Source organism: Mytilus californianus, unplaced genomic scaffold (assembly GCF_021869535.1).
Source record: "Mytilus californianus isolate M0D057914Y unplaced genomic scaffold, xbMytCali1.0.p SCAF_1, whole genome shotgun sequence".
Lineage (NCBI taxonomy): Eukaryota > Metazoa > Mollusca > Bivalvia > Mytilida > Mytilidae > Mytilus > Mytilus californianus.
In genome coordinates this window covers 38,505,191-38,566,138 of record NW_026262581.1, presented here as the reverse complement: position 1 = coordinate 38,566,138, position 60,948 = coordinate 38,505,191, and the positions used below count along the sequence as shown (strand labels likewise).

General features: G+C 31.6%; 1 protein-coding gene across 1 annotated transcript; it reads right to left on the bottom strand.

Annotated features, from left to right (window-relative positions):
• Positions 1-19,061: 19,061 nt before the first annotated feature.
• LOC127702314 (uncharacterized) lies at positions 19,062-27,917 on the bottom strand. Its single transcript, XM_052206456.1, has 7 exons — positions 25,736-27,917; positions 24,929-25,104; positions 23,471-23,616; positions 21,677-21,893; positions 21,233-21,417; positions 20,665-20,733; positions 19,062-19,734 (listed from the first exon to the last, which is right to left on the bottom strand). Exons 1-7 carry the CDS (start codon positions 25,837-25,839, stop codon positions 19,213-19,215), a joined length of 1,419 nt encoding a protein of 472 aa, XP_052062416.1. The 5' UTR covers positions 25,840-27,917; the 3' UTR covers positions 19,062-19,212.
• Between the last annotated feature and the right edge of the window lie 33,031 nt (positions 27,918-60,948).

Here is a 60,948-nt window from a genome sequence, read left to right as displayed (position 1 = left end):
TCGATTGGAAGGCTTAATCACACTATAAAATATCGATTGGAAGGCTCAATCAAAAAACGTAAATTAACACACAATGAACGAATAAATTTGACCTGTGACACCTGAATGCAAATACACAGTTAATAAAAAATTACAAGGGATAAATAATTAAAGTCAAAAGTAAATAAACAGGTTTAAACAAAGTTAAAGTATGATATCACTGTGAAATTTCAAACAATTTATAGAAAATCATCACTTTTGAAGAAACCTGCGTCATATTATACACAGGTAAATGAAAATAATTTTGTTGTTAAGTATACTTCTTAGATTAAACATGTTTTGAAAGACATGAATGAGATGCCAGAAATTGTCCTTGACAATTTAAAGGAAAAACTATGCACATGTTTTCGGGGGCAACCATCACAGGAAAGGTGGAAGTATATGATAAAAAGATCATTACATGTCATTTTTCATATCAGACCCTTTATCAGCCCTCGTTCATGATATCAGCCCTCGATATTAGGTCTTGTGCTGATATCACGACCTAGGGCCGATAAAGGGTCTGATATGAAAAATGCCATGTAATAATCTATACTTATTGACCGCATATCCGACATATTCGTCAGACTGTGTGTTGAAAAATACTTTAGAAAGTTTCGCACATTACGTATGTTCGAATAGTAATGTTAATGTGTTTACCCTCTCAGTCCGAAACGGGAAATCGGTCCACCCATGACAGAATCATGGCCCAGGAGAACGCACAGTTAGGACTCCGTAAATATTAAAAGAATATTGAGGTTTGGAGTTATGAAAATTTAGAAAAACGCTAATTTTAAACATGGAACTCAACAGAAATTCCCTAACATTGTCGATAAAATACACACTGCCAATGCGCACATTTTCTTATCTAAATTGAATTCCTTTTATCCAAAAAGTGTATGACTGATAATTGACAAATACTTGACTTTAATTTGATATACAAAATTTCGTATTTATTGGTTTTCGACAATTGAAATTTAACCATGTTTTTTACTCCTTTTGATGTTTCAAAGTGTTCTTTATTATTGCTAGCTGAGTTGCTGCCGTGAAGGAGGAAAGGGTTAATTCCATTTTTTTAAATATATATATTTCGTGAATTTCGACTGTTTTATTTGTGTGAACACCACAGGAAAAATATTTTACAAACATTTTAGAATGAAATCGTGTCATTAAACATTATATGGTGCATTACTGACGGACACTTTCAGTCGGCTTCACATAGTTGATAGACGAAATATTTATAATTTAAATTTTAAGTAAAGCTATTTTAAAACTGAATTTACGATTAATTAATTGCATGTCATTTAGTTCAGCTACCAATATTTCATACTTATAATATAAAAATAAGGGGATGTGGTATAACTGCCAATGAGACAACAATCAACCAAAGTTGAAAAGAAGTGGATGTCAGCAATATTGCAGGCAACCGTACGGCCTTCAACGATGAGAAAAACAATACCACCAGTCGCCTATAGAAGGCCCCGAAATGAAAAATGTGAAATAATTCAATTGAGAAAATTAATGACCTAGTTCTTAATACTATATAAGGTCTTATTAAATATAGACTAGACTGCAGTGAAAAACCTCATCTCTAATACTATATTTGCCTTATTCATACTCGTGTACAAGTATAACACATAAGTTTTTAATCATTTATTGAAAAAAAAATGAAAGTTACTGAATTTTAACCTTTAAAGAGATGTTACGGGTTCTGTATTTCTATTTCCCATAGGATTTCAAGGAGATGGTATTGCTTGATCATAAACAGGGATTATTCATCAACATTTAGCATCAGCTTAATTAGATTTCATATAGACCCTTTACGGATCTTTTTTTTTTACATACCGGTTCATGACATTATTTTGGTATTTTTAGCCATGCATACACCATCTGTATCCAGCTTGAAATTTTAAAGCCTGAGGACCAGTATTTTTTATTTGAAGTCTGACTTTTCCGGATTTTTAGGGATTTGAATTTCACTAAAAAGATACTACAGACCTGGTCATGAAATATTCATAAACAAATTATAGAGAATAAACTGATGAAACAATATGTTCTCCGAGTGTTCGAAATTCATTTTTGTAATTCAACTTAAAAGGATCTTGTCGATAATAGTATTCTCAATTTCTCTGTACGATGATTCAAATAAAAAAATACAAAATGAACACCCAATGTCTTTGCATTCGTTAGAAGAGAACACGAAAAGATATATAAGAGGAGACACCCTCTACTGGCACATTTTTTTTAGACAAAACCAGCAGCGGTTATTACGGCCTCTAAAATCTGGAACTATTTTTAACCTTTTGATTCGGTTAATGATGTAAAATATACCATTTAGAAATAATATAATGTGTTTTGCAGGTGAAGAATATATATACAAGGAGTATAGGTACTAAAATTATTTTCGATAATAGTTACGGGCAATACTTTCTTTCATACTGTTTCTTATTTGCTGTATGTTTTTGAAATTGAGGTTGTTCTACAGAAATTTACACAAAAGGAATCTCGTCACCTTCAATACCCTATCTCTAAGATAAAAAAATGTGGTATAGGCCTACATCAAAAGACACAATAAATTAAAAAAAAAATCATGACAAACAGAGGTTGACAAACATTCAATACGCAATCACATCTATATAACTTCATATATTAAATAGTCCCGTGTCGAGACAAGTTAAGATAAATTTAAGCCCGTCTTCTGAATTTATCCCTAAACATTAAATGCAAGAAAAAAATGTTCTTACATGTAATATAAAAAAAGACTACTGCTTCTCTGGTTTATGTATAGAGACAGCACAGGACAATGTTGCGAGGTTAAAATATCACGACATTACTCGCCTCCTTTTTTATCGGTAATTGTTAAATCAAAATGTTACTTATAGAAAAATAAAAGTTCTTGAATATGGGGAAAAACTATTATAACTGACCCTTCATTACCCTTTTAGAAGAAATTATGTACAAACCCTTTTTATACAGTGGCCGAGAAGTATTTTTCACGAACAACTTTTGGCTATATATTACATTTTTTAAATATAAATTTTATAAAGTTATTTCTAATTGGATTTCAATCAACCAATAGAAAAAAATTATCACAAATCTATTTGTTTATAAGTTATATTTATCCTTGGACAATTATCTATTACTGGTGATATAAACAATAATTTTTTATCCCGAAGTTTGCCATATATTTTACCCAAATTAGTTTGCAAAATATTAATATCAATGTTCACATCAGTAGAAAACAAAAACAATCGAAGATAAAATTATGACCAAATAAACAAATATACTCCTGACAATTCTGTGTCTTTCAACTCATGGTTTGATAAAATCCGCCCATAAATACCCTAAAATATCTTTTTAAAAACTGTTATGATATGAAAATATATAGCCAAAATTGTAGGTGGCAAATACGTATTGCATAATACTTTACAATATTCCCTTGCAATTAAAAAAAAGAACTTTTAATAATTGGTCTTGCGTTTTGGAGAATTATATCAGTCAAAAATTTAAATGGGTAAAGTAATTAACACGTAAATTGCACAAATTCAACAGTATTTTCAAAAATTTATCAGTTAACTTTACATTCATGAATCTCCTTGGTGCATCAAGAAGCAAATTTGTATAGAAAGATTTTAATCGGTCAATATAGCATTATCAAAATGATTTCCTGGTCACCGCCATTGTGAATGCCGTTCGCGTAGAAAAAACTTTATAAATCAATATGAGAAAGACAAAAACGCCAAAAAGACGACGTCAAAAGAATTTGGCACTGGCGACGTCAAATTGTCATTGCCTATTGGCAACGTCGAAACGTTGATTTTTTTAAATGTGGCATCAAGAGGGTTAACCCTCTTAGTGCGTATCGAAATTTCAAAACGTTGTCCAGAAACGGGACAATTTCAGTAAAAAATCCCAAAAACAGTAAATTGTTATTCAGTCTTGAATCACAACATGTTAACTTAAATAATTGAATAATTACTAAGATATAAAATCAAGATGTTTATTTAAAAAAAAAAAATAACGTTATTTATTTGACATTACATAACGTCATAATGGTGTTCACGTCACGTTCTTAGCAAGTTTCGCGCTTTTCAATTAGCTAACGTCAAGCACTTTGCAGTGGTTGGAAGAAAACGTTCAGTTTTTGCAAAACAGCACTATACTTTACAAAATTTCATGTCAGTTTTACATATTATCGGTTGGTTATCTTAAATCAAATCAAATATTTTATTGGATAAAGCACACATATATATATATATATATATATATAAATTATGACATTGCGTAATCCAATTGTACAACATACATGACAAAAAATGTAAATAAAACATAATGCATAATAAGAAAAAATTAACTATATGCTGTAAATGTAACTACAAGTCTATTTTTTTGTACGGTACTTCCATTACTTATGCTAGCCTAACTGACACTAAGCATAGTTTTTAACTTCAAATTGGGTTTTTCTCATTGTCGATTGCCTGTAATTGTTTATATCCACTTCATTTGAACCTTGGTGGATAGTTGTCTCATTGGCAATCATACCACATCTCCTTTTTTATATTCAAAGGCTTATCTCATATTTTTACAAATTTGGTTGGCATCAGCCAACTTATTTTGATTAATTAAATATAATTTAAATTTGGATGAAACGCGTCTCCTGAGTGGCTGCCAATGTTTGTCTATCAGCTCATAGACTATAATTTTTTCATGTGACCGTGATGACCGTGATGTCATCAACGTGATTTACTCCGGCTGAAAATGGAAATTAGAATTAAATTATAAGTTATGACTAATATTTTTTCTGTCTATTCGAAATAACATGAAAAATGTGGTGCACACTTTAAAATAACCCGCTACGCTGGTTATTGGGTGTGTCACATTTTTGATGTTATTTCTTCATAGACAGAAAACATTACAGTCATTCCTTAAATGTTACTGATTTTATAACCTCATCTTTAACCAATTTTTGAAAACTTAAATTCTCCCAAAGGTTTTTTATATAGGGGACATTATAAAAGGAAGTGCACACCATATTCTGCTTTATCTCCGCAAAATTTGCAGAAACTTTCAGTTGCTAGTTTTTGGTAAACTGGATAACCCCGTTTAAATAGCAAGTGATTGTGCACTTATTCTTATTTTTGTGAGAAGTGATCGCTCATATTTTGGAATATCAAAGCATAGTTAAGCTTTTAAGTCAAACGATGAGCAAGTTTTACAATACAATCTGACTTTAACAGTGTTGTGTTATTAGATTTAATGTGCTCAAATTGATATAATATTTAATAATTTATAAAAGTTTGTAAATGACTCTCCAAACGCAGTATATAATTGGGGAGCTACCATTTGTGATTTTTGTGGTGGTGGTGGTGGGGATGGGTGCTAGGATGAAAAATCTTTTCCTGTATTTTTTTAGTTGTAATCTCTGTTCTGCCTTTTTTATTTTTACACTTTGTTTGGTCCTGCCTTTTTTGTATTAGTTTATCCTGACTTTTTTTTACATTAATTGTCATCCTGCCTTCTTTTTTTTACCAAGTTGCGCATCCTGCCTTTTTTTTTAACTCAAAACTCCTGTCCTGCTTTTTTTTCAAATGTTAGCTCCCTTATAACCTATACAATACACGTTTCTTTTGTTTTAATTGTGTTTTCTATGTACATGCACCTGTACATGTATTTTCATAGCACGCTTATATTAAAATTAATCTGAACTGTCAAAATAAGATTTTTTACATTATTGGTTTAGGGGCCAGCTGCGTTGGAGACCCATTGGTTGCCTTGTGGTCGGGTTGTATCTTTTGACACATTCCCCGTTTCCATTGTCTACTAGTATTCTGATTTAAAGGATGCATGTGTCCTAAAATAAATATCGTCATACCTTAAAAGGCCAACATTTTATTGGTTTAACTATGATGCAATTAATTTTAAGCCTTGATTTCTTAACAAAGACCCATTTAAGATTAATGGTGTTTACACATGCACACAAGCATAAGCATGCACAATTTACATCCTTTACTTTAATAGAAATGTTTAAAGATGCCAAAAATATATCAATGCTGTGAAATGTTTTGCTATATATACTGTAAAATGTATCTGTCTCCGGAAATATCCTCCCCCAGTGAAACATTGCAGAGGCGGAACAAGGGGGGGGGGCCCCCTTTTGTGGGAAAAAATTGGTTGATTATATAAGGAATCACTGAAGCATGACTGGAGCGGGCCCCTTCTTAGGCAGTCACTGGATCCGCCACTGCATTGTAATCGTCTTGTTCCCTTTTCTTTGTAGACGATGGTTGCACCGACGCTAGTGTCATCACATGAAATATTTCTTGTGTTTATTATGGTTATTATTTTCTATGTTATACATGTATTCATATCATATTATTTCATATGTCAAATTTATTATCATATCACATTGACGCTTGACGAATGATAAATCCAAATCGAGCACACCTTTTTACCTGCATGATTTCTAGTTACCGCCAAAAATGTGGATGGGTTGCGCTACTAGCTATATATATTTACATGTTTGTTTTTTTCTGTTTCTTGGTTTTTAGGTTCGGTTCTAATATTTTCGTTAATAACTGCTTAATTTCTTTGATTACTACTGGTCGATGGTATATTTATACTATTTGTAACTATCATTATATATATATATTTACAGAATAAATAATAACAGGGCCCTTCCGAATTTATATAGCTATACGGGGAAATATAACTCACGAAAACTTATTCCAAAATAATACCGTATGTGTTAATTTATATGTGTACATCAATGTAATATTTACACATATTTAGAAAAGATCTTTTATTACATCCTTCTTTTATTTTTTTCCCCAACTTGGCATTTTACACTCAATATATATAACACATGAAGTATAAGGAAAATATAGATCTTTGTTTGAAGCATCGTATTCAGTATCAGCATGATTTGAGTTAAAAAATTATACTTGTCTAAAATTTAAACATCGTAAGGTGTTACTTCATTGAATAAATGTGAAGGAATTTCAAAATTTGCCGTTTTTAAAGATAGTACACTCTTTTGTTCACGTCCCAAGTCAGGAGTCGGAGCCTGTAATTCAGTGGTTGTCGTTGGTTCGTGCCTGTCAAATGTTTTTCATAAATTGTATTTTTATAAATTATGCCGTTAGTTTTCATGTTAGAATTGTTTTACATTTTTTTCATGTCGGGGCCTTCTTTAGCTGACTATACGGTATAATGGCTTTTCTCATTGTTTGGCTGATTCCTGCTACTAACGGGTTTAGAATAACTGCATAGTATCTATTCATTTTTGCACATAAACTAAAGCCTATAATAGCTAATAAAACATAAAAAAATATTCAGAATACTGAATGCTTTTTTATGCCAATTTAACAATTCGTATCAATAAATTAATTGTAGACTTATTTATCTATATACCAACGTAGACTTTTTCGTTGTTTAATTCATTTGTTTTCAAACAAGTAAGAAAACCAAGGCAAGCACTAAGTTCAACACTTAGTATATATCAGTGTCCCTCCCAATCTAAAAGAGTTGAGGACATTTGTTTGAAATATTTATAATTGTTGGATACAAGAATTAAAACCAAATAGCAAATATTTTTGTTTGTACTTTTCAACGATTATTTGTTCATGTTGATTTTGTTTTCTGATTCTATGTTATCTTATCAATACGAAGCATTTAAAAGGTTCATTCTAAAATTTGATATTTTGCCTTCAACTCAATTACGACATAAAATGACGTCAAGTAATACTATGACATAATGATGACGTTTTATGAAAAAAAAAAGATGGATAAAAAGAAAACAACAACAAAAATAACAACCACATAATGAATAAAATATATAAAATGTATTCAATAAATGAAGGAAAGGGTATTTTTTAGAAATATTAAAAAGTGAAAAAATTATCGATTTTTTTTACACAAAGGACATATATGTCCTTCACGCAGTAAGCCAGGGGAAGACATATATGTTCCTGTCGCAGTAAGAGGGTTAAAGAGCATTTATAATTTATTCTAATATGACGTTCTTCTTTGGCTTCTAATACACCTTATCGGTAATCCCGCTTGACCCGAGAATCAGTCCCGCTCGAACTTTTGACGTCATACAACAATCACTTTTTCATTGTGGCGTCAGATATTTTCTATTATGACGTCAAAATTTTACGGGAACTTGTGTGATGTCCAGTAATGGCGGATTGGTTAACAATCACCGATTTCATCCGGAAAATTAGCGGTGGTTACCTGAGCGTTTTTTTATCAGTTAGGCGCTTGTATCTAATGTAAATGTATGGCGGTCTCTATTGTCCTGACGTAATAACAAGATGCCAACAAGATGTGGTGTCCCAGGATGTTCTGTGGGTGGTGGTCACAAATTCCCTTCAAATCCCGAGCTGTGTCTAAAGTGGAGGGTTGCACTAAAAAAGATCTGACCCTACCAAAGGTCTATGGAAACCGGGAAAACACGACATTGTTTGTCATCAACATTTTACAGCAAATGATTAGTGGTCGGTAAAAGTGGTAACCCGAACCCGAACCCGAACCGGAATTTGCCGGAAATTTGCCGAACCGGAAATCTTTAAATATGATTTGTTATCATTCTTTAGAGATTTTTGTTACAAAAATTAATGGATATGGTGTAAAATATAAAGTTTTATGTTATGTATGAGTACGCTTTTGTTCTTAACTGGCAAAAGACTGAAAAAAAAGTTTTCTATGTTTCCGCCTTGGTAAAAGTGGTAACCCAAACTCGGGAACCTATTTTTCTTTATTTCTCTGTATTATCTGATTTCTTGAGTGAACACTCTGACTTCGTGTGATGAATATCATCTTTCATTTCATAAACACAAAGATTTTTTTCAAACTGTATAAAACACAACCATTTATTTCATTTCTAAGTGAATAAGTAGGAAACCGAACCCGAAAGGGAGACAACTCGTTTTGAAATAGTTACACAGGTAAATGAACGCAATAAAACCGTACCGGATTCCGAATGGACTTTGGTATGAACCCGGGCTCTGGAAAGATTTTAACCACGTCAATGCTTTTAAGATTATTGTCAGGAAAAAACAGTAAAAATAACAAGAGGACAAATAAATAAAAAAATAATAATAAATAAATAAATAAATAAATTGATTAATAAATGGAATTACTGGAAATAACAATATAATAAAAAAAAATTTTAAAGAATTTCATAGAAAGCCAACATAGTTCCATAACACATCACCGTATCGTTTTTTTTTTTCTCTATTTACAGTCCAATCATTACTGGTAAGTTATTGTGGAACGGAAAATAAAAGTAAATTGTCGTCGTGCAATTGATTCTCATGATAAATGTCAAATATAATGAAGATGGTATATTGCGGAATATAAATGAACATAACTTATGACATTTTATCAACATAATATCGAAACTGTCCTTAGATAGGTCCTAAGGATTTCTTAGGACAGAGATTTGGATAAAGTTAGGACTGACTGACAGAAAGGGTTAGCATGCACATCGAAGCTATCTTATGATTATATAAGCTGGGATGTCCTAACCGCTGTATTAAGTATTGGCGTATAATGAATGGCCTTATAGTAAATGGTTAATTTAAATGAACGAAAATGAAAATATTGTATCAAACCAAGCCATACATTTGTAATTCTAAATAAGAAAAAACTATTAGTTTTAAATTAAAGGTAATAAATAATTGGTATATAATAATTGTACATTATAAATATATGAAACAAAAAATAATACAAAAATTATAACTTCGTTTTATATAAGCTTATCGAAAATAGTTATAGCTAAATGTGTAATCATTAAAAACAAGTGAGGTTGAATTCGAAGTGTCACGGTTTCATACTTCAAAGTTAAAAGACAAATTTCGTGCATATTTCATAGAAATACGGAGTACTTCAACTATTGTGCGTTTGTTGATTTTGAAATAAAGCTGTTGACTTTGTACTTAGAAACTCTTTATATTTCAAACTTCTACAAAACCCATGAACCGGATTTTTTTTTTAGAGTTGTAAAGATATGTATCAGATACGAAATCTTGCATAGTTTATAATAATGAAAAGTCTGCCTTACTTTTTTTATTTGATATAGGAGCAAGTCAAGGGGGAATCTCTAATCTATCTCGTTTTCTTTATTCTTGATTGACTTGCAAGACTTTCTAGAAACTACAAAATCTAAAGGGCTAGAAACTGTATTGAAGAGATACAGAAAATGAATAATGGTTTATTTTGCTGTTTGCTGATGATACAATGTTTATGTCAGAAACTTGCAGGATTTACAGATGATGCTAAACTTTTTTTTTTAAATTAAACAATGGAAACTGGAAATAAATGTGAAAAAAAAACGATATCTTGTTTTCATAGGTCGATTGTCAATGAATTTGAAATTTGATATTGATAATCATAAAAATTGTGGCAGTAAATGAATATAAAGGGCTCAATTGTTGAAGGCCGTACGGTGACCTTTAGTTGTTTAAGGCCTTGCGGGTGCCCATAATTTCTTTCATTCTCTTTATAAGAACTTTATATAGTCTTCTCATTGGCAATTAATCCTACCACATCTTCTTATATCTTATGTAGTTTGTTTTTTTAATTCGCGACGCTTGTTCGTAATTATCAGCGTGTGATTTATGCTTCATGCCAAGGAATTGCCTCTGTTGAATTTCTGCAAACACCCCATAGAGCAAATTACATGGATGATTAATATTGACCATTTGGTATATGGCCGTGTTCTAAGCGACACGTACATGAAGGTCATAAATTAATTTGTTGAATGAAATCAAATTTTTTTTTATCTACTAATGAGTGCCGTATGAGGTCGACCGGAATTTTTAGCGAGGATTTCATGGCATGTTACAGATAGAAAACTCAGGGTTAGAATTCATAGAACAGAAAAGGGGCAGTGGCAACTATTTCATGTATATTATGAACACAGAGAAGATTACCCCGGCACCCTTTGCCAAAAAAAAAACCCTTCTTTTTCTTATTTGTGCCTTCAGACTTTATGTTTTGAATTGTAGTTTCACTTTCCATATTCGGTATTTATTAAAATGTAAGCTCCACGCGGTAAAAATCACGTGATGCAGGAATATAGTATCTTGGAGTTAAGCTATTTCTTTCTTTTCGGACGGGGACTCCAAGCAAACAACATGCATGTGTATAACGGCACTGCAGATTTTCGTATTAAATAAAGAAATTTGCCGGTCCGGTACATGAATAGATTGGTTAGAAAGCAAGGTTTTAATTTTAATTAGATTGGAAAGATTAATTCGAGGGTTGAAAATAGAGAGCACAAACAAAAAAAAGGGGGGGGAGGTGTTCCACAGGGAATATTTATATCTTATGAACTCTACATTTGAAAGGTTCGTTATTTTTTTTTTATTTAATTAAAAAAGAGAAAAACAAATGTAAGACAAATTGTGAATGGTCTTTCTTCCTTTTCCCATGACAAGAAATTGCCTCCGTCGTTGAAATTCTGCAAACACCCCATAGAGCAAATTACAGGGATGATTAATATTGACCATTTGGTATATGGCCGTGTTCTAAGCGACACGTACATGAAGGTCATAAATTAATTTGTTGAATGAAATCAAATCTTTTAAAAAAATTAAGCTACTAATGAGTGCCGTAGGACGTCGACCGGATTTTTTAGCGAGGATTTCTTGGCATGTTGTAATCTCATTGTGTTTTTCCAAGTGTAAATTTTGTAAAAGATGATCTGACATATACATTTCCATGTGCCCGTGTATTAGAGGGTCACAGCTCCATTTATGTTCCACAATATACCCTTTTGTGCACATCTTTACTTTGCATTTTTAACTCGCAGAATGTGAGACATAGGTACAACAATCCTGCGGCGTTTATATAAAATGAAGATGTGATATGGTTGCCAATGAGACAACTCTCACAAGAAACCAAATGTCACATGAATTAAAAACATGACGGCCTTCAATAAGCTCATATTGATAACCAGCTAAACAAGACTCCGAAATGACAAATGTAAAACAATTCAAACGAGAAAAAAAAACAACCTGACGAAAAACAAATATGTATCACAGCAACAAACGACAACCACCGAATTACAGGCTTCTGGTTTGGGACAAGCAAATACAGAATGTAGCGGGGTTAAATTCGTTTTTTTTGGCGCCAAACCCTTCCTAACATGGGACAGTGGTATGACGGTACAATGAATCAGATGGATACAAATAGAAATACATCGAATAAAAACAGAGTATACGTGGACGGGTATTTGTACATCACAACCTATTTGTACAGATCTGATAGTACTCGCAGTTACTGACAGCTAGTTCAAAGCCTATAAACACTATAAAAATAAACATGCATCTAAGAATAACTTTGTTTAAAACTTTTTAATTTAATTTTGGATGTAACGCGTCTTCTGATTGGCTGACGTTGTTTTGTTTATCAGCTCATAGACATAATTTTGTCATGTGACCGTGACGTCATCAACGTTTTTTCATGGTTTACTCCGGTTTAAAATGGAATTTAGAATTAAATTATAAGAAATGACTAATATTTTTTCTGTCTATTCGAAATAACATAAAAAATGTGGTGCACACTTTAAAATAAACCGCTACGCGGGTTCATGATTCAGTGTGCACCACATTTTTTATGCTATTTCTTCATAGACAGACAAAATATTACAGTCATTCCTTAAATAATTCTGAAGCTAGCAGACCTGGATGCAGATACCTTGTTTAAGAAGTTTTCATCTGTCATATTATCCTTCACCTCATTTTCATGGTTCAGTGAGTGTTGATAAAAAATACTGTTTCGGAGTGAAATACTCTCTTGTTTTGAGCAATAGGACAACTATATTTGGTAAAACCATGTGTACATGTCTGTTTGGAAGGTTTTATATGACCTTGGCCCTTTTTTTTTTATGGTGGAACTGTTCTATGATAGTCTATATTTGGTATAAGGAATGATTTTAAGGTTTTCATGTCCGGCCAACAGAGTTCAAGTTACCTTGACCTAATTTGTATTGTTCATTGGAAAATGTCAAGTTGATGTGAATTGATACATTTCAGCGTGTGCATCTTGTTATTTTTTTGAAGGAAAATAAATACTTTTTAACTATCGGGCAAAGAAAAGTTCAGTCTTGCTACCCCAATACAGCCCAAAAAAACATTAATTTTGAAAAATTTACTAAAGATTTTATTTTATGTTCTTATATTTTCTTATTAGTATTATATTCACTTTGTGTTATAGATCAAATTTATTTGTTCAATAGATATAAGAAGATGTGGTATGAGTGCCAATGAGACAACTCTCCATCCAAGTCAAAATTTATAAAAGTAAACCATTATAGGTCACAGTATGTATGTTTTGTTTTTGTTAATATGTTTATTTGCTTGAGTGAATCCATTTCAATTGATATAATATAGTGTGTAATTCTATGTTGTGATGTAACACAAATACTACAGGTTAGGATTGAAGGTTTGTGCGTGTTCAAACGTTTTAATCTGCATTTAAACATTTAAACGTTTAATACTGCATTTGCTTGCGCCTGTCCCAAGTCAGGAACCTGTTGTCCAGTGGTTGTCGTTTGTTGGTGGTGTTTTTAAGTTTTTCTCGTTTTTTTTTTTTATATAGATCAGACCTATTTTCCTGCTTCAATTGTTTTACACTAGTCATTTGGGGTCCTTCATAGCTTGCTGATCTGTGTTAGCTATAGCTCCCTGTTGAAGACCGTACTTTGACCTATACTTGCTTACTTTTTACACACTGTGACTTGATTGGAGAGTTGTCTCATTGGCACTCATACCACATCTTCTTTTTTGCATTTCCTATAAACATTTAAAAATCTACCTTTTACAATAACTAATCTGATACAAATGTATTACAACTTTTTACCATGCATTCAAAAAATATTTTAATGGGTTATTTCATACATGTACATAATGAATAATCATTTGCATTCCAACATACTTCTTTTCAAGGTATTTTGTGACTTTTCCGTTTATACTATTTTTATGTCACCTAAAAATTATTTTCAAAACTTTACATGCAGTTTTTCGCTTATTAGATGTGAATATAAATTGTATGGTGATACTGAGTATCTTGCTGTATTTGCATTAACAGTGACCAGATTTCTCTACCACAAAAGGTCAGATACCAGGCATTACTATCTCTGTCATAAGTTAGGCCTTTGCAGTGGACGATAACAGAATAATATTATTAATTCGTATATTTTAACTAATTTGATTCGTTCAGGGATAGTCACATGTTAAACTATATTTTCGAAGGTAGACAGAAAACGGCGGATAGTAAAAAGCATATTGCATAGCAAAAAGCATATTGCACGGTTATTTTTAGAATATCTAAAAACCAATATACTTTGTGACGTCATGTAATGAATTTCATGATATTGTTAAAAGTTTTATTAAAAAATATCTTTGATCGATTATTTGAAGAAAAAAAAAACTTCAAATAAATAAGATGTTAAAAAACAAACATAAAAAATAAATGAAATAACAACTAATATGTTGTTATTGTGTAGGAGACAATATGATATCTATAAATTTCCAATAAAATCAAATGACGATTTTGATACAAATATGGTCGGAAATTAATAATATAACAATTATAGCCTATTTATGAGGTCAATACAGGATATATCGACCCAAAGAAGTATATCGACCTCGGACTTCGTCCTCAGTCAATATACTTCTTTCAGGTCAGTATATCCTTGTATCGACCTCATACCAAGGCTATAATTGTATAATATCACCGGCATATATTAAGCAATTCATTCTTATAGAAGTTTTAAAATAAATTAAACATAAAAAATCGAGGAATCACATTTAAATCTCAAAATCAACACACACAAAAAATTGAATCCATTTATGACATAAAACAAGTAGATAGTTACGGTTTCTGGGGGAAAAAATCTTTTAATTATTTTGTATTAGGTTTAACCATGTATCATAACCATAAAATACTGGATGTTTTTTTTTCATTAATCGAAGAAAAAAACCCAGAAAAAACCCACATTACAGCCAATAAACTAAAACAATTAATACTTCTATCTATTTGACAAAACAAAAACTATATAGAAAAAAAGAAATAATAATTCAGAAAACACAATCATCAATCATAGGCCGAAGTAATGGTCCGAGTTTGGTATAGGCCGAGTTAACCAGTAGCGTCATAATCGACCCAAAAATACAAATACAAAATGGAGTTGTTTCCCTTTCAGGTTCGGGCGACCAATTTTTTGGTAATTTCCACGATAAAAAGTTTTTGGCAAAGTTGTAAGAACAATTTTAAGTCAAATATGAAAGATTATTACATTTGGGACATAAAATAAGAAAGCGAATTTAATCACTTAGGCAGATTAAGGTTTGGTTTAAGAAAAACTTTTAGGTTCGGGTTACCACTTTTACCGAGGTGGAAATTAATAAACCTTAAATTTATCATTGTTAGTGATGTTTGGAAAAAAACCTTTTCATACATGAGATAAAATTTAATTATACATCAAATATATAAACGTTTGTAGAAAAAAACGAAACATAAAGGGCATAATATATGTAAAATAAATTTCCGGTTCGGCAAATTTCCGGCAAATTCCGGTTCGGGTTCGGGTTCGGGTTACCACTTTTAGGAGACATTATTAGGTAAATTTTGTATGATCTACGTGTAGTTTATTCGTATTCTATTACTCTTAAAATTATCGGCATGCATTATAATGTCAGAAGTTGGATTTTTAGTGACCAGAAAGGGGGTTTTTAGGGGGTGGAAGGTAAACATTAAATAAACAAAATATATCATTTTTTTCTGTAAAACTAGCACTGTAGCAGCATACATGTAAGTAGCTTTGTATTGATATCAAGTTATACCAACTGTTCAAGCTTGTGTTTTACCTTTTCTAATATAACAATGTGTATTTTTTTATAAATAGTATTTCAAAACACCTGTAAATGTTCAAGGATCACATGTATACACCTTATCGCTATTTAGTCCAATCCGGAAAAAACAGTCATTTAGACAACTTCCTGTTTGGGTCAACAGGCCGCAAACAAAGGTCATCAGTAACGAGCTGAGGGAGGGAAAAATTTAGAAAGCGACCAATAGGAAACTTTGATAGATTATGATCCACTTTTTCCAAACTCAAATTATAGTCAAAAAAATATTGTGTTTGAAGTATTTACGATGTTTTAAACAGGTCTCATTAAAAAGTATCATGCATGGTGCATTGTTTAAACAGGGTCCCAGATAGCGTCAACTGGATGAAAAAGTTGTGTAATTTTAGAACTTATCCGGAATGGAATAAATAGCGATTAGGTGTATTGGGCACAATCATTATCACAGCTGACTGACATTGTTTCTAAAAAAATTGTCATTGTTTTAGCATGAATTTGTGTTATAAAGTTTGTGTTGCTTTGTGGTTTCGTTTTACATTTTCAGGAAGACTACAAGTAAAGAGAATGTGAGTATGGCATTATTTAATAGATAGAAAAAAGAATTCCTTATTTTTTTTAATAATAATATGATCATAACAATGGAAAATTGGGGTCAAAATAATTTAAGAATTTAATAGATAAATAAAAAAAAAAATTAACTTTCATCTCCTACTTTAAGTTAACTTGATGTAAATGGGAGTTACAAATGTATGTAACAAATGTAAGTGGCTCATAATTTAAAATTAGCTGTTTGTTATCAATGTGTTGTTTTACTACATGCATATACCCACTCCAGGGTTAATGAAGCACAAATTGAAATAATTTAAACCTAAGAAGATGAGGTATTATGATTGCCAATGTCACTACTCTCCATTGAAAACATAAAGTATAAAAATAAGCAATATGCATGACGGTCACAGTACAGCCTTCAACATATGGAGCCTTGACTCACACAACAAAGTTCCTTAAGTAGTAAATACAACCAATTATAGGTCACACCTGCAACATGGAGACTTGTTTGTTTGCCATAGACCAACTAACTCAATGAGTGTTATTGCATGTGGAACAAAGATTTCTTGTTAAACGCTATTAAATAAAATCTTAATAAGCCTGGCCTGAATTATTATTTATAAATGTATGTAAAGTTATACAAGTACTATCCCCACTGCAATGTTAACAAAAAATAAAGCAGAATACATGTATGTGGTAGTTTTATTGCCCAAATAAAAAAAAAAATGTTTCCAAGCACATGTGTGTAATATTTTTAAGATCAGTTTCATGCTTTGTTTCCAGGTGATCGAAGTAGACTAAAGGTAGATGCAGTACCATCAGTGTTTAGCTTTCGTCCCAAAATAAATATTGTAAGCCCTATAGCTTTAAGAATGCAATCGAGAAAAGCTATGAGTGTGGACAAAGCTCTTGACCAAGGAATACAACAAGAGGTTGAAGTCGAGTCTACACAGAATAGTACCAATATTTCCATACTTTCAGAGCCTGACGTGCATGTACCCAAGAACATGGAGATCAAGTGTGAGTTACTTGGTCGGTATTCATTTGAGAATTTCATGGACAATCCAAAGGCAGTTTCATTTTATACAGGTTTTAAATCTTATGAACATTTCATGTTCTTATTCCATGCACTAGGTCCTGCTGCATATGAACTCAAATATAAATGTTCAACCCTTCATCCATCTGATCAGCTATTTATAACATTGATTAAACTCAGATGTGCCAAAGAAGATGTAGAATTATCCTTGCTATTTAATTTATCTGTTTCTACCATTGCTAGGATTATTAATACCTGGATTAACTTCCTTTATTTTCAACTGAATGAATTAAATATTTGGCCATCAAGAGACATTGTTGATAAGCATATGCTAGTAGATTTTCAAAGAAAATTTCCAAGGACTCGAGTTATCCTTGATGCTACTGAGATTCCAATCCAGAAATCTCAAGACGTAAACATTCAGAGTGTGACTTGGTCTTCCTACAAGCACAAAAATACTGTGAAAACTATGGTCGGGTGTACCCCAAGAGGTGCTATATCGTATATTTCAGACTCCTATGGGGGATCTACCAGTGACAGGCAGATTATTGAAGACTCAAGTCTTTTAGATAATACCAGGTTTGAATCTGGGGATAGTATTATGGCGGATCGAGGCATTATGGTTCAAGACCTCTTTGCAAACAATGATGTTTATGTTAATACGCCTACAATGCTGAAAGGAAAATAACAACTAGAGCCAGAAGAAATTGTGAGGGATAGACGTGTTGCATCCAAGCGTATCCATATAGAACATGTAATAGGATTAGCCAAACGTTTCAAAATTCTTAAGTCTGAATTACCAAACACCAAACTGTCACTGAGTAACAGAATTGTATTTGTTTGTTTTGCATTGACAAATTTCAAAAATGCAATTGTTGATAAATTTGCCTAGATTTTCAAAGGGTCCCATTTTTATTTTAATATTGTAATTTAACAAAAGAAAGTAAGTAAAATTGACCTTATTTTTATAGTTTCAAAGTATACTTCCTGAGATGTTTCCACTAATTACATAAAATGTAATTATACTTTTTAACTAGTTTTGGCTTGTCGTGATATGAATATTTCGGTGCCTAATGCTCTTTATTGCTTTGAGTATGTTTATTTGGTTTTTCAATGTTTCAACATCAATCAATATTGAAGAGATTGTGATAATCTGAAAAGGTGCTTTTTATCAAGTCCAGCATTATTGGTATCTAGACGAATAAAAATGCACCCTCATCTGTAATATGGAACTTATATGTAATTTTTTATCTAGGTTAAGGGCTGGTTAAAATGTAGGAGGATTTTACAAGTTTGTTTTTTTGTAAATGTAAAAGGGGATTCAATTTTTGTATTAACGTAAAATAGGGTATCAATTTTTGCAGATGGAAATATTATAATTACATATTTCACGGGGGGTCAAATATCGTAAATTGAGAATTATCCACAAAAAGAGGGGGGCTGAATTGATTCTAAATTAGAAGGGAGGATAACAAATTTTGCATAAATTTCAAAGGGTGGTTCAAAAATGCACATAGGTGACACTTTCACAATGACCAGCCCAAACTCACTGATAAAAAAAAATAACAATATAAAAAATATAAAGTCTCAATAATTTATTAATTTTTTTATAGCATTGAGGCAATATATGGCCTAAAGTGTTTGGAGTAAAATAATTCCAACTTTGGAAGCAGACAACCAACACAGTAGTCATGATTAATTTCAATTTTCTCAACAAAGAGGTCTTTAAATTTAAACAATGAAATAACAATGTTCTCTCTGTGATAAAAAAAGTTGACCCTGAATTTGGTCGTAATAGTTTGATGTTTTTCTTAATGTTATATTGTTATCTTTGCCATATTCCAAAAAAGAAAAATTGACTCCTGGCGCAATACTCTCATCTCGTCCTGTATATGGACACTTCACCTCCACAACACAATCATCTCCAATTAAAGCATCTGGGGAAGCTCCAAGAAATGGTTTGTCAGCAGAAATAAACAGTCCACATGGTTGACATTTCAATTGAAACTTTTGTTCAAACTGTGATATTGCCTTCTGCTCGTACATTTTACCATGCAATACAGATTTTACATTTAGGAACTTTTGAGAGCACAATGATTCACATAGTTTTTGTACATTTCTCCTTGTGGTCATCTTTGAAATTTCTCCAAACCTAGATGCTGTTTTCCTCCACTGTCTTAAATAAAACCATTTCTTGTTGCTGGATTGCCCTCTTGTCTCCTTTTCAGCCAATTTTGCCTGTTGTACTGTAACCTAAAATAGCAGTGAAATCAATATAAAATCTTGACTTTAAGGAATTTTCAGCATGTAAATGTAGCAAGTAGTTTTTTTCATTTAATATAGTTTAAAAGATATCTCATATAGTTTATAAGATATCTCATATAGTTTATAAGATATCTCATATAAACTATATAAGATTTCTTAAAAACTGTATAAGATTTCTTAAAAACTATATAAGATATCTAATAAACTATATAAAATTTTAATAAACTATATAAGATATGTTATAAACTATATAAGATATGTTATAAACTATATAAGATATCTCATAAACTATATAAGATATCTTATAAACTATATAAGATATCTCATATAGTTTGTAAGATATCTCATATAATCTATAAGATATCTTATAAAGAAAACTATATGAGATATCTTATAAAGAATATTATATGAGATATCTTATAAACTATATATATATAAGACATGTTTGAAAAGATTTATAAGATAAAATATTTGATTATTTTTTATATAAGATATTTTATATAGTTTATAGGATATCTCATGAATTCACTCAATCCTTTTAATTTTATTAAGAAACAAAAACATTCATCCAATCATAAGATGTGTTATATTGAAATATAAGTTATTTGGTACCAGGTACTGAATATACAGACAAACATGTTTAAAAGTGTGAAAACTATCCCATATTGAAAATAAAAAAAAGACAACTATTTTGAGTACAACAAAGATCAGTAAATTGTCTGGTTATTGGTACCCTATATGCTATATGCTAGCTAAATATTTCTTATTCGGGGCTTGTGAATTGTAAAATTTAAGTATAAAAATTATTTAAGAGTTTTTATACATTAATATTTATTGTACATAAGATATTTTGGAGTTGCCTTTTATTGGCACTGATTTACATATAAATTGATACTGCAAATGAATTTTTCATCTTACCATTAAAGCTCTGTCAACCCAATATTCAGCAAATGGTAACGACAGATAGTCATGATCAAGCTGGGCAGTCTGAAATACAAATTTAAAATAATATTAAAGAAGCCATGTGCATAAATCTAACTACAATGTATATGATATGACTCATGAGTTATTTTTTAAACATGGAGTTATCTACCTTTGACTAACAAAATTTATATAGATATATACTACATATTACAGTGAATTTGGCAATATGAAAACTCAAGGCTACTTGCTTTCTTTTGTTAATATATATTTTTTTAGATTGTATTATATGAGCACCAGAAATTTGATTTTACAAGACAAGTGGTATGTTTAAAAGTCGACAGGCAATGTAAATTTTCCAAAAATCAAGAACATGCAAACTTTTTGTCTTTATCATGTGTGTGATTCAAACAGGTTTATTACTATTATATGACTGTATAAATTGTTAATGTTGTTAAAAGTTAATTTTATTCTATGTATTACCTAAAATTTGTTAATTTTTATTTTATTTAAAATAAAAATATTTTTTCAAGTTTTTCTTATGAATCATCAACTTCCATTGTACCTCTATATCAGCTGCAGGAAAAATATATCTCAGTGTAAGGTCTTGAGATGATTGAGAGCAAAAATTAATCATGGTGTTTCTGACATGGTCTGTAAACCCTTCCATATTTCTGTACTTCTGTGGTCTTGGGTCCTCTATTTCTGTTGGTTTCCTTTTAGCAAGTTTTTCAATTTTCACTGGAGCACCTAAAATATAAAATAAAGGAAAATGAAGGAAAACAAAAAACAAAAACTCTAGTTAAAGGCCTGGTGGAGATATAGTTTCTGAACTTTGACATATGTTTCCATATATGTTTAACTCTTTAGAACAATAATGACGTAAAACTTCATGTACTGTCGCTTTATGGTGGGGCATAAACATATAAAGAAATGAAACTTGTTTATTCTCTCAATTCTTTGGTTGAAATAAATAGCTTTTACAGGACACTCAGGTAAAAGAAGTTACCATTGTAATATGTCTTTGGTTGTTGAAAAGTCTGTAAACCTTCTGTACATGATTTCTGTATTGAAATTTCTCCAGTATTAGAGAAAATATCAGCCATTAACAGCACTGCAGCAACATGCTTGCAGGTGGCATTGGGACCCTTTCCTGCTGGACATTCACACTTTGAATTAACTGGGCTGCCAGATTTGTCAAGTTTGATATTATAGTTGTAAGATACCTGCAAATAAAACTAGAGGCTCTAAAGAGCCTGTGTCGCTCACCTTGGTCTATGTGCATATTAAACAAAGGACACAGATGGATTCATGACAAAATTGTGTTTTGGTGATGGTGATGTGTTTGTAGATCTTACTTTACTGAACATTCTTGATGCTTACAATTATCTCTATCTATAATGAACTTGGCCCAGTAGTTTCAGTGGAAATTATTTTGTAAAAATTTACAAAATTTATGAAAATTGATAAAAATTGATTATAATGGGCAATAACTCCTTAAGGGGTCAATTGACCATTTTGGTCATGTTGACTTATTTGTAGGTCTTACTTTGCTGTACATTATTGCTATATACAGTTTATCTCTATCTATAATAATATTCAATATAATAACCAAAAGCTGAAAAAATTTCTAAAAATTACCAATTCAGGGGCAGCAACCCAACAACGGGTTGCTTGAATGGTCTGAAAATTTAAGGGCAGATAGACCTTGACCTAATGAACAATTTTGTTTTAAAAGATTTGCTCAAAATGCTTTGGGTTTAGATATATGAGCCAAAAACTGCATTTTACCCTATGTACTATTATTAGCCATGTCGGCCATCTTGGTTCACGGGGGGGGGTCATCAGACATAATTTTTAAACTACATACCCTAATGATGATTGTTTACAACTTTGGTTAAATTCATCCTAGTATTTTCAGAGGAGAAGATTTTTGTAAAAGATAACAAAAATTTACGAAAAATTGTTAAAAATTGACTATAAAAGGGCAATAACTCCTTAAGGGGTCAACTGACCATTTTGGTCATGACTTATTTGTAGAACTTACTTTGCTGAACATTATTGCTGTTTACAGTTTATCTATATCTATAATAATATTCAAGATAATAACCAAATACAGCAAAATTTCCTTAAAATTACTAATTCAGGGGCAGCAACCTAACAACGGGTTGTCCGATTCATCTGAAAATTTCAGGGCAGATAGATCTTGACCTAATAAACATTTTTATCCCATGTCAGATTTGCTCTCAATGCTTTTGTTTCAGAGATATAAGCCAAAATCTACATTTTACCCCTATGTTCTATTTTTAGCCATGGCGGCCATCTTGGTTGGTTGACCGGGTCACCAGACACATTTTGTAAACTAGATACCCTAGTTAAGTTTGGTTAAATTTGGCCCAGTAGTTTCAGAGGAGAAGATTTTTGTAAAAGTTTACGGACGACGGACGCCAAGTGATGAGAAAAGCTCACTTGGCCCTTTGGGCCAGGTGAGCTAAAAATTATGTGAAGCTTAATTTTAAAAATAAATCAGATGGTTTTATTTGAAAATGCCAACTAAAACATAAATTGGTTTGGCAGAGCATTCACCCAATATAAGTAAACTGAAAGAGATACAATAATGGTTAATAGAAAAGGTATTACAGAGAATAATCATGAAAATTGGAAAATATGAAGCAGAAATTATTAACACTTATTTGATCTTAGACGAGGTAATTCTCTCAAATAGAATATTTCACATATAACAATCTAATATACATTATATAAATGTCATGAGGATGGGACAAAACTGTTTATTGATGCATACCTGTTTTTTCATGGCTGCACCAACAATACCACTTAGAAAAATACCATCAACAAGAATAAGTACAGAACAAGCCAGGATTTTTTTCGCTTGTAGCAAATCTCTGCCTTTCTCCAATGCCTTAATGTCGCCATTCACCTGCTTATCGCCTGTAAAAATTATACATAAATATAATAAATAAATAAATGATTTGGTAAATACGTTGAAGGTTTTCGATTTATGAGTCCACAATGCTCTTCAGCTGGATAATTTATGTGGCATATTACCATTTTCATTTGTGTAATTTCCAGACGAAAAGCGCGTATAACACGCAAAATTATAAGCATGGTGCCTGATGAGTTGTTTGGTTTTTAACAATTCAGCCATTCTTCGTTAACTTAACTCTCTTTTTTAAATAAAAAATCATTAAATTAATCATTCATCCTAGACAATACCGACAAACTTGCAGATTTTTAGTTTGGTTTTTTTTTCTAAATATAAGCATAGTTGTTAATTTCTGTGTCATTTTGGTCTCTTGTGGAGAGTTGTCTCATTGGCAATCATACCACATCTCCTTTTTTTATATATAGTAAAATGATGTCCCATATTAGAGTAAAAATCTGTTTATGGCGCTTCGTTGATTGGACCTGATCTGATAAACAATAATATAAGTTGCAGATCACCTTAAAATTGTTGACGTTCGTAAATCTTGAACAAAAATGAAATCAATGAAAAAAAAAATACATATTTATAAAAAGATTTTAACCTGCTAATTATGAGCTTTTATCATAGTTTAGCTCTACTTTGATTAAGGAAAAGCAAATGTATACTTAATTCACTAAAGCTATAAGATAAAAATTATATAAGATCCATAAAGCAATGGAAATCAACATTGTATATTTATATAAACGATAATACTTGTAACAACATATATAAATAATATTATAAAAATGATTTTTGGGTTTTTCAGAGGACATTTACCGGTGACAATTACAGAATTTTTTTAATATGGGCGCCGCTATATTTTTTGGTTCTTCATGCAAAGCATTATAGCAATTACTGATTGATGACTACTTGTTTGGTAACTTCACGGGGGGGGGGGGGGGGGAGTCTCTTCCTATATGAAGGTATATACATATGTGCCGCTGGAATGGGTCCCTTTTGTGATACGTCAAATATATCAATGGGGTGCAATTTTACCGAGGAAATATATCAATAGGTAGTAATTGACCAATTGTGATATTTCAATGGTTCATAATTTTTCAGTTTGTTGTGCAACGATCTTCACAGAATTTCCCAAACTCTTTGTCATTAAAATTTCCACATCTGCTGAAGCTTCTTGACACAAGTTTTGTTATTGATCAAATTTTATTACATTGTCACAATTGATAATCTTTACCCATGAATATATGAATGTTGAGACCCCCCGTGGGTAACTTTCACTTTAAAATACTTCCCCATCTATAACATGGAGATACTAACCTGCTAATCTAAATAAAAAATAGCCATCAATTTGCTCTCTGGTCACTTTGGAAAATACCAATCTATGATCTGCTATAAGCTGCTTATATCCATGTTTTGGCCATTCTATATCTGTAGCTTCTGGAATTTCTATGATGGGGGGTTTGAAATTATGATTTCTGTCATATGCAACCAGTCTATAAGCATAATTATTGTGTGTGAATTCAAAATTAAAACAATTTATTTCTTATGTAATAATTAGGACATTTAAAAGCATTTATTTATTTGGTTAAAATTTTGTTGTGAAGAATTAATATTTTATTATATTGATACAATATAAAGACAATGATTATTTTTTGCATGTTATTGTTTTGTTCATAAGCTTCACAGGCACTTGTTTCTATCACTTGGAAGGTCTTCTATCCATGTTATTGTATAATACAAGAACATGGAAAGTAGACCTTCCCATTGATAGAAACAAGTGCCTGTGATAAGATTGTTCTATATTTCAACTAAATCAAATTGTTCAAAAAAAGTACCTTGTTTAGATCAAGAGAAAAGAAAAACCATTGACAAAATATCATTACCAAATATACAAAATTATACTTTAGACATTTCCGCTTCTTTTGGTGCCAAGTTCATCAAAATCTAACAATGAATACGAACAAAATATTTTTTATATGAAATGTTTACAACATAAAAAATTTGACAATTACTTTTGACGTTTTTTCCACGTACTCACTGTACATACATGACATAAGCAGACTTTAAAGTCGTGAGCAGCCTATAAAAAGTTGTGCATTTGACATGATTTAGTTCATCATATACCTATCAATCAGATCTGCCTTTCTTCCTGTGATTACTGTACCCTTAATGCTCAGTTCAGCCTTCAATTTCGGGACGGTCCACAGGCTGTATTTTGCCGCCGCCATAGTTTACATTAGTTACAAGCGTCTCGTTGAAAATAAAACGCACGCTTAACCACCGCTAACGTCTAGGCGGATCCGGCGATCAAAATTACGTGATTGACGTCACAATTGAAATTGCACCGTCAGTTGTGTTTTGAACAACGCCGGAAATCAAAATGGACATTTGTGTTCGTGTTGTTCGCTAGGAAATTAAATAAAATCATTCTAAAAGTAAGTTTACATGTATCTGTTAATTTTTTAATCGTGAAATGGTTGATTTTCTAAAACGTTTTGACTTCATCAAATCAAAATGGATGCCTTTCGAACGCCTATTCTAATGCAATTATTTTGTATCAATGGTTCTGATTGGATGACAGTAAGTGTAAAATTCTCTATCTCCTTGTCTGTAACTAAGGAAGCCGACATTTTGACGTTTGACGCCGGAAGCATACCTATGACGTCACCTAGTTTAGGGGCCAAGGAAGATAACATCTTTTCGCGGAATTTTCTTTAACGAAACCCACTTTGGTTTTATCATGTATATCTATTATATAGTCATTTTATAATATTTACTGTTTGCAAAATTATAAATTATTCTAAATAATAAGGATGTTCTTGTCCCAGGCAGAAAATCCTGGCCGTGTTAGGCGCAACTTTTTGGAAGTTTTGGTCCTCGGTGCTCTTCAGCTTTGTACTTGTTTTGGCTTTCAAACTTTTTTTATCTGAGCGTCACTGGTTAGTCTTGTGTGGACGAGACGCACGTCTGGCGTATTGAATTTTAAGCCTAGTACCTTCTGCTAGCTATTATTCGTGTGTTTCTTTGTCCTATATGTTCTCCATTTATTTGTATTGTGGTCCTGTCATGTGATGTTGTCGTTTAGGTGTTGTGTTTGACGTTGCCATAAAAGCGGGAGGTTTGGCATGCCACAAAACCAGGTTCAACCCACCATTTTTTTCTTAAAATGTCCTGTACCAAGTCAGGAAAATGGCCATTGTTATATTATAGTTCGTTTCTGTGTGTGTTACATTTTAATGTTGTGTTTTTGTTGTGTCGTTGTTCTCCTCTTATATTTGATGCGTTTCCCTCAGTTTTAGTTTGTAACCCGGATTTGTTTTTATCTCTATCGATTTATGAATTTCGAACAGCGTTATACTACTGTTGCCTTTATTTTACACTGAAATAATGATTGAAATTGAATTATGTACTTGTTTTGCTACGCGTCGCCAGGTAAAATAAATTTGCGACAGTAAAACTACCGATGGACGTCCGCAAAGCTTCAAATACAATACAGTTATCTCTTAATTATAGGTCCGCTTCAAAGTACAAAAGTTCTAAATTTTCCTATTAGAATCAAAATAATTCTATCATGCCATGCTCTATGCTCATTTTAACATGGGTAGGCAAATTTTAGTACAGATTGAAAACAGATTGTAAAGGGTTCAATAGAAGCAGTGTCCCGCTAACAACTACTGCTGTCAGTGCAAAAGTTTAATATTGATTAACAAAAACCTGAGTCCATTTATCAGTAAAATATAGTAAATAAGTAAAAAAAGTCTAAATTTTTCTCAGAATATTCTCTCTTGATTTTGGAGAAGCTTCTGTACAAATTTAAAAAAAAAATCGTAAAGGGTTCTGCAGAACCCTGTGTCTTGCCTGCGATTGCTGCTGTCAGTGTTAAAGTGTGACATTGACTTAAAAAGCGAGTCCAGTTATCAGTCAAATACAGAATTTTAAAAAAAATCAAACTTTTTCTTAAGAAGCGATTCATCGTCTTGAAGATTTGCTTCTGTCCAAGATTCATAACAATCCATGAAGGTTTACGAAGTCCAATCTAACAGAAAAATACTGAAAATGAAAAAAATATATTTTCAAAAGTTTGCTTCAGACATTATCTCTTAATCATAAAAAAGCTTCTGCCAAAGTTTCATAAAATTCTATGAAGGTTTAATAAAGTAATTGATGTGTAACAAACTTTAACCCCAGACTGTTTTTATTTGTTAAACTTCAAAAATTATCAGTTGCCGTAATATGGAAAAATGAAAATAAATATTAATTATCAAAATTTTGCTCTGAATACTGTATTTTGGTCACAACTAAGCTTCTGTCCAAATTTCAAAATTTCAAAAATGCCAATAAATTTGAATACCAAATATCATTGTCTTAAAATTAGCGCAAACTAATATATGTAAACTAAGCAAAAGTTTCAAAGTCAATAGACCATAACTGAGGGGGCGGGGCCAAATAATCTCCATGGTAATGAGATGTGCCAATGCTAATACAACTGCATACCAAATATCATTGACCTACCACTAGTGGTTCACCATAAACTAGACCTAATCACAAACTAATACATTGTTGACGCCGCCACCGACGCCGGAAACAGCATACCTATGTCTCGCTTTTTGACTCCGTCAAGGGGAGACAAAAAACTAAGTCCATTTATCAGTAAAATATAGAAAAATGAAAATAAATATTTTCAAAATTTTGCACTGGATACTGTATTTTGGTCATAAACAAGCTTCTGTCCAAATTTCCTAAAATTCCATGAAGGTTTGACAAAGTTATTGATGTCTCAATAAACTTCCACCACAGACTGAACCTAAATGTTGAAGCCACCGATGGAATCTAAGCTATGTCTCGCTTTCGTGACATAAATGTTGAAGGCTAGAAAAAAATTCATTGAGGACTTTGACAAAGATATTCAAGTTTTGAAATCTTTATAATCACGGACTGTACCAAAATATTGACTGCAATTAAGATATGCCAATATTCATTAGTAAAATACAAACTAAATGGAGTGGGGTCAAAATATTGACCCTAGATACTAATAGGTATAATAAAACCAGGTAAAACATGGAATCAAGAGATATTAGTCCAAGGTAAAATATGGAAAATAAGCAAAAAAAAATTCACTCCTGAAATTAAAATGGTGATTCTTTAACATGTAAACTATGTCAAAGAGGTATAAAACCATTGTATATATATATGTTAAAATATACTTTTTCACTTTTTTTGGTCTTTTAGAAAATGTTGTTTGTGCTGTATTTAGACCCCTCTACCAAGAAATTTGTTTTGCATGCACACGTATAAAAATGGCGGTTTTTATCCAACGCAATCATAAGTTTGAACGTTGTTTTAATTTAGACTTGTTTATATTTTTTCGTTTGGGCTTGTATTATATTTGCTTTCGGGTTTATATGATCCGTTCATCCTATTTCGACTCTTCAAAATTCAAGAGTCAATCCTAAATTGAGGTAAATTATATGGCCTTCCAAATACCGTTTCGATTCCTAACATCACTGAAGAGACATTAATTGTCGAAATCCGGATATGGTGTACAAATTTTTGCACCTCATGTTTGCGGTATACCATCTTTTCCGCAAGTTTATTGTTATCTGTTTGATATTAAATTAATAGTAAAGATCCATTTTGTTACATCTTGTGATCCGTTTATTTGGCAATCGCCAATGGCAGTCAGCAGGGTTTTAGAACATCCGTTGTTCGACCTGTTAGTCAAATGCGTTTTGTTAAAATATACCTTTTCACTTTTTTGGTCTTTTGGAAAATGTTGTTTGTGCTGTCTTTTGACTCCTCTACCAAGAAATTTGTTTTGCATGCACACGTATAAAAATTGCGGTTTTTATCCAACGCAATCGTAGATTTGAACGTTGTTTTCAATTCAGACTTGACCATATTTTTTCGTTTGGGCTTGTATTATATTTGCCTTCGGGTTTATATGATCCGTTCATCCTATTTCGACTCTTCAAAATTCAAGAGTCAATCCCAAATTGAGGTAAATGATATGGCCTTCCAAATACCGTTTCGATTCCTAACATCACTGAAGAGACATTAATTGTCGAAATCCGGATATGGTGTACAAATTTTTGCACCTCATGTTTGCGGTATACCATCTTTTCCGCAAGTTTATTGTTATCTGTTTGATATTAAATTAATAGTAAAGATCCATTTTGTTACATCTTGTGATCCGTTTATTTGGCAATCGCCAATGGCAGTCAGCAGGGTTTAAGAACATCCGTTGTTCGACCTGTTAGTCAAATACGTTTTGTTAAAATATACTTTTTCACTTTTTTGGTCTTTTGGAAAATGTTGTTTGTGCTGTCTTTTGACTCCTCTACCAAGAAATTTGTTTTGCATGCACACGTATAAAAATTGCGACTTTTATCCAACGCAATATAGGTTTGAACGTTGTTTTCAATTTAGACTTGTTTATATTTTTTCGTTTTGGCTTCTATTATATTTGCCTTCGGGTTTATATGATCCGTTCATCCTTTTTCGACTCTTCAAAATTCAAGAGTCAATCCCAAATTAAGGTAAATCATATGGCCTTCCAAATACCGTTTTGATTCCTAACATCACTGAAGAGACATTAATTGTCAAAATCCGGATATGGTGTACAAATTTTTGCACCTCATGTTTGCGGTATACGATCTTTTCCGCAAATTTATTGTTTTCTGTTTGATATTAAATTAATAATAAAGATCCATTTTGTTACATCTTGTGATCCGTTTATTTGGCAATCGCCAATGGCAGTCAACAGGGTTTAAGAACATCCGTTGTTCGACCTGTTAGTCAAATGCGTTTTGTTAAAATATACCTTTTCACTTTTTTGGTCGTTTGGAAAATAGTGTTTGTTCTGTATTTAGACCCCTCTACCAAGAAATTTGTTTTGCATGCAGACGTATAAAAATTGCGGTTTTTATCCAACGCAATCGTAGGTTTGAACGTTGTTTTCAAATCAGACTTGATTATATTTTTTCGTTTGGGCTTGTATTATATTTGCCTTCGGGTTTATATGATCCGTTCATCCTATTTCGACTCTTTAAAATTCAAGAGTCAATCCCAAATTGAGGTAAATCATATGGCCTTCCAAATACCGTTTCGATTCCTAACATCACTGAAGAGACATTAATTGTCGAAATCCGGATATGGTGTCCAAATTTCTGCACCTCATGTTTGCGGTATACCATCTTTTCCGCAAGTTTATTGTTTTCTGTTTGATATTAAATTAATAGTAAAGATCCATTTTGTTACATCTTGTGATCCGTTTATTTGGCAATCGTCAATGGCAGTCAGCAGGGTTTAAGAACACCCGTTGTTCGACCTGTTAGTCAAATACGTTTTGTTAAAATATACTTTTTCACTTTTTTGGTCTTTTGGTAAATGTTGTTTGTGTTGTCTTTTGACTCCTCTACCAAGAAATTTGTTTTGCATGCACACGTATAAAAATTGCGATTTTTATCCAACGCAATATAAGTTTGAACGTTGTTTTCAATTTAGACCTGTTTATATTTTTTCGTTTGGGCTTGTATTATATTTGCCTTCGGGTTTATATGATCCGTTCATCCTATTTCGACTCTTCAAAATTCAAGAGTCAATCCCAAATCAAGGCAAATCATATGGCCTTCCAAATACCGTTTTGATTCCTAACATCACTGAAGAGACATTAATTGTCAAAATCCGGATATGGTGTACAAATTTTTACACCTCATGTTTGCGGTATACCATCTTTTCCGCAAGTTTATTGTTTTCTGTTTGATATTAAATTAATAATAAAGATCCATTTTGTTACATCTTGTGATCCGTTTATTTGGCAATCGCCAATGGCAGTCAGCAGGGTTTAAGAACATCCGTTGTTCGACCTGTTAGTCAAATGCGTTTTGTCAAAATATACCTTTTCACTTTTTTGGTCGTTCTGAAAATAGTGTTTGTGCTGTATTTAGACCCCTCTACCAAGAAATTTGTTTTGCATTCACACGTATAAAAATTGCGGTTTTTATCCAACGCAATCATAGGTTTGAACGTTGTTTTCAATTTAGACTTGTTTAGTTTTTTCGTTTGGGCTTGTATTATATTTGCCTTCGGGTTTATATGATCCGTTCATCCTATTTCGACTCTTCAAAATTCAAGAGTCAATCCCAAATTGAGGTAAATGATATGGCCTTCCAAATACCGTTTCGATTACTAACATCACTGAAGAGACATTAATTGTCGAAATCCGGATATGGTGTACAAATTTTTGCACCTCATGTTTGCGGTATACCATCTTTTCCGCAAGTTTATTGTTTTCTGTTTGATATTAAATTAATAATAAAGATCCATTTTGTTACATCTTGTGATCCGTTTATTTGGAAATCGCCAATGGCAGTCAGCAGGGTTTAAGAACATCCGTTGTTCGACCTGTTAGTCAAATGCGTTTTGTCAAAATATACCTTTTCACTTTTTTGGTCGTTCTGAAAATAGTGTTTGTGCTGTATTTAGACCCCTCTACCAAGAAATTTGTTTTGCATGCACACGTATAAAAATTGCGGTTTTTATCCAACGCAATCATAGGTTTGAACGTTGTTTTCAATTTAGACTTGTTTAGTTTTTTCGTTTGGGCTTGTATTATATTTGCCTTCGGGTTTATATGATCCGTTCATCCTATTTCGACTCTTCAAAATTCAAGAGTCAATCCCAAATTGAGGTAAATCATATGGCCTTCCAAATACCGTTTCGATTACTAACATCACTGAAGAGACATTAATTGTCGAAATCCGGATATGGTGTACAAATTTTTGCACCTCATGTTTGCGGTATACCATCTTTTCCGCAAGTTTATTGTTTTCTGTTTGATATTAAATTAATAATAAAGATCCATTTTGTTACATCTTGTGATCCGTTTATTTGGCAATCGCCAATGGCAGTCAGCAGGGTTTAAGAACATCCGTTGTTCGACCTGTTAGTCAAATGCGTTTTGTCAAAATATACCTTTTCACTTTTTTAGTCGTTCTGAAAATAGTGTTTGTGCTGTATTTAGACCCCTCTACCAAGAAATTTGTTTTGCATGCACACGTATAAAAATTGCGGTTTTTATACAACGCAATCATAGGTTTGAACGTTGTTTTCAATTTAGACTTGTTTAGTTTTTTCGTTTGGGCTTGTATTATATTTGCCTTCGGGTTTATATGATCCGTTCATCCTATTTCGACTCTTCAAAATTCAAGAGTCAATCCCAAATTGAGGTAAATGATATGGCCTTCCAAATACCGTTTCGATTACTAACATCACTGAAGAGACATTAATTGTCGAAATCCGGATATGGTGTACAAATTTTTGCACCTCATGTTTGCGGTATACCATCTTTTCCGCAAGTCTTTTGAAAAATGTTGTTTGTGCTGTATTTAGACCCCTCTACCAAGAAATTTGTTTTGCATGCACACGTATAAAAATTGCGGTTTTTATCCAACGCAATCATAGGTTTGGACGTTGTTTTCAATTTAGACTTGTTTATATTTTTTCGTTTGGGCTTGTATCATATTTGCCTTCGGGTTTATATGATCCGTTCATCCTATTTCGACTCTTCAAAATTCAAGAGTCAATCCCAAATTGAGGTAAATGATATGGCCTTCCAAATACCGTTTCGATTCCTAACATCACTGAAGAGACATTAATTGTCGAAATCCAGATATGGTGTACAAATGTTTGCACCTCATGTTTGCGGTATACCATCTTTTCCGCAAGTTTATTGGTTTCTGTTTGATATTAAATTAATAATAAAGATCCATTTTGTTACATCTTGTGATCCGTTTATTTGGCAATCGCTAATGGCAGTCAGCAGGGTTTAAGAACATCCGTTGTTCGACCTGTTAGTCAAATGCGTTTTGTTAAAATATACTTTTTCACTTTTTTGGTCTTTTGGAAAATGTTATTTGTGCTGTATTTAGACCACTCTACCAAGAAATTTGTTTTGCATGCACACGTTTAAAAATTGCGGTTTTTATCCAACGCAATCATAGGTTTGAACGTTGTTTTCAATTCAGACTTGTTTATATTTTTTCGTTTGGGCTTGTATTATATTTGCCTTCGGGTTTATATGATCCGTTCATCCTATTTCGACTCTTCAAAATTCAAGAGTCAATCCCAAATTGAGGTAAATCATATGGCCTTCCAAATACCGTTTCGATTCCAAACATCACTGAAGAGACATTAATTGTCGAAATCCGGATATGGTGTCCAACTTTATGCACCTCATGTTTGCGGTATACCATCTTTTCCGCAAGTTTATTGTTTTCTGTTTGATATTAAATTAATAATAAACATTCATTTTGTTACAACTTGTGATCTGTTTATTTGGCAATCGACAATAGCAGTCAGCAGGGTTTAAGAACATCCGTTATTCGACCTGTTAGTCAAATGAGTTTTGTTAAAATTTACTTTTCCACTTTTTTGGTCAATTGGAAAATGTTGTTTGTGCTGTATTTAGACCCCTCTACCAAGAAATTTATTTTGCATGCACACGTATAAAAATTGCGGTTTTTATCCAACGCAATTTTAGGTTTGAACGTTGTTTTCAATTAAGACTTGTTTATATGTTTTCTTTTGGGCTAGTATTATATTTGCCTTCGGGTTTATATGATCCGTTCAGCTTATTTCGACTGTTCAAAATTCAAGAGTCAACCCCAAATTGAGGTAAATGATATGGCCTTCCAAATACCGTTTCGATTCCTAACATCACTGAAGAGACATTAATTGTCGAAATCCAGATATGGTGTACAAATTTTTGCACCTCATGTTTGTGGTATACCATCTTTTCCGCAAGTTTATTGTTTTCTGTTTGATATTAAATTAATAATAAAGATCCATTTTGTTACATCTTGTGATCCGTTTATTTGGCAATCGCCAATGGCAGTCAGCAGGATTTAAGAACATCCGTTGTTCGACCTGTTAGTCAAATGCGTTTTGTTAAAATATACTTTTTGACTTTTTTGGTCTTTTGGAAAATGTTGTTTGTGCTGTATTTAGACCCCTCTACCAAGAAATTTCTTTTGCATGCACACGTTTAAAAATTGCGGTTTTTATCCAACGCAATATAGGTTTGAACGTTGTTTTCAATATCGACTTGTTTATATTTTTTCGTTTGGGCTTGTATTATATTTGCCTTCGGGTTTATATGATCCGTTCATCCTATTTCGACTCTTCAAAATTCACGAGTCAATCCCAAATTGAGGTAAATGATATGGCCTTCCAAATACCGTTTCGATTCCTAACATCACTGAAGAGACATTAATTGTCGAAATCCGGATATGGTGTACATATTTTTGCACCTCATATATAGATATAGGAAGATGTGGTATGAGTGCCAATGAGACAACTCTCCATCCAAGTTACAATTTATAAAAGTAAACCATTATAGGTCAAGGTATGGCCTTCAACACGGAGCATTGGCTCACACCGAACAGCAAGCTATAAAGGGCCCCAAAAAATTACTAGTGTAAAACCATTCAAACGGAAAAACCAACGGTCTAATCTATATAAAAACGAGAAACGAGAAACACGTATGAACTACATGAACAGACGACAACTACTGTAATCAGATTCCTGACTTAGGACAGGTGCAAACATTTGCAGCGGGATTAAACGTTTTAATGGTACCAAACCTTCTCCCTTTTCTGAAACAATAGTATAACATCACAACATAGAAAAACACACTATAAAATATCAATTGGAAGGCTTAACTCAATCAAAAAACGTAAATTAACACACAATGAACGAATAGATTTGATCTGTGACACCTGAATGCAAATACACAGTTAATAATAAATTACAACGGATAAATAATTAAAGTCAAAAGTAAATAAACAGGTTTAAACAAAGTTAAAGTATGATATCACTGTGAAATTTCAAACAATTTTTAGAAAATCATCACTTTGAAGAAACCTGCGTCATATTATAAACAGGTAAATGAAAATAATTTTGTTGTTAAGTATACTTGTTAGCGGTATACCATCTTTTCCGCAAGTTTATTGTTTTCTGTTTGATATTAAATTAATAATAAACATCCATTTTGTTACATCTTGTGATCCGTTTATTTGGCAATCGCCAATGGCAGTCAGCAGGGTTTAAGAACATCCGTTGTTCGACCTGTAAGTGAAATGTGTTATGTTAAAATATACTTTTTCACTTTTTTGTTCTTTTGGAAAATGTTGTTTGTGCTGTATTTAGACCCCTCTACCAAGAAATTTGTTTTGCATGCACAGGTATAAAAATTGCGGTTTTTATCCAACGCAATATAGGTTTGAACGTTGTTTTCAATATCGACTTGTTTATATTTTTTCGTTTGGGCTTGTATTATATTTGCCTTCGGGTTTATATGATCCGTTCATCCTATTTCGACTCTTCAAAATTCAAGAGTCAATCCCAAATTGAGGTAAATGATATGGCCTTCCAAATACCGTTTCGATTCCTAACATCACTGAAGAGACATTAACTGTCGAAATCCGGATATGGTGTACATATTTTTGCACCTCATATATAGATATAGGAAGATGTGGTATGAGTGCCAATGAGACAACTCTCCATCCAAGTTACAATTTATAAAAGTAAACCATTATAGGTCAAGGTATGGCCTTCAACACGGAGCATTGGCTCACACCGAACAGCAAGCTATAAAAGGCCCCAAAAAAATACTAGTGTAAAACCATTCAAACGGAAAAACCAACGGTCTAATCTATATAAAAACGAGAAACGAGAAACACGTATGAACTACATGAACAGACGACAACTACTGTAACCAGATTCCTGACTTAGGACAGGTGCAAACATTTGCAGCGGGATTAAACGTTTTAATGGTACCAAACCTTCTCCCTTTTCTGAAACAATAGTATAACATCACAACATAGAAAAACACACTATAAAATATCAATTGGAAGGCTTAACTCAATCAAAAAACGTAAATTAACACACAATGAACGAATACATTTGACCTGTGACACCTGAATGCAAATACACAGTTAATAAAAAATTACAAGGGATAAATAATTAAAGTCAAAAGTAAATAAACAGGTTTAAACAAAGTTAAAGTATGATATCACTGTGAAATTTCAAACAATTTTTAGAAAATCATCACTTTGAAGAAACCTGCGTCATATTATAAACAGGTAAATGAAAATAATTTTGTTGTTAAGTATACTTGTTACCGGTATACCATTTTTTTCCGCAAGTTTATTGTTTTCTGTTTGATATTAAATTAATAATAAACATCCATTTTGTTACATCTTGTGATCCGTTTATTTGGCAATCGCCAATGGCAGTCAGCAGGGTTTAAGAACATCCGTTGTTCGGCCTGTAAGTCAAATGCGTTATGTTAAAATATACTTTTTCACTTTTTTGTTCTTTTGGAAAATGTTGTTTGTGCTGTATTTAGACCCCTCTACCAAGAAATTTGTTTTGCATGCACACGTATAAAAATTGCGGTTTTTATCCAACGCAATATAGGTTTGAACGTTGTTTTCAATTTAGACTTGTTGACATTTATTCGTTTGGGCTTGTACTATATTTGCCTTCGGGTTTATATGATCCGTTCATCCTATTTCGACTCTTCAAAATTCAAGAGTCAATCCCAAATTGAGGTAAATGATATGGCCTTCCAAATACCGTTTCGATTCCCAACATCACTGAAGAGACATTAATTGTCGAATTCCGGATATGGTGTACAAATTTTTGCACCTCATGTTTGCGGTATACCATCTTTTCCGCAAGTTTATTGTTTTCTGTTTGGTATTTAAATTATTTATTAAGATCCATTTTGTTACATCTGGTGATCCGTTTATTTGGCAATCGCCATGGCAGTCAGCAAGGTTTAAGAACATATGTTGTTCGACTTGCTAGTCAAATGCGTTTTGTTAAAATATACTTTTTCACTTTTTTGGTCTTTTGGAAAATGTTGTTTGTGCTGTATTTAGACCCCTCTACCAAGAAATTTGTTTTGCATGCACACGTATAAAAATTGCGGTTTTTATCCAACGCAATATAGGTTTGAACGTTGTTTTCAATTTCGACTTGTTTATATTTTTTCGTTTGGGCTTGTATTCTATTTGCCTGCGGGTTTATATGATCCGTTCATCCTATTTCGACTCTTCAAAATTCAAGAGTCAATCCCAAATTGAGGTAAATGATATGGCCTTCCAAATACCGTTTCGATTGCTAACATCACTGAAGAGACATTAATTGTCGAAATCCGGATATGGTGTACAAATTTTTGCACCTCATGTTTGCGGTATACCATCTTTTCCGCAAGTTTATTGTTTTCTGTTTGGTATTTAAATTATTTATTAAGATCCATTTTGTTACATCTGGTGATTTGTTTATTTGGCAATCGCCATGGCAGTCAGCAGGGTTTAAGAACATCCGTTGTTCGACCTGCTAGTCAAATGATATTTGTTAAAATATACCTTTTCACTTTTTTGGTCTTTTGGAAAATGTTGTTTGTGCTGTATTTAGACAGCTCTACCAAGAAATTTGTTTTGCATGCACACGTATAAAAATTGCAGTTTTTATCGAACGCAATCAAAGGTTTGAACGTTGTTTTCAATTAAGACTTGTATATATATATATATATATATATATATATATATGATATATATATATATAGTGTCTAAAAAAAGCAACAATCAACATTCAATCTATCTAGGCGTGGATCAGTTTGTAAATAAACTGATGCAATTACTACATTAAATTATATAAGTGCCTAAGAATGTAACTTTAACATACTAATGAGTGTATATTATTTGCCACAGTGCAGTAAAATATATATATATATATATATATATATATATATATATATATGTCTCTGACAATGCAAACAATCCAAAGCTAATGAACCAAGACTAAGACGCAGGCCTGTATCAAATGATTTCTGTGGAGACAAGAAATGTCAATGCTATTACAACTTAATACCAAATACCATTGACTTATTATAAGTGGTTCCATTTAAACTGGACAAAACACAAACTTTAACATATAAGCAATACAAACGTTTCAAAGTCAATGATTTTTTTTAATGAAACATTATGAGTGAAGAGGACCATATAATCTCCATGGAAATGAGATGAGTAAATGCTAATAGGATTGCATACCAATATGTTTTAACAGAAAAAGTCTAATCTGATAAAAGATTTTGAGGGAAATAAGTAATAAAAAATGTTTTAATTTTATTTAAACGTCTCCTGTGTAACAACTCTTTATTTACAGAATCTGCAGATGGTTTGTTGCAAAGCAAATTATTTCATTGCCATCACCAACAAATCCTATTTTTCGGTGATACTTCCTCCCCTTTCCAACAATTTTTACAAAATTTGCAGAAGCTCCTGAAGTGATCTATTATTTTTTATATCATCTTGAATAATATGTATGAATTATTTGTCACAGTGCAGTAAACAAGCAATGTCGGGCCAGCTGTATAGCTGACTATATGGTATGGGATTGGCTCAATGTTGAAAGCCGAATAGTGTTACCTATAATTTCTTAAACTGCATTCTTTGGACGCTGGTTGACAATTGTCTCATTTTCAATCATACCACATCTCTTTATTTTAAGACAATTGATGAAAAATCAACCAATCAAGTCTCCTACCTGTTAACCTTGAAGTTTTCTCTGATATTAACCTCTCCTTTATACCAATTTCAAAATTGATAACTGCTTCTCCTTATGTCATACTTTGGTTAAATTTTCATATTTCCTTTCTATGCATTTAACTTTCTTCAATTGATTCTGTCAATATCAATCATTTGCTGCAAAACATAAAAACATGAATAAGGATTAACAAACAGACATCATTTTTGAAAATATTTATATAAAACTAGGTAGTTTTGGCAGTAAAAATAAACACCTCAGGTCAATAATTTTTATCAGATAAGATATATTAATTTAGTATAAAATCCAAACAATCGTATTGCTACTACATAATAATAATACATGAGATAACACAATCAAACAATAAACAATACAAATATGTGGCATTTACAAAAAAATATTTAAAAAGAAAAAAAAATATATAATTCGTTTTTTTACAGATACAAATAATCAGTACAAAGAAAGATAACTCTGTTCATTTTAGATGACAACATCAAAAATAGCGCTAATATATTTCCTACTGGAAAACTGGGTTTCCATGTTTTGGACTTATACAATTATGTATAAAGTGAAGAATGTAAACTGTGTGAAATTTTGAACTCATCATAAATTATACATCTCATATTTAACATATTAAGTTCTAACAAATATTCTACTGAGTCAGTTTCAGGTCAATCTATCAAAATCTATAACACCAATGTATTAATTAGTACTCATGAAGCAAAGCGTACAGCACCATAACACAATAAGCTTGCTAAAAATATATTATAGCCGAGCTTAAGACACATGTTAAGCACAGAAACACACATATAAACAGAATACAAAACTTACCTTGTATGAGGTACAAAGGTCCGGAACCTATATGGTACTACATGTAAAATATTGGAACAGTATGGTTCAATATCTATAATAAAAACATAATCACAACTGTTGTTGTTAATAGTTTGTGTATATACAAAATTATGTCTTAACATACAAAGTATTTTTGATACCAAAAATTATTCTATATATTTACTTTTGGCACTGGCTACGATTGCCCGCAAAAAGTAACAATAAGAAATAATTATTGTTACTTCCGAGACTATTATTGCCGAAAAGTATTTCCGGACAGGGACCCGATTTTGTCAGGAAATTACAGGTAACGTTAATAATATTTTATTGTTACCTGCAGTTATTGTTACCCGCAAAATATATTCAGGCAAATTATGACCTAAAAGTTTGATTTGCGAACAATCTGTGAAATGAATTTAAACAATTACAGATGTATTGACCAATATAATGTATATAGATATAAGAAGATGTGGTATGAGTGCCAATGAGACAACTCTCCATCAAAGTCAAAATTTATAAAAGTAAACCATTATAGGTCAAAGTACGGTCTTCAACACGGAGCCTTGGCTCACACCGAACAGTAAGCTATAAAGGGCCCCAAAAATTACTAGTGTAAAACCATTCAAAGGGGAAAACCAACGGTCTAATCTATATAAAAAACGAGAAACGAGAAACACTTATGAACCACATCAACAAACAACAACTACTGAACATCAGATTCCTATTATTATATTATTACATTATGTGCACTTTTGTCATAGAGGGTCGATTAAAACAACTTACGATTATTAAGTACTAGTATAGATACGAATGAGCAAGATGTTCAATTTGTGATTGAGTGAAAAGTTTATATCCTTTCAAAATTATAATGTTAAACTTAAACAGCTTTAAGATGCAAATGTTGTGCAGTTATATAGAAGAAGTTCTTGTAAAAAAACAAGATATAGCTGAACGGAAGGATATGGCAGAATAGACCTATTTAGTGTGCGGTATAGACATGCATATATATGGATCTATAGTTTGCGACAGGTGTCTGAAGTGGTATCACCTGAAATGTAGCTAAAAGAATTCTAAATAAGTATAAATGTGCTTTCAATTTATCATTGCTTTGTTCAATAAATAATTTTCTATTCATATGAATTTGTTCAAATATGTAAAACAACGTATACGGGACAATGACATGAAGACAGTACACAGTATCACGATACAACACAAAAAAGACATAATTTGAATTTTGCAGGTAACAATAACTGAAGGTAACAATAAAAAAACAATATTATTGTTACCTGCAATTTCCGTATGAAATCGGGTCCCTATCCGGAAATACATTTCGGCAATTAGTCTCGGAAGTAACAATAATTATTGTTTATTGTTACTTTTTTGCGGGTAATCGTAGCCAGTGCCTTTACTTTTACGTTATTACTATTGCCTCTTCACTAAAACTGAGGTATTCATATAATTTGGCTTAAATACTTAACAAAATGATTATATTGACTGTGTCGATTAGTTTATCTGATTTAACCAATATTTTATATACAATGTGTGGGTTTTAATCTTTCATACGCACCTTTTATTCTGGAATCACTCATTTTGACCATTCATACAAACTCATCTATACAATACATTCTCTGTTTATCATTGAGTCATATTTGTAACTATGTTTTGATTACTATAGCATGTATATGCTTTTTGTAAATAAACTCTTCAATTCATTCATATAAATATACTAGTAGAAAACTGACCTTATTTGATAAAATCAAAGATGTCCTCCAAATATGAATACAAATTATGTCAAGAAACAGCTCAGCACCATTCAGTTCAAAATATAAGCAAATTCTAGCCAAACAAAAGAATTTGCCTCCAAAAAAAACATATGACTTAATTAACCAATTATAATAAAGAAGACAGAGTTTTCATAACACAAACTAGTAAAACCTAGAGAGTAAACAAATACGCAATCTATCAAAACTCACTGATCCATGTAGATGTCTTACAATAATTATAACCCCTGATGCATGACCAGAAACTACTCAATAAGTACTTAGAATTAAATATATTAACTCATCAGATATATAATATCAAAATACCAAAGTGTTGTACAAAAAACAAAAGTATCCAAATTAACATCATGATGAGATTGATAGTTTTCTTTTCAGATTGACGTTCAGTGGCAAGTATTTCATGTATATTCAGGACGTAAACACATTAATTAAAAAAATCAATATAAAGAGGACCGACCGCGATGGGAAAGAGGTTAATCCAACTCCCTTTGAATTTGTTAAATACACCATTGCAAAATTTAGCAATTAAGTTTGACAATATGAAAATAAGGAGATGTGGTATGATTACCAATGAGACAACTATCCACCAAAGTTCAAATAAAGTGGATACAAGCAATTATAGGCAACCGTACGGCCTTCAACAATGAGAATAAAATGCTCCGCTGGGCGCAGCTTGATACGACCGCAGAGGTCGAACCCTGAACAGTTGGGGAAAGTATGGACACAACATTCAAGCTTGATACAGCTCTGAATTTGGATTGTGATTAAATATTTGACACAGCATAGGTTTCTGACACAGAATGAATGTGGTCTAAGAACTTAAAATTTTTTAATTTACCTATTATGGTCCAATATCCAAAATCTAAATACATGGTTAGATTCAGCATATCAAAGAATCCAAAGAATTCAATTTTTGATGAAATCAAACAAAGTTTAATTTTGGACCCTTTTGACCTCAATGTGGACCAATTTGATAACAGGGTCCAAAAATCAAAATACATGGTTAGATTCAGCATATCATAGAACCCCATATATTCAATTTTTGTTGAAATCAAACAAAGTTTAATTTTGGACCCCAACTTGGACCAACTTGAAAACTGGGCCATAATCAAAAATGTAAACACATGTTTAGATTCAGCATATCAAAGAACCCCAAGAATTCAATTTTTGTTAAAATCAAACTAAGTTTTATTTTGGACCCTTTGGACCTTAATGTAGACCAATTTAAATAAACTGCTTCGCTATGCGCAGCTGGATACGCCCGAAGAGGTCCAACCCTGAACAGTTGGGGCAAAAATGGACACAATATTCAAGCTTGATACATGTCTGAATTTGGATTGTAATTAAATATTTGACATATTAAAGGTTTCTGAATAAATGTAGTCAAAGAACTTGAAATTGGTTACATGAATTGAATTTATATTCAATTAAAGATTTCTTGCTGTTGTGCAATACACTGTGCTGTTGCATAATACTAAGTAAATAAACAAATAAAGTTCAATTTCTTCTCAATGTCATATTTGAAATTTATGAAAATCAATAGGGAGATTACATCAATAGCTATAAATAATTCACCAAAGTTTCATGAGAACTGATGAAAGCATTTTTGAGTTATTGTCGAAAAACTGGAAAATCCCCCCATTTTTTAATGAATAAAACCCTATAACTCAGAAATGTAAGATCTAAAATTTATAAAATTCTAAAGGGAGCTTACATCAACAGAAATAAACAATTCACCAAAGTTTCATGAGAACTGCTGAAAGCATTTTTTAGTTATTGTCAGAAAACTGGAAAATCCCCCTTTTTTTATAAATAAAACCATGTAACTCGGAAACGTATAATCTAAAATTCATAAAAATCGAAAGGGAGTTCATGTCAATAGATATAAACAATTCACCAAAATTTCTTGCAAGTTGGTGAAAGCATTCTAGAGTTATTGTCGGAAAACTAGAAAATCCCCCCTTTTTTAATGAATAAAACCCCAAAACTCGGAAACGGTAAATCTGAAATTTATAAAAAACGAAAGGGAGCTCACGTCAATAGATATTAACAATTCAATAAAGTTTCATGCATATTGGTTAAAGCGTTTTTGAGTTAATGTCCGACATGTTGACCACGGACGGACGGACGGACAGACGGACGGACAGACGGTCACCGGTATACCATAATACGTCCCGTAAATGGGCGTATAAAAACGGGACCCAAAATTAAAAATCTAAATACACGGTTAGATTTGGCATATCAAAGAACCCCAATAATTCAATTTTTGATGAAATAAAACAAAGTTTAATTTTGGACCCTTTTGACCTCAATATGAACCAATTTGATAGCGGGGTGCCCACAAATAAAAAATCTAAATACATGGTTAGATTCAGCATATCAAAGAACCTCATATATTCAATTTTTGTTGAAATAAAACAAAGTTTAATTTTGGACCCCAATTTGGACCAACTTGAAAACTGGGCCCGAAATCAAAAATCTAAATACATGTCTAGATTCAGCATATCAAAGAACCCCATATATTAAATTTTTGTTAAAATCAAACTAAGTTTAATTTTGGACCCTTTGGACCTTAATGTAGACCAATTTGAAAACTGGACCCAAAATTAAAAATCTAAATACACGGTCAGATTTGGCATAACAAATAAAAAAAAGTGGTCAAAGATTTTACAAACTGTGCAATTAAAGATTACTTCTTGAAATTTAAAAAAAAAATAATATTTGAAGAATAATTCTTTTTAATTTCTGAAATCTGAAATGAGAAAAAAATTGACCCCCTACAATTTCTTTTTACCCCCCCCCCCCCCCCCCCCCCCCACTTTTTCCCCGAAAATATTCTTTCCCTCAAGATATGGTCATAATCTCAATTCAAATTTCCAATGGAATTTGCAACCATAATTACCCATTTAAATTTACCATAGTGCTAACTTAATCTATTTTATAATAGAATTTAAAATATGGTGTCAAATCTTTCATATGGATTTTTTTGTAAAAAAAAAAAAGATGCAACATTTGCAGATATTTTTACTGGTCTTCCTTTACAAATATGCATTTCTTTAAACATAATTTGAAAGCAGTGTAAGGGAAGTAATCAAAACGTTGTATGTGGATTACCTCCCTTACACTGTTTTAAATTGTCTTAATTGTTCATTAACCATTACTTTATACGTAATTTAAAAGCAGTGTAAGGGAGGTAATTCAAATGATGTATTTGATTTATCTCCCTTACACTGCTTTAAATTATGTTTTGTACTAAAGTATTTGTCCATATAAAAATGCTTGTTTTTTGCCCCTTTTTCGGCCCCATATTCCTAAAATTTTGAGGCAATTACCCCCAAAATCAATCCCAGCATTCCCTTTGTGATATGGAACCTTGTGGTACAATGTCAGAGAGATCCATACACTAACACACAAGTTATGTCTGGAAGTTACAAAAATGCTTATTTTTGGCCCCTTTTTGGCCCCTAATTCCTTCACTGTTGGTACCATAACCCCCAAAATCAATCCCAACCTTCCTTTTGTGGTATTGAACCTTATGGTAAAATTTCATAGAGATCCATTCACTTAAACTAAAGTTAGAGTGCGAAAACCAATGTGTCTTCGTATATATATAACTATATGACATTGTAACAAGTTTGGTTCCGCATATATACGAGTTGTGTAAACTGACTCAATTTCCAAAAGATAAAATTCGATTTTACAAAATTTCAAACAATAAAAGATTATGATAACCAAAAATATATATCATTAAATCCGTTGTCTGGTTATATTTTATAAAAGCACTTACATTTGTGTATAATAAGTTTGAAATTGCTATATATCAATAGCAAAAGCAAGTAGGTTGCAATTGTGAGGTTATATTATATTAGATATAACTTTCTTGATTTCACTAAAATGATTTTTTAGAGAATGCAATGAGTTGACAATCAAAATATGGATCGATGTAATTCATGTAATAACAAACTAATAAATATAGAATCGAAAAATGATACAGAATCATGAAAATAGTCACCAATAGAAATGTTCATTTTGATAGCAATTTTGTTTTAACTTTCACATTGTTACGGCCAGAAATCACCTTTAAATTGTAGCCAACAAAAGACACAAATCAATAATAAAATTTAACAAGATTTATTTTACACAAGTTTACAAAATGTATTACACAAATATAAATGTCAACTTAACTGTCAAAATATATGTCCGATCTTTTGTCTTTTCTTTATCCGGAATTCTTCTCGGGAATCCAAACATAATATTACGTCCAATAGGTCACAATCTAGTATGCTGTTGTTCGTAAGTAAAAGTGTCAGTCCAATTGAGAAAACTTCTGAGAATCCAATGTCTATCTCTGATCTGTAATTTCGGTATCTGTATATATATAGTTGTCGTGGAACTCTCTAGAACACTGTAGAAGGGAAACTCCAAGAAAACTTTAGAACGGAAACTTCTAGAACCATGTAGACGTTTAAATTACGCATCTTTTATTATGATAATTCTGGAATCGTTATGTAAGTCAAATGGAAAGTTCCAATCATTCGATCAGTATCTATGATTGTTCCAGTGATTTCTAAACTGCACAGTTATAAGATTATTTTGTAGACAACTATAAGGCCACACAAAACAAATTAGGCCAAGATAAACAAATATGATAGTTACAATATCATAACACCTCCCCCCTTAAAAAAGGTTTGAGTGTAACAAGAGCTTTTCATGAACAATATATACAAAAATATACAAAAATACACAGTATGTATACAGTGTCTTAATAAGATCTAGATAAAGCATCTGCTAATTTTGACTTTTAAAACTTCTTTTATGTGAAAGGGTATAATTATCGGAAATAACAGCTGCATCTTGTAATGTCTCAACAGTTTTGTCATCTAAATGTGTTTTAAGTCTAAATGAACACACTGCTTGAACTCTTCTAATAACATCAATTGTCTTATGTTATCAAAATTGTTACCTATTTTCTTTGACGTAAGCCATTTATCAAAAAGATCTTCTTTTTCCCTAGCAAATTCAACATAGGTTTGTGAATCAAACTTTTTATAAGACCTAAATTTCTGTCTATGTGCTTCTGGTACTAGCTCATAAGATTTCAAAACTTCCTGTTCTACCATGTCATAACTTCTTTCGGATGAAAGTGCTGCGTAAATTTCGCCGGCCTTGCCCTCAAAAACACTTTGCAGCATTGTAGTCCAATAAGGCTTTGGCCATTTCAAGTTTTGAGCAATTTTCTCAAACTGTGGAAAATATTTATCAACTGTTTTTTCACAAAATCTGGGAACCAGACGTATATTTTTTGCTGCATCAAAATGTTCTGATTTTGACTGTACATTAGTATTGCTTTCTTCTTTGACCATTTCAAGTTTCATTTTCACTTCTCTAACCTTTCCCTCATTTCAAGTTCTGCCTGTTTTAATTTAAATTCATCTCCTCTTTCTTTAATTTTCTCCATCTCTAACCTTTCCTTCATTTTTATGTCAAGTTCTGCCTGTCTTTCTTCTTTTTCCAGTTGTTTTATTTTAACTTCGTTTTCTAATTGTTTTTCCAATTGTTTTAATTTAAATTCCTGTTTTAATTTGATAGTATCAACATTTTCTACCTTAAGTTCAAGAGCCTTTTCACCAAAAATTTCTGGGTCAACTAAATTGTCTATTACCAGATTTTTTATAATTTGTTTTCTCATAGATACTCTAAAATCAATTTTTAGATGTTTAGCAAGCAACACTAATTCCTCTTTCTTTAAGTTATCAAACCCTTCCAGGTCTGGCGTTTTCAAAAATTTACCGGCATCAAATGCCATTTTGTAGAATTTTGTTGGCTAATTCTAATAAAAATAATGAACAAATTTTAATCAGATATTAACGTTCTTCCGGACGAGCCCCCAATTTCTGTTACGGCCAGAAATCACCTTTAAATTGTAGCCAACAAAAGACACAAATCAATAAAAAAATTTAACAAGATTTATTATACACAAGTTTACAAGAAGTATTACACAAATAGAAATGTCAACTTAACTGTCAAAATATATGTCCGATCTTTTGTCTTCCCTTTATCCGGAATTCTTCTCGGGAATCCAAACAGAATATTACGTCCAATAGGTCACAATCTAGTATGATGTTGTTCGTAAATAAAAGTGTCAGTCCAATTGAGAAAACTTCTGAGAATCCAATGTCTATCTCTGATCTGTAATTTCGGTATCTGTATATATATAGTTGTCGTGGAACTCTCTAGAACACTGTAGAAGGGAAACTCCAAGAAAACTTTAGAACGGAAACTTCTAGAACCATGTAGACGTTTAAATTACGCATCTTTTATTATGATAATTCTGGAATCGTTATGTAAGTCAAATGGAAAGTTCCAATCATTCGATCAGTATCTATGATTGTTCCAGTGATTTCTAAACTGCACAGTTATAAGATTATTTTGTAGACAACTATAAGGCCACACAAAACAAATTAGGCCAAGATAAACAAATATGATAGTTACAATATCATAACACCTCCCCCCTTAAAAAAGGTTTGAGTGTAACAAGAGCTTTTCATGAACAATATATACAAAAATATACAAAAATACACAGTATGTATACAGTGTCTTAATAAGATCTAGATAAAGCATCTGCTAATTTTGACTTTTAAAACTTCTTTTATGTGAAAGGGTATAATTATCGGAAATAACAGCTGCATCTTGTAATGTCTCAACAGTTTTGTCATCTAAATGTGTTTTAAGTCTAAATGAACACACTGCTTGAACTCTTCTAATAACATCAATTGTCTTATGTTATCAAAATTGTTACCTATTTTCTTTGACGTAAGCCATTTATCAAAAAGATCTTCTTTTTCCCTAGCAAATTCAACATAGGTTTGTGAATCAAACTTTTTATAAGACCTAAATTTCTGTCTATGTGCTTCTGGTACTAGCTCATAAGATTTCAAAACTTCCTGTTCTACCATGTCATAACTTCTTTCGGATGAAAGTGCTGCGTAAATTTCGTCGGCCTTGCCCTCAAAAACACTTTGCAGCATTGTAGTCCAATAAGGCTTTGGCCATTTCAAGTTTTGAGCAATTTTCTCAAACTGTGGAAAATATTTATCAACTGTTTTTTCACAAAATCTGGGAACCAGACGTATATTTTTTGCTGCATCAAAATGTTCTGATTTTGACTGTACATTAGTATTGCTTTCTTCTTTGACCATTTCAAGTTTCATTTTCACTTCTCTAACCTTTCCCTCATTTCAAGTTCTGCCTGTTTTAATTTAAATTCATCTCCTCTTTCTTTAATTTTCTCCATCTCTAACCTTTCCTTCATTTTTATGTCAAGTTCTGCCTGTCTTTCTTCTTTTTCCAGTTGTTTTATTTTAACTTCGTTTTCTAATTGTTTTTCCAATTGTTTTAATTTAAATTCCTGTTTTAATTTGATAGTATCAACATTTTCTACCTTAAGTTCAAGAGCCTTTTCACCAAAAATTTCTGGGTCAACTAAATTGTCTATTACCAGATTTTTTATAATTTGTTTTCTCATAGATACTCTAAAATCAATTTTTAGATGTTTAGCAAGCAACACTAATTCCTCTTTCTTTAAGTTATCAAACCCTTCCAGGTCTGGCGTTTTCAAAAATTTACCGGCATCAAATGCCATTTTGTAGAATTTTGTTGGCTAATTCTAATAAAAATAATGAACAAATTTTAATCAGATATTAACGTTCTTCCGGACGAGCCCCCAATTTCTGTTACGGCCAGAAATCACCTTTAAATTGTAGCCAACAAAAGACACAAATCAATAAAAAAATTTAACAAGATTTATTATACACAAGTTTACAAGAAGTATTACACAAATAGAAATGTCAACTTAACTGTCAAAATATATGTCCGATCTTTTGTCTTCCCTTTATCCGGAATTCTTCTCGGGAATCCAAACAGAATATTACGTCCAATAGGTCACAATCTAGTATGATGTTGTTCGTAAATAAAAGTGTCAATCCAACTGCTGAGAATATTAATGTCAATTGATGTCTATGTCTCAAAGTTTATTTTTAGTGTCTGTATATATATATATATATATATAGTTGTCATGGAACTCTCTAGAACACTGTAGAAGGGAAACTCCTAGAAAACTTTAGAACGGAAACTTCTAGAACCATGTAGACGTTTAAATTACGCATCTTTTATTATGATAATTCTGGAATCGTTATGTAAGTCAATTGGAAAGTTCCAATCATTTCATCAGTATCTATGATTGTTCCAGTGATTTCTTAACCTCACAGTTATAAGATTATTTTGTAAACAAATATCAGGCCACAGAAAACAAATTAGACCAACATAAATAAATATAATAATTACAATATCATAACACTATATTCTTATTTGTTAATTCCGAACTAAGACCGTTTTGGAAAATCAATTACACTGGTTTATATGGTTTGGTCATTGGCTATCATATTCGAGAAATGCTTGATCTCAATTTATTTATACCCCAGGCAACAAACTCAAAACAGACTTATAGAGTAGAAACAATTTGAAACTTCAACTTTATACTTAAATCAGTTTGCTCAAACATTTCGTTTTTATACGGATATTATGATTTTTTACTATGTTGTCGCCAAAAACGCTCTAGACCTCTGTCAACTAGACCCTCTAAATTAGCTTATGACTACATATTGGCTCGACTCCTTGAAAACAAATTGACGGAATTCCCAGAAACTTGCACTGATTCTTCTTTAGGTGGGACATGAAGTTGTACACAAGTTACTTAACTTTTAATCTGATTTTATTTTTAGGGAATGGTGGGTTATTTTATTTTTAGGGAGAGGTGGGTTGTTTCACATACCGAAAACAAAAGAATTCACTTTGCCGTTTATAACTATATGTTTTGGAGATGGAAGTCGACACACGTGCCCTTTGGAAAACTCACATTTGCTTAAAAAAAATTGTCAAGAATTGTATATGTGAGAGCGCTAAGAATGCAATTCTCCATATAATTTATGTTTTCAAGGTCCATAACTCTTTTAAAAATAATTGATCGGCACTGATTGTCGAACTCGTCCAAGACATTGCTGATATAAACCTATGATATAAGTTTCATAAAAATCTGGCAAAAATTGAACACATGAGAGCACTAACGATGCAATTTTTCATAAAATTAATGTTTCCAAGCGGCATAACTCTTTTAAAAATAATGGATTGGCACTGATTTTCGAACTCGTCCAAGACATTGCTAATATAAACCTATGATATAAGTTTCATAAAAATTTGACAAGAATTGTACAAATGAGGCTCTAACGATGCAATTTTCAATATAAATAATTTTTCCAAGGGCCATAACTCTTTTAAAAATAATTGATTGGCACTGATTTTCAAACTCGTCCAAGACATTGCTAATATAAACCTATGATATAAGTTTCATAAAAATCTGGCAAGAATTGTACAAATGAGAGCGCTAACGATGCAATTTTCCATAAAATTAATGCTTCCAAGGGCATAACTCTTTTATAATAATTGATCGGCACTGATTTTCGAACTCGTCCAAGACATTGCTGATATAAACCTAGGATATAAGTTTCATAAAAATCTGGCAATAATTGTACACGTTAGAGCAATAAGACCGGACGGACGGACAATGAGACAACTCTCCACTAGAGACCAAGTGACGTAGAAGTTAACAGCTATATGTCACCGTACCGCCTTCAACAATGAGCAAAACCCATACTGCATAGTAAGCTATAAAAGGCCCCGAAATGAAAATGTAAAACAACTCATACGAGAAAACTAACTACTAGTACTTGATTTCATCGCGTTGTCATTTATTATAATTATTGCTTGTTTCCTTATTTATATTTAAGTTTGATAAAAATGTAGAGTCTTAATTACTATAAATAGAAATTCATTATCTTATCTCTGACTGTATCTATCATCACTCAGTCTCTATAAAAGACATTCGTTATTTATTTCTGACTCTATATTAGTATTTCACCACCTCTATTGCATATACATAATCATTTTTTCTGTTATACGACATGACACACATCAAGCCTAAACATTTAATTATTCTTTCAGAATCGTCAACATACCGCTAAAATATATTAAAAAATAAAACTTTTGTTGTAGCATCTTATATCTGCATTCTTTAAGGTTCAGTTTGTTTTTCTTTAATTTATTTCTTCTTTTTGTTGTTTTAATTTAATTTTTTTCCAATATTTTACCAGTTAAATAATATGTGATCATAATAATTCCGTTTTTGTTATTTTAATCAAAATAGGTATAATTTTAGAAACACCTTGATTGTTCCCATCTTTCCTGGACGTAGAATTTTAATTGCTGCTTAAACGGACTTACTCTTTTTTAATTTCGCTAAAATGGTTCAGTTTGAAAATCCATTGACCGTCACTTTTTCGCTTAAAATCTACCTGATCTCCAATGCGAACACAACTTGTATTTCAGAAATCTTAACGCATGGGAATCTAATTTAATTAGCTATTGATGTACGATATCAATCAGTTTCGATTAACACTTATTTCTATAGCAACTGTTGGACGCTAATACATATTCATTAGATCAATTCATTACCTATTACGCAGGTGGCCATAGAAAAGAACAGATGTATTCCGAAAAGACAGTAGGCATTTCCGGTATTCCGAAAGACTACAGCATCAACCAATATATATGCGTGAACCCTCAGGGGTTCACGCAATAATATTACCAAACCTATATTTATTTCGAAAAGTGAAATCGTATTACACACAAATTATGTATCGTTTTTAATGATATTCTTTCTAAAAATACTTTTCCGTGTTTCATATTAATAATAAAAGTGATATATTACTTACCTGTTGTGCAAAAACATCCATTCAACAAAGGTAATTCCCATGATTTCCGTGCAAATATATATACCAGTTTCACAAATTCAATGTGTATAAGGGGACGACCATTTGATATTCTGGTGGGGGCCAGGAGGATTTGTTTTGGATTGGTTATTTATTTTTGTGAACTAGAAGAAGAGATTATCTATTTTCTGCACTGTTGAAGCATGATTTTTCATTTTCATTAAAACAAGGGACTGATTATTTATTTTCAAAATTATATTTATAATATTTGAAAACACAATTTTTAAATTATTTTTTTTTTATTCCTAAATAGATAATACATGTATAGTCAAATCATTATGTACCATTAAATCAGAATTAATCCTCCTCCTCTGGAAGTGAATCTTCTGAATTCCAAACTGCATTTATTGCATACATACAAGGTATTAAAGTGGGGGTGTAACTAAGCCTCTTTTAAAAGTAATGTCAAACATATTTTCCGAGCGGAGCGAGGCAAAAAAAAATCGGCGAAGGTTTTGGGAGCCGCTGAAGGCCCTAAGAAGATATAGAAAAATGATGCAAAATCTTGCTTTCTCTGCGTTTCCCAGATCCTTTCGTAATCTGAAACGCAAGTTCTGTTAATTATTTTTTCAACAATATTTTGGTCTCACAGCAAAATATATAGATTCAGTGTAAGACTTATAGTTTTTTATGGCACAACATCAAAAGACCAATATGTAGGATAAAGCAAAAAGTGTAATTCACAAACTTTGGTATGAGGCTGCTTGTTTTTTTCTTCTTAGTGTTTTGGCTTGCAGATAATCTTTTTAATATACCTGTCAATTATGTGGTTTTTTTTTCTCAAATTAAGTTTAGAGGGGCTGATTATCATTGCTATAACAATGTCAAGTAAATTTTTATAACACATTTCAATTACAACTTGATGAACTTCCTAACTGAGATACAATTTGAAATACATGTAGTTTGTAAAATTAGATAAAAAGTCCTTAAATAAAATAAAACTCAAGTTTAAAAAAAATTACTAAATTACAAATGGAATGTAACACTAAGTGAATAAAGAAGGGCAATCAATGAACAAAAGACAAACCCTTAGCATTTCAAGTACATTAATATTTATACAATGTATTATAAAAACATTTGGTACGTTCCCGAATAAAAATAGGAAAAAAGACGAATTGTGGAAGAATCTTGTTCCATTTATTACTTTCGAATAACATTTATAATATGGCTTAAAAGACATGCCGAGTTATTTATTTTCAATACATTGAAGGTCAGGTTATTTATTTTCAAACTACCACAGAACAAACCATTCATTTTTGTTATTATCAAGGCTGAGTTATTTATTTTCAAAATCCTCCTGCCCCCCCAGAATATCAAATGGTCGTCCCCTAAATGAAGTTTATATATTTAATCCAACAATGTATGTTACAAGAGAGTAACATATCTCGGTTGTAGAAACATAGAATACAGTTACACAAAAGATGTTCAGAATATTAATCCATGTATCTGTGTATGTATCAAACACCATGTTGTACAATTAAGAAAAAATGAGTATGCAATCCCGCATGATGATGTTTATAATTATTACCATCATTTTACAAGATGTGTGTATACCAAATTGATATATGTGTGTGGATAGAACTGCATGACTTATTTCAATGTTATTGATAGAATTGTAAACTGGTTAATATGTTATATGATAACACAGTAAAATTGTGCAGCCTGAATGTAAATGGCATGCACTCAAGAGAAAAGCGCAACAGGGTTTTGACATGGTTAAAGTATCAAAAAATATCAATAGAATTTATTACATGAAACTCATATAGATTTAGATATTGAAAATGAAATCCAAAATCAAACTAACTTTGATGTTTTTTGCAGTAATGGTACATCCGCAAGCAGGGTGGTCTCGATATTTATTAACAATTTATTGAAGTATGAGGTTATAAATCATTTTACGGACAAAGATGGAAGAATTGTATTATTAAATATGCAAATTAATGACACAATTTTTTCAATTGTTTGTGTATATGGCCAAACAGCAAAACTGCAAGAAATTCATTTTTTTAAAAAGTGGATCACTTTATGAAAGAAAATGGAATTGGAATTCCAACAGTTGGGGGAGATTTCAATGAAACATTAAAAAATATTGACAGAATTGGTGCAAATAATAATCACCAAAACAAACAACCAGTATCAAGCTTGAAATCATTATTAAAAGAAAATAATCTTATTGATATTTGGCGAGTTATGAATGAAAAAGTACAACAGTTTACTTAGAGGAGAAAAGATAAATCTCAGGCGAGTAGAATAGATCTAATAATGATTGGTAGCAATTTTAAACCTCAGATAGATATATGCAAAATTAAACCGGCAACGATTCAGTATACTGATCATCTGAGTGTTTGTTTAAAATATTTAAAACGGGGGCGTTGGAAAAGGGGAAACTGGAAACTAAATAATTCTGTCTTAGAAAATAAAGAATATCAAAGTTTAATTAATAATTTGATTACTAACTTTTCAAATCAATACCAAAATAGAGAAACAGACTGTCGGATTTTTTGGGATATATTAAAACTTTAAATTAACGCTACTTTAAAATATTGTAAATCAAAAGCTAAAACCAAAAGAGAAGTCACACGCACCTTAGAAAAAGAATTACAAGAAAAAATGTTTGAAAGAGACCAATTTAATAGGTGTAACTCTAGTTTGAATGATCGTATTAAAAATTTAGAATCAGAACTGAATTAGATTTATGATGAGATAGCCATTGGTGCACAAATCAGAGCCAGAGAAAAATGGGTTGAATTTGGAGAAAAAAATAATGCGTATTTTTTGGGACTTGAAAAGCAAAGACAAATTAAGAAATCGATAAATAAATTATTAGATGAAAAAAACAATGTTTTAAAAGATCAAAGCAAGATATTACTTGAAATTAAAAACTATTATGAAAAATTATTTTCATTACAAAATCCGAATGATACATTATCTCAAGAATACATTAACAATACAAAATTAGAAAAAAAAATAAATGATGAAGAAAAGCTAATGTGTGATGCTTGAAGAATGTTCTGAGGCAATAAAACATATGAAATTGAATAAGTCTCCTGGGCTTGACGGTCTAACCGTAGAATTTTACAAAATGTTTTGGGAGAGGCTTAAATATATACTTGTTAAATTATATAATAAGGGTCATGAAGAAAGTTTATTGACCTACTCGCAACGGTCTAGTGTTTGTCGTTAATATTCAAAAAGGGGGACCCATTAAAATTAGAAAATTATAGACCAATTTCAATATTAAACGTAGATCTTAAAATTCTGTCCCATGTACTAGCTTAACGACTGAAAAAAGTTCTACCAAAACTCATAAATACAGATCAATCTGGATAAATAAAAAACAGATTTATTGGATTCAATTTAAGGCAAACACAAGATATCATAGATTATGCAGACAAATATAATATAGAAGGAGCTATTGTTTTTGTCGATTTTCAAAAATCCTTTGACACTCGTGAATGGAAATTTATGTTAGATACTTTATATCACTTTGGATTCAAGTAATCATTCATAAATTGGGTTAAATTTTTGTATAATGATATATAAACATGTATTATTAATAATGGGTGGATTTCAGAAATGTTTAAAAATCCAAGAGGGATAAGGCAAGTGTCCTTTATCTGCTCTACTTTTTGTCATATCCGTTGAAATATTGGCGCTGAGACTTCGAAATAACAAAGATATAAAAGGATTTCAGATAAAATTTGATAGGAAAACACATTGTATTTAAATAAGCCAATTAGCTGATGATACAACTTTATTTTTAATGATAAAAATGATATCGAACTAGCATTGAATGAAATTGAAATCTTTGGATCTTATTCGGGATTAATTATAAATAAAAATAAAACAGAAGGGTTAGGAAAACTCAAAAACAATAAAGACAAGACAGCAAATATCAATTGGACAGATAAACCTGTAAAAGCTTTAGGAATTTATTTTGGATATGATAAAGAAGAATGTGAGAAATTAAATTTTGAAAATAAAATAGAGAAAATGGACAAATTGTTTTTTCTTTGGAAAAAGCGAAATCTCACTATGTTAGGAAAAATTTTGATCATAAAATTTTTGATTATACCACTCTTCACCTTTTTAGCTAGCTCATGTGTATTTCCAGAAAAATATAAAAAAGAAATAGAAAGAAAATGTTATAAATTTGTCTGGAATGACAAACCAGATAAAGTTAAAAGAAATACGATGATTGGTAGTTATGAAAACGGGGGTTTGAATATGATTGATATTGAAAGTCACTTTGAATCAATAAAAGCATCATGGATAGGTCGAATCTTAAATACAGATATTGCCAGATGGCAACTTATTCCTTTAAAATATTTACAAGGCCTAGGAAAAAATTGCCTAGTAGTTTATATGAATATGGATTATATTAAGTTGATCAATATTTACCAAATATTCCAAAATTTTATAAAAATGTATTAAAAAGCTAGATGAAAGCAGGAGGACGGACAGATGAACCAAAACCTTTTACAAAATTAGAAAACAAATTATTTGGGGAAATAAATACATTAAATTTGATAACAAAAGTCTATGTTTCAAAAATTAGATAAACGGTAATTTGATTTATATAAATGATATTTTAGATGAAAATGGGGAAATTTCACAAGATGCAATTTTGCAAAAAATAGAAAATAAAACCAACTGGATAGCTGAGTTAACATCCTTAAAAAACGCAATCCCAAAGGATTGGGTACAATGTTTTAGATCAGAGAATTCCACGAGAAGTAGAGTCAATGTAAAAAGACAATGTTTGTCAATAAGTGGTTATCATATTGACATTTCTTTTTTGTCAAATAAGTTATTATATAACAAATTAGTAAAGAAAAAAATTGTAAAAACCGATTGGTATAAATATATGGTTGAATATATTACCATTACAAACAGAATTTCATTTGAAATCATTGCAAGGCTTTATTTTTTACTATTTAGAAGAAAATAAATTGAAGATGTATCGGTGAAAACTTTTACAAAGTATATTACCTACAAATAAATTGCTTCGCCGAGCGCAGCTGGATACGACCGCAGAGGTCCAACCCTGAACAGTTGGGGCAAAAATTGACACAATATTCGCGCTTGATACAGGTCTGAATTTGGATTGTAATTAAATATTTGACACATAATAGGTTTCTGACACAGAATAACTGTAGTCAAAGAACTTAGAATTGGTTATATGATTTGAATTTATATTCAATATTTTGCTTTTTGCGCAATACACTTTGCTGTTGCGAATTGACCACCCCTCCCCCCAAAAAAAATAAATTTACCACCCTTTTTTTTTGCTTTTGTGCAATACACTATGCTGTTGCGTATTGACCCCCCCCCCCCCCACACTTTTTTTTTGCCAAAAAAATAATATTTGAAGAATTTTTCTTTTCAATTTCTGAAATCTGAAATGAGAAAAAATTGACCCCCACAATTTCCTTTTACCCCCCCCCCCCCCCCCCCCCCCATTTTTTTTCACCTGCCCCTCCCCTTTTTCCCCCTAAAAAAATTCTTTCCCTCAAGATATGGTCATAATTTCAATTCAAATTTCCAATGGAGTTTGCTACCATAATTACCCATTCAAATACATCATAAAAGTCTTAAAATAGAAAATGACATACATAATCATGGCTAAAATTAATATTCCTTAATAGTAACTTCTAAAAATAAATTGACAGCTAATCATCTCAAGACAATACAACATTTCTTTATACATAATTTAAAAGCAGTGTAAGGGAGGTAATCAAAACGTTGTGTTTGGATTACCTCCCTTACACTGCTTTAAAATTGTCTTAAGTAATTGTCCATTAACCAGGAAACCCTTGTTTTCCCCCTTTTTTGCCCCTAATTCCTAAACGGTTTGAGCCATAACCCCCCAAAGCAAATCCTAACCATCCCTTTGTGGTATGGAAACTTGAGGTATAATTTCAGAGAGATCCATACACCGTTCCACAAGTTATTGTTTGGAAACTAGATAAATGCTTATTTGGGCCTCTTTTTGGCCCCTAATTCCTAAACTGTTAGGACCATAACCCCCAAAATCAATCCCAACCTTCCTTTTGTGGTTATAAACCTTGTGTTTTAATTTCATAGATTTCTATTTTATTATACTAAAGTTATTGTCCGGAAATCAACTGTCTTCGGACGACGCTGACGACGACGACGACGACGACGTGATACCAATATTTGCGGTCGTATAAAAAAAAATATTGTTTAGATGGAAGGTAACAAACAATGATTTATGTAACAAATGCTTTACTGAAGAAGATTATTATCATTATTTTATATCATGTTCGTTTTAAAACAATTTTTTGGAGAACAATTCATAATTTATTGCAAAAAGTAAATATAGAAAAAGCTATTTCATTACAAGATCTTGTTTTTGGCTATAAAATATCAGATAAATATTACTTTGGCTTTAACTACCTTATAACTATTATTGGATATTCAATTTATAAATCCTACTATTTATCTGATCAGAAAATGAAAGGACTTGATGTATTTTGTCTATTCATTAGAGAATTTACAAAACGAATGCGTTATACTAAAATGTTTGAAGAAGTTAAATTCTTTAAGGAATGACTGTAATATTTTTTCTGTCTATGAAGAAATAACATCAAAAATGTGGTGCACACTGAATAACCTGCGTAGCGGGTTATTTCAACGTGTGCACCACATTTTTTATGTTATTTCGAATAGACAGAAAAAATATTACAGTCATTTCTTATAATTTAATTCTAAATTCCATTTTAAACCGGAGTAAACCATGAAAAAACGTTGATGACGTCACGGTCACATGACAAAATTATGTCTATGAGCTGATAAACAAAACAACGTCAGCCAATCAGAAGACGCTTAACATCCAAAATTAAATTATTAGTTAATGTAAAAAAAACATTTATTAGATTGATGTTTTAAATATATTTATTCTTCACAAGGAGCTTGGACTTGTCGAAGACAATGTAACAAGCAGTTGATGGAAATAAAGAAATATCTTATTGGTGTTGAAAAAAAAGAACATTCTATTGTTACAAGTTTTAATGATTCTATATCACGGGTGCAATCACCGTACAGTTGATTCCGGACGTTGCTGCGTACTCCAAGCGAAGTTGGAAGATCACTATGTGATCCGTGTAAACTCATCGAACCTTTAAACAAACTTATTAGAAAAGGTTATCTTACCAATGTTGTAATTAGATCTTTGAATATAGTTTACATTGGCACTAATATCGATTTTGTCATCAGCAAATTCAAACATAACTAAATTTGTATTCTTTTCAAACGGGATGTATAAAGACACACCCACGTTCATTTTGATCTATAAATAGGTTAACTCCCTGTCGATACATTTATTTTTGGCATTGCACAAGTCCTGTCTTCTTTGACTGTCCATGACGTTAAAATACTAAATCCCTGGGATGTGTTTTAGTTGATTTTGGTCTCTGATGCATGATTTTTTATTATTAATTGTTTCTGGCTTTTAACTAGCTGCCAGTAACTGCGAGTACTCTCAAATCGTACTTTCTTGTTTATGACCTGTTGATACTAATTGTAATGCTTTTTTGTAATTTAATGTTATTCAGGGTTATATCTGGTCTATATACCAGCTTTGATAAGTGTTTGGTATTACTATAATTTTTCACTTCTTCGTACTATGAACATCAAAATTATTTATTTTGTAAAAATATTTCATTTCTCTATCTGAACTGTACAAGTATACCTAACAACAAAATTATTTTTATTTACCTGTGTTTAAAGTAATTGCAAATGGCTGATATTTTTGTTCAAGTATATTGTTATTCTTAAATTGTTTAACATTTCACAGCGGTATAACATGTTACTTTAATTATTCTTCCCTTAGATTATTTATTTTGTATTTGCATTGTATCATAGATCAAATTTATTTGTTCAGTGTATGTTCACCGGTGTTAATATGTCTTTTGATTGAGTTAAACCATTTCAATTGATATTTTATAGTGTGTTTTTCTATGTTGTGATGTTACACTATTGTTTCAGATAAGGGTGAAGGTTTGATACCATTAAAACGTTTAAACCCGCTGCAATTGTTTGCACCTGTCCTAAGTCAGGAATCTGATGTTCAGTAGTTGTCGTTTGTTGATGTGGTTCATAAGTGTTTCTCGTTTTTTATATAGACTAGACCGTTGGTTTTCCCGTTTGAATGGTTTTACACTAGTAATTTTTGGGGCCCTTTATAGCTTGCTGTTCGGTGTGA

Coding starts and splice junctions, on each gene's coding strand:
- LOC127702314 (XM_052206456.1), bottom strand. CDS start 25,839: ATGGCGGCGGCAAAATACAGCCTGTGGACCGTCCCGAAATTGAAGGCT. Junction 23,617..24,928: donor TTTTTTATTTAGATTAGCAG/GTTAGTATCTCC, acceptor TAATTTTTACAG/GCGATAAGCAGGTGAATGGC. Junction 21,894..23,470: donor GTGCAGCCATGAAAAAACAG/GTATGCATCAAT, acceptor TTTTATTTGCAG/GTATCTTACAACTATAATAT.